At 45.3% G+C, this 69,618-nt stretch overlaps 4 protein-coding genes across 21 annotated transcripts in view; 2 read left to right on the plus strand and 2 right to left on the minus strand.

Annotated features, from left to right (window-relative positions):
* The first annotated feature begins 5,130 nt into the window (after positions 1 to 5,130).
* On the plus strand, positions 5,131 to 17,710 carry GRHPR (glyoxylate and hydroxypyruvate reductase). 8 transcript variants are annotated; one of them, XR_012506428.1, is made up of 12 exons: positions 5,131 to 5,289; positions 6,263 to 6,393; positions 6,789 to 6,861; positions 7,562 to 7,678; positions 8,828 to 8,916; positions 10,017 to 10,121; positions 10,834 to 10,969; positions 12,191 to 12,321; positions 13,525 to 13,832; positions 13,920 to 14,404; positions 15,230 to 15,354; positions 15,441 to 17,710. XR_012506428.1 is itself a non-coding variant. In XM_074361846.1 (9 exons), the coding sequence occupies exons 1-9, from the start codon at positions 5,207 to 5,209 to the stop codon at positions 13,644 to 13,646; spliced, it is 987 nt and encodes a 328-aa protein (XP_074217947.1). In that variant the 5' UTR covers positions 5,131 to 5,206; the 3' UTR covers positions 13,647 to 13,868. The 8 variants fall into 8 exon arrangements, 1 of the variants encoding a protein (XP_074217947.1); XR_012506429.1 differs by having other exon boundaries at positions 17,139 to 17,710; XR_012506427.1 differs by having other exon boundaries at positions 13,920 to 14,136; positions 14,275 to 14,404; positions 15,230 to 17,710.
* ZBTB5 (zinc finger and BTB domain containing 5) lies at positions 14,712 to 36,484 on the minus strand. Of its 3 annotated transcripts, XR_012506424.1 has the most exons (3): positions 36,327 to 36,484; positions 16,740 to 18,915; positions 14,712 to 16,086 (listed from the first exon to the last, which is right to left on the minus strand). XR_012506424.1 is itself a non-coding variant. In XM_074361845.1 (2 exons), exon 2 carries the CDS (start codon positions 18,909 to 18,911, stop codon positions 16,878 to 16,880), a length of 2,034 nt encoding a protein of 677 aa, XP_074217946.1. In that variant the 5' UTR covers positions 18,912 to 18,915; positions 36,327 to 36,469; the 3' UTR covers positions 14,712 to 16,877. The 3 variants fall into 3 exon arrangements, 2 of the variants coding, with proteins under 2 accessions (XP_074217946.1, XP_045371160.1); XM_074361845.1 differs by having other exon boundaries at positions 14,712 to 18,915; positions 36,327 to 36,469; XM_045515204.2 differs by lacking the exon at positions 36,327 to 36,484 and adding an exon at positions 34,960 to 36,265 and having other exon boundaries at positions 14,712 to 18,915.
* Positions 36,485 to 45,104: 8,620 nt separating this feature from the next.
* Positions 45,105 to 66,817, plus strand: POLR1E (RNA polymerase I subunit E). 7 transcript variants are annotated; one of them, XR_006724210.2, is made up of 15 exons: positions 45,106 to 45,290; positions 45,893 to 45,996; positions 47,180 to 47,256; positions 48,621 to 48,706; positions 52,990 to 53,048; positions 53,856 to 54,000; positions 55,660 to 55,767; positions 56,413 to 56,509; positions 58,073 to 58,206; positions 59,574 to 59,655; positions 60,411 to 60,542; positions 61,667 to 61,828; positions 62,504 to 62,768; positions 64,548 to 64,645; positions 65,521 to 66,817. XR_006724210.2 is itself a non-coding variant. In XM_010952887.3 (13 exons), the coding sequence occupies exons 1-12, from the start codon at positions 45,215 to 45,217 to the stop codon at positions 61,824 to 61,826; spliced, it is 1,260 nt and encodes a 419-aa protein (XP_010951189.2). In that variant the 5' UTR covers positions 45,105 to 45,214; the 3' UTR covers positions 61,827 to 61,828; positions 64,548 to 66,817. The 7 variants fall into 7 exon arrangements, 3 of the variants coding, with proteins under 3 accessions (XP_010951189.2, XP_010951191.2, XP_074217953.1); XR_835152.3 differs by lacking the exon at positions 62,504 to 62,768 and having other exon boundaries at positions 45,105 to 45,290; XR_006724208.2 differs by having other exon boundaries at positions 64,548 to 66,817.
* A 1,162-nt stretch (positions 66,818 to 67,979) lies between these two features.
* The window catches only part of FBXO10 (F-box protein 10), a 45,683-nt gene continuing 44,044 nt past the window's right edge, over positions 67,980 to 69,618 (minus strand). For all 3 annotated transcript variants that reach the window (XM_074361851.1, XM_074361848.1, XM_074361847.1), the window contains one exon: positions 67,980 to 69,618. This exon is cut by the window's right edge and continues 1,010 nt beyond it. The gene's annotated coding sequence lies outside the window, so the exon portion shown is untranslated.

Below are 69,618 nucleotides of genomic sequence, written 5' to 3' on the forward strand. Positions count from 1 at the left end.
ACCCCTGACCAAAGGGCAGGAGGGGTCCTAGGCCTGGAGCAGGGGAGGGGGCTTCAGGGGGCAAATGCCACAGCTTTGGGGAGTGAAGCCAGTCAGGGACAGGGAGGCAGGCAGCTGCATGGACATGGACATGGCTGGGGGCCCATTTTCTCCCGCTGGCCAAAAGGCGAGCGTGAAAGCCGATCTCCTTCTGCCAACATTTCCGGTGCACCCCCGAGGCCCCAGCCCTGGGCTCACTGCTCACCGGCCCCCACGACATCAAATGATTGTCCTCATTGTGTGGTTTGGAAACCAAGGATCAGACAGAAGTGCTTTGCCTGATGCCCCCGGCCAGTTTGCGGCAGAGGCAGACCTGAGCGAGCCTTGTTCTCACAGAGCCTTGGAAATGACACAGGCACAAGTACCTAACTTTCTGCTTCTAAAGGGGCCCCCAGGCATGTCCTCACCTCTACTCGTGTACTGGGCGCATAACAAATGACCACAAACCTTGTGGCTTCCAACAACACCCCCTTACTGTCTCACAAATGACCAGTCACATACAACTAGAAAGAAAGCTCAACAGCACAGAGCAGGGTATCGAGTTTAGAAATAAACCCTAAAAGACCCACATTTAGTGTAATAGTGAGGAAAAGATGAATTCTTTCAAAAAAGTGTTGAATAACTTCCTAGCTATATGAAAAAAAAGGAAACTGATCAAAATTTCAGTAAAAAAACTAAACCATAAATGTACCAGGCTTAGAAAGCATGAGATATATGTCTTAAAAAACTAAACCAATGTGAAAAAGGTTTTTTATGTAAAAAAGCAATTTTAAAACATGGCCCCCAAATTCTTCCATACTCTTCTCATGAAGAGGTAGGGTCTCTGTCCCCTCCTAGAATCTGGGCTCGGTGACTGCGTGACCAATGGAATATGGTGAAGTCGGGCAGCACCGTTTCCAGGCTCAGGCCTTGAGAGTCTGGCAGCTTCCCTGTCTGTCTCTTGGAATGGCCCAGGCTGCCGGCTGTGAGGAAGTCCAGGCCACATGCAGAGGTCCTGGGTAGATGTTCAGGCCAGCAGCCCAGCAGAGGGCCCTGCTGACAGCCAGCCTCCACAACCAGACACATGGGTGAGGAAGCCTTCAGCTGACTCCAGCCCAACTGTTACCAAACCAAACTTGGGTCTGCTTGCCTGCATGCAGTAAAGCTAATCTACTGACACCACGTTGTGGTAAAGGGAAGTGCAGTGTTTCTTCCAGGCAGTTAGTGCTTAAAAGACCAGAAGTCCCCAGTGGCTTTGGGGGAAAAGTTTTTAAAGACATGGTGAAGGAGGGGAGTTGTGGAGTGTGTGACCAGCTCTTGGACATTCTTCTGATTGGTTAGTGGTGAGGTGATAAGGAGTCAGTATCGTCAACCTTCTGGTTCCAGCTCGTCTTGGGGCTACGTGCGTGTGGGCAGCACACAGTTACCTTCTTCCACCTGGTGGGGGGTTCAGTATCTACCAAAGAGCTCAAAGGACATGGCTCAGAATATTATCTATAGCCCTGGAGGGGGAACTAAAGGTTCTTGACTTTGTTTAATGGCTAAACTGTTATTGTTTTGTCTTGCTTGACTGTTTTCCTTTCTTTCTGCATTTTCTCATTTCTCTGATTAAATGAGCTCTTTGGAACTCGGGGAAGCCTTTGAGACTAAAGTTTTCCTGCAGACAAGAGGCAGGCAGAAGACATGATGTGGGCAGGGAGAGGTCTGTTCTGGGAAGGTCCCATAGGGTCCTGCTCGGTTACACAGCCAAGAAAGAGCTTCAATGAGAGGTTTCACTGAGCCAAGCCAGACAACTTCTAGAAACATCAGAGATAGTAGTGGAATGATTGTTGTTGCTTTAAGCCACTATGTTTTGGCTTCATTATAATATTCATTATGCAGTAATATATACACTATGCTACACCCTCTGTGACAAAACCTAGAAGCCATGTGAATACAAAATTTCTGCATTAAAAATAATTAACAAAATCCTACAACAAAAAACGGGGAAAGACCATATTTGCGACTCATGTTACAAAGGGCTAATTTCCTTATTGTACAAATAATGCCTACAAATCACTAAGACGAAGATGCCCAGTTCGTCTGAATAGGCAAAGGCTATCCACAGATGGTTTATAGAAAAGGAAATGGCTCTTAATGTACGGAAAGTGCTCAACTTGGCTCAAAAGAGAACTGTAAATTAAAATTACAATAAGACACCATTGAAAAATAATACACTGGAGAAATAGGTGCTTTCATACATTACTAATCGTATAAATTGAACAACTTCTCTGGAAAGCATTTTATCAATATCTATCAAAATTTACAGCACACATTTTTTGGACCCAGTAACTCTGCTTCTAGGAATTTATCTTACAGACGCATTTACCCACGAGCAAAATGACATTTGTGAAAGGCTCTTGTCGCAGCATTGTAGTAGTCAAGATGGGAAACATTCTAAGTGTCCATTAGTAGGGGACTGTTCGTTACTTGAGGTTCATGCCTACGGTGAAATGCTCTGCATCCATAAAAAGAATGAGTCACCTCTATGTGTACGGATGTGTAATGATCTCCAGGATACACTGTTCAGTGTAAAAAACGAGGTGATGCAGAGTGTATATGCTACCATTTATGTGAAGACTCTATGCATATTATTATATGTATTAAACATTTCTGGACAGATGTGACTACCTCTGGGGAAAGGATAGGAGAGTGGGGGGTGGCAGGGTAGGAGGAGCAATTTTCACATTATACCCTGTGTACCTTTGGGAATGTGTATCTTGTGCATTTATTATCTATTCCAAAACTACAGAAAAACGCTCATTTAAAAATAGTACTCAAATAACTGGTTAGCCATTTGGAAAATATTAAGGAGAACCCCACTTCAAACCACACACACACAATGTTCCAAATAGATTCAAGATTTAAATGCAAACATGAATTTATAAAAGCTCTACAAAAACTTCTTTTCTTACTGTCATTTTGAAGTTTTGCATGTTCCAAACTTCCATTCCCCGGCTGGAGCTGTGGCCCTGACCCTCAGTCTGTTGCCCCGGTGTCTCCCAGGCTGCCGTTGCCTGGAATTGACTAAGAGCTCCCTACATCTGAGCTGCTTAATAGGTAATTTGACCCAGTGAAGCCCAGGTCAGGCCTCCGACCCCTCTCTAGTTCAGACCCTCCCTCTCCGTACCACTTCCCCTGATCCTCCTCAGGGGCGCTCGGCTGGCTCCATGCCCCAGCTCCAAGGCTAGCACCTGGTAGCACTTAATGAGCACCAGCTGGATGCTTTGCCTTGGGGGAGGGGCTTATCGACATGTCATGTCCCCTCCTGCCCCCAGTGGACAGGCTTGCCTAGTGTCCTGGCCCTTCCTGATGTGGGGGAGGAGTGGGCTCAGGTATCACCACTGATTAGCAGAGGATGGAGCCACAGGGCTTTGCTGTCCCCAGAAGCCCTGACCTCAGGGACAGAAAAATACCTTGTGTCAATATTCGAGGTATTTCAGAAATTGTTCCTGAGGTGGCCTAGCAGATAAACAGTCTGTGGATAAGACATGTATTAATGTATTATTTACAGGAGGGAGATGGCAGGGCAGAGCAGCGGTCAGGGATCCAGGTGGCCAAAGGGGACAGCTCCAGCCCCTCCAGCGACTTGCTGTGTGACCCCAGGCTGCAGATGTCATTTCTCTGTGCCTGTCTCTGTTTCCTACCTGAGCCCTGAGGGGGCAGAATGGATTCTGATAAAGTCAGCAGAGAAGAGACCACTAGTAGGGCCTTTGAGTGCCTTCTGGGTGCTCCCAAGGCTGGGAGAAAGTACCTGAACAGTTATTGGCAGAGATGAAGCCAGCAGAGTTGAGGGACGGGTCTGGGCCCCTCCCACTTGTCCTGCGTCTGGCTTCAGCATCTACGTCTCAGACCAACTGTTGTCCCTGGGGTACAGGTTTCCTTGGATGTGTTGCTATTTATCAAGCACCCATGACATATGTTACCTGCTGTTGTAAGCACTATATGTAGTCATCCTCTCAACAAGTCAACAAGCCATGGGGGGGGGGGGTCTACTATTATTCCCATTTTACAGATGAGGAAACTGAGACATGCAGAAATTTAACGACTTGTCCTTGGTGGGTGGAAGAGCTGGGATTTAAACCCAAGCAGTCTGGCTCCAGAGCCTGAACTCCTCACCTCTCTCCTTCATGGCATGGGTGCTTGATGAATGGGCCTAGGGCCCATGCAAACATTGCTTGCTTAATAATCACAATAACCCTCAAAGGTAAGTGCTGATAACCCCATTTTGTGGCTGAAGAAACTGAGGTTTAGGAAGAGAATGTGAACTGACCTAGACCACACAGTTTGTAAGTGACAGAGCTGGGATTCAGACCCAGTCCATCTGCCTGCAAACTCTGGTCTGTGCATGACCCCACGTGGCTCCAGCACCTTGGCCCTCGACCTATGCTTGACCTGCCTCCAGCCAATCAGCAGGTGTCCAGCAGACTGGGTCACCCACAACCAATTAAAGTCCCTCTCACAACTGTGAGCTTCCTATGGGGAAATGAACCAAGTATTAAAGAGGCCGTAGCTGCATTCAGACGTACCTGGTCCAGGCTCCTGTGTATGCACAATAGGCTAGGCTCAGAGCCCAGTCTGTGCGACCAAAGACCCCTGCCTGGAACAGTGTGATCATCATGGAACAGACCTAGAGAGGATGGTTAGGGCACTCAGGCCCTGGGAATGGGGATTGTCCCTGACTGCATTCTCCTCGCCCAACACAGGCATACTCTGACAGTTGTAGGCACCCTTACGAGTATCCACACACGTTCACACAGGAGTCCCCCCTGGATGCCCCTTTATCTACCCCAACCCCATGACATGCCTGCCAGTCTGGAGCCTCTGGGGCAGTGGGTACTCAGAGGGAGGCCCTGGGGGCCAAGAGCACCAAAGAGTCTGGCATCAGTCTCAGAACCAGTCTCAGTTTGATTAAGGCTTGATCACACACACACAGATGCACAAGGCACACATTTGGGGTCACGCCCCCCCAACACACTGTCACTGCCACCCCCGAGTAGCCACCGCACAGCTGCAATCCCACAGCCCCCGCTCGGCCTCCCGCCCCGCCCACTCCAGTCCCGGCCCCGCCCCGCCCGCGGCCCCGCCCCCTCCCGTGCTGCTTCCGGCCCGCGGGGTCCCGGCCTAGTATCCGGCGGCTGGATGGTGGATGAGGCTGGTGAGACTCATGAAGGTGTTCGTCACGCGCAGAATCCCCGCCGAGGGTAGCGTCGCGCTCGCCCAGGCCTCAGAGTAAGAGCCCGGGGCCCCTGCACCGCTCCGCGCGCCGAGTCCCCTCCCGCCGGGAGCGCGGGCTGCGGGTGATGTCGCGGGAAGCGGCTGCGGAGCCGCGGGCACGGCTCCAGGGCCTTGGGCGCCCCGCACGCGGCGTGACTCAGCGTCTCAGGGAGGGCTGGGGGCAGCCTCTCGAGTCCCAGTTATTTTTGGTGGTGTGGACGGGGCAATCCTTCGGGTCAGAGAGATCCGGGATCCTGCGCTTGGGCCTTGGCCGTACTTTCCAACCTGTGCCCGGCCGGAACGGTCTTAGATTTTGGGGAAGCTTATAGAAAGTTCTCTGGGGCCTAGCTTTCTCCAGACCCGTTGCAGTGACGCTGGGACCCGCAACTCCCCTGGTACTTGCAGTGGAGGTCTGGGAAAGAGCTGGAGCCCTCCTCAGTCATGGGCCTGGGGAGAGGGGAGACGGCCCATGACGCAAGGTCCAGGCTGTTAATTCTTTACCCTTGGAGGTAACTTGGCCGGGTCAGAGATTTGACAGTCACTGGCCTGGTCCCTTTGCACGGTTGGCCGGGTCCTCTGGTAACACTTGTTAAATTGGACCCTGCATGCCAGTCTCGCCAGGTGCATCGTATTATGTAAACTCTTAATCCTTCCACACTGTGAAGTCCGTACTATAATTCCCACTTTACAGGTGAGAAAACTGGGAGAAGTTAAGTACCTCCTCCAAAGTCACACAGCTCTGTATGTGGCAGAGCTGGGATTTGAATTCAGCTCTGTCCAGCTGCAGTCTGAGCAGGACATAATGCAGGTTTGCCCTGCCTGTGTCAGGCAGGGAGAAGGTGGAACCCAGCCTCAGAAACCAGTGCCAGAGCCTGAGGCCAGAGCAAGCAGAAGACAATGTTCCCCACTCTGAGAAGGGTCTTCTGATGGGGCCTGGGGGCATTTGTGGGGCTCCCCCACTTCTGAGTGGTCTTTCCTTTTCCTTCAGCTGTGAGGTGGAGCAGTGGGATTCCGATGAGCCCATCCCCAGCAAGGACCTGGAACGGGGCGTGGCCGGGGCCCATGGCCTGCTCTGCCTCCTCTCCGACCGCATAGACAAGAAGCTTCTGGATGCCGCAGGTATGTGTGCTCAGCAGGCCTGGGGAGGATTCCAAGGGTGTCTTGGCTCTGTTGGGCACATCAGCCTGCTGCTGGTGCCTGAGCAGGTCTTCAGTCACCTCTCTGAGCTCTGAGGGCATTCACTGTGGTCCTGGGCCAAAGGGGAACATTGTGTGCAGCTCCGTCTGGCACACACATTGCTGCTCTCTCGGCTTTGAGTCCCCAGAGGGAGGCCTCAGGAGGGCAAAGTCCATGGCCTGCAGGGGAGCCAGGGCCCTGGGCCCTCATCTAGCTCTGCACAGCCTTGTTTTATGACCTTTAGCAGGGCCCTGCCTTTTCTAGACCATTTGTAGCAATGTGGGAGGGCTTTGAATCCAATGAGGAAAGATACAAATAATGCTTTTTCTGCACAACAGGACCCAATCTCAAAGTCATTAGCACACTGTCTGCGGGTGTCGACCACTTGGCTTTGGATGAAATCAAGAAGCGGTAAATGCAGCTTGGGCTCTGGAAGGGGTCCTGGAGTGAGAGGTGACTATCAGAGAGGGAAGAGGTGGAACTGAGTATTTGTTTTTACTTCATACCCCTTGACCAGTGAAAATGTGGCTGATGATGAAACCTGCCCACGTGTGCACAGGTCAGTTAAGATAAGTGCAAGCAGTTAGAAACTCTGGGTAACATCTGTCCAGGTAGCAGCCTTTCACATTCATTCACTTTTTTGACCCCCACAACAACTCTTTCAAGTAGAAAAGGCAAGTATTATTTCCTTTTTTTAGATGAGGAAATTCAGACAGGTTAAGTAGTTCTGGCCCCAGACTTTAGACACTGATCTTCCATCTTTTTATAATTTTTTTTTGGTTGGGGGAGGTAATAGGTTTGTTTGTTTGTATGTTTGTTTATTTTAATGGAGGTACTGGGAATTGAACCCAGGACCTCATGCATGCTAGGTGCGCACTCTACTGCTGAGCTGTAAATACCTCCCCCTGATCTTGCATCTTATATCCTTCCCAAAACGGAAGATAATTGAAATGGGAAGAGGGCTGACCATTCCTGACTGCTCACTTACAGCTCTGAGCTTCCTGGCAGGCAGCACAAAGAGGGAGGAAGGCCGCATCATGGGAATGTCCCAGCAGTAGAGATCGGTGATGGTACTTGAGGCTAATGTTACCACCAGATCTTTGATTCGTAGTGGGATCCGTGTGGGCTACACCCCAGATGTCCTGACAGACACCACGGCTGAACTCGCTGTCTCCCTACTGCTCACCACTTGTCGCCGCTTGCCGGAGGCCATTGAGGAGGTGAAGAAGTGAGTTAACGCCTGGCCAGGAAGTCATCTCTGCTCAGCAGCTGGTAGCTGAGCACCCATTGCCTTCCTGGCCCAGACGTGATCCTGTCCCTGGGTGTGCCCAGTCAGTGGGGGAGACGGACTCAGCCAAGATACTAAAGTACACAGCAAAGCTGGAATGAACTGGGCATGAAGGGAAATCATGGGAGAAGAGGACAGGGGTGGCGAGGAGGTGGGGGAGGAGAGTGGATCAGGGAAGGCTTCGAGGAAGAAGTAGCCGGTGGCATCCTCCCTAGCGCTTAGGGGGATGATCCACTATCCCTCACTCACCATGTGGAAACCCAAAGGCTCTGAAAACTGAAGGTGGTTTCATTTTGCTGGAGATAGACTGATGTGCTTGATGCAGGTGCCACCCAGATGCTGCTGAGGGTGTTACATAGAACATAGCATATGCACCTTACCACCTTACTAAATCTGAAAACTTTGAAAATCTGGTCTGAGGGTTTCAGAGCAGAGATTTGGGTCTGTATATCCAGAGTCAAGGAAGGCATTCTAGGTGCAGGGACTGGCTTGAGCAAAGGCAAGATGGCGTATAAATGCAGGCCCTCAGAGAACGTGGGCCTGGAGCAGGGGTTTGGAGGTGGGGAATGTAGCAGGGAGGCTGCATGGGGCTGGTTGTGCCTCTTACCCTCCTGTCTAGGGAGTTGGCACCTTCATTGGAGGTGACTCAAGACAAGCTCCATTCCCCTGTCCACCAAGAGCAACAGGGCTGGGCCTGTGGCTTCCCTGGAGCCCTGAGAATACTAGTTTTGGAATCCCACACCCTGGGTTTGCGACCTGCTACTCCCAACTCTGCCCTGGCTGTGTGAGCTCAGACAGGTCACTGTCTGTTTCCCCATCTGCAAAGTGGGAGGGGAACCTCTAAGGCCCCTCCCAGCCCTTGGGTTCTGTGTCCCTAATGGCTTTGAAGGAAGAGTCATTCCTGCTGCTTTTCTGCAGCGCTGTGTGGCAATAGGGATAACTGACACTCCTCTTAATCCTTGACTGAAGGGCGGGGCCTGTCCCTTGGACTCCAGCTCCTCTGTGTCTGTTGGGTACGGGGTCTGTGCAGGGGTCCCTCAGCTCTGCCTGAGGCCTGGGCCTCTTACCCGCCCCTCTCCCTCCCCGCAGTGGCGGCTGGACCACCTGGAAGCCCCTGTGGATGTGTGGCTGTGGCCTCACGCAAAGCACCGTCGGCATCATCGGGCTGGGGCGCATAGGTGAGGCTCTTCAGTGCCCAGGCTCTCATGGCTTGGTTTGAGTCTCCAGCACCTTGTGTCTGGATGCTGACAGTCCTTTTTCGGAAAAGGGTACAGTAGGGGTATCTCTAGTGAGAAGACATGGCTTCATAAAACACAGGCCAAAAAATAAAATATAATGAAATAAAACAAGGAGTTCCTTAAGAACTCACTAGGTGGTAGAAGCAAGTTGTAAGAGCCAGTGTTCTTCATGATCACAGCTCCATGGTGGCTGCTGGGTGGGGATCTTTAGGAGAGGTTTACTGTGGGAGAGCCTGTGCCCCCTAGGCCTTGACTCATAAAGCCTTAATTCAGGAACCAGAGGGTCCAGTGGGCCGAGCTTGCCTGTGATCCTGAGATAGGGCAGAGCTAGTTTTCTTCCAGTGGCTCCTGTTTGGAGAAGTCTGACATAAAGGCTTGAACTCCACCAGGCAGCTGCTGGTTGTCAGTCCTCGGGCATCTTGCCTGGTGCAGAGGTGGGGGTGAGAGGGGAAAGTACGGATAATTTGGCTTGCTAGCAGCCCTGCCCCTCACATTAGAGAGGTGCTTGGAGGAACCCACCAGCTTTGGGGCATGTGGTCTGAAAATCCAGCTGTCCAAGCCTGTCTCAGCAGCAGCACATGTGGAAAGGTCTTAGAGTCAGGGCGAGGTGGCAGGTTGGCAGTGTCACCAGTCGAGGGCATTAACAGAAGCAGAGGGTCCAGAAGGAGGAATTGGACCGTGTAGTCAGACCTCTCCTGGCATGTGAGGTCCAGTGCTCAGGGAAGGTTAGCAAACAGCCTTTAAGATGGCCAGAACCATGTAAGCAAGGACAGCATAAGCCAGTCATAGCCACAGAGAAGCGGTGGCATTGCCTCCAGATCCCTGAAGGGCTGTCACATGGGCGCCTAAGGGCAGTCTGGGCTGGCGGGGCTGAGTGCACTGCAGCAGGACCACTTAATGTCAGCACTGTGCGGATGGAAGGACCTTGCCGCCACCTCCCTCACCTCTTCCCAGGGCTCCCCTTCCCTGAAGCTGCTGGGAGCTGCCCCTGTGTTCTGAGGGGTTGGGAACAAACACTGACTCTGACTCCTTGCCTCCAGGCAAGGCTGTTGCTCGGCGTCTGAAACCATTCGGCGTCCAGAGATTTCTATATGCAGGGCGCCAGCCCAGGCCTCAGGAAGCAGAGGAATTCCAGGCAGAGTTTGGTAAGTAAAACCTCTAGCTTTGCAGGAGCTGCACCGGTGCTCAGCTGGAGGGCTCCGTGTTGTCTGTAAGAGCGGTGCTTTCAGGCAGAATGTGGCAGCTCCTTATGGCCCGCGGGGTTCCCTGACCTTCCTGCCCCTGCACACAGAGGCACATGCAGGGAGCGCGGGGACTCATCCAGGTCTCCTGTCTTTCAGAGTCCCTTATCACCAGTGCCTATGTGTGGGTAGAGCAGCAGGGATGGTGACACATGTAAGGAAACTTTCACAGGTTCCTCAGGGAACTAGTGAGTGCCACCGCCAGCCTTGTGTCCGGGTGGATCCAGCCGCCTGGCAGGTGCACAGCTTGGGGAGCAGAGGGCAGGCTGGATTTCAGTCACTCCTCACCCCCTCGGCATGTTGGGCCTTGGAGGTGGTGAAAGCCAGAGTGGCCTAGATCCTGTTGTGTGACCTTGAACAAGCTCCTGCCCCTCTCTGGTCTCAGTTTCCCCACCTTTAGACCAGGGGGCTGGCTGAATGATGTAATAATACACCAGGGTCCCACAAGTGGCTGTCTACTTTGTACCGTTACCAGAGTTGTCCAGGTAGAGACGAGGCCTTAGGAAGCATCTCGGGAGTTTCTGTTATGAGAGGAGGGAGGAACGGTCAGGTTTCCCACCTCTTGCTTCCCCTAACCTGAAACTCAGTATCTGATGGAGACCTGTCCCCACCCCAGTGTCCACCCTCCAGCTGGCTGCCGAATCTGATTTCATTATCGTGACCTGCTCCTTAACACCTGCAACCAAGGGGCTCTGCAACAAGGACTTCTTCCAGCGGATGAAGAAAACGGCCGTGTTTGTCAATGTCAGCAGGTATCCTGGGGCCACCTGGCACCCCTGGGTCACTGGGTGAGACTGGAGAGGGGCTCTCCCTGCTGTTGTGATCTGAGGTTTTTTCTCCCTGTGGGTTGTTGGTGAGACTCAGGCTGAGCTTACTGCTCTCCATAAACCAATGAACCAGCCAACTCAGAAATACAGTAAAAATCCCAGAGCACGTCCCATGTGCTTAGAGCAGGGCCCGGCCAGGCTGGTTCCCAGCCGGACCCCTGGTCTTGCTTAGGGAGTGAAGACAAGATGGCAGCGAGTTACCAGGTAACCTTGGGGAGGCCCATGTTCCTCTAACCACGAAGGGTACAGCCCTTTGGAGGCCGACCTTCATGGCGCTGAGCCTGGGTCTGTCTGTGAGGCAGTGACAGCTTGAACCCTCTTGTTCCTGGGAAGATAGACCCAAAACCCTGGTTGTCTTGGTTCCTCAAAATGTTCCTAGAGTTCCTTTAGGCTATGGAGGGGACCTTCCTTCTCTGCCGCTCCAACCGCTTCCTAGCTGGTGCCCTTGGAACCTGCTTTAATCAGTTTGGGGGCAAAGATGCGCAATGGGAAGGGATGAGGTCACCCCAAGGGCTTGTCCACCCCAGGGGTGCCTATAATTACTAACGTTTAGCTGCAAAGGCAGTGAGTGCCCTTAGCGCAGAGGGAGATGTACAAGAACAGTGTTGGCTCACACTGAGGCCAACAGTGTTGTTGCTTCCATCACATACCCCCTACTGCAGGGCCCTGCATTACTGATTATTGCACAGGCATTGTTTAGTGCACAATATGAAGTCTCAAGCAAATCAGTTCTCTACTCCAGTGGTTCAGTCACGGGAAGAATGGCGGCTCGCTCAGAGGGACATAGTGGGGTGTATCTTTGGGTCTCTGCCCTAGTTAGACAGGTGCCTGCGGGCCTGCTGCGGTGCTTGTCAGTGGGTGGTCTAGGGCCCAACACAAATGCAGCTGTGGGCCCTGTTCGTGCAGTAGTGTGTAAGGAGGCACTCCTGGGAGTTAGGCGGTAGTCTCCCTATCTTACAGAGGAGCACTTGCCCAAGGTTGCACAGCTTGAACGTGACAGGGCTGGGGTTCTTTGATCTGCACAAACTATAAATAAGTATACCGTGAGACTGCTTTGAAAGTCAGTGCCAAGTGCCAGGGCAATGGACAGTTCATTCTGTGGGTGGTTCTGCCCTAAAGGCAGCCTGGGTCACGCTGTCTTCCCAGGGGAGAAGTGGTGAACCAGGACGACCTGTACCAGGCCCTGGCCAGCGGTCAGGTTGCAGCTGCTGGACTGGATGTGACGACCCCAGAACCACTGCCTACAAACCACCCTCTCCTGACCCTGAAGAACTGTGGTAAGAACGGCACTTTGCCAGCAACACTTCCTGCAGTGGCTGGTGAAGGCGGATCGCAGTTCTCCTGACACTCTGGTTAAGCGTTGTGCCCCTCAGAGACCCAAGCCACAGCCCGCAGACCAAAGGGGCCCTCCTCAGCCTTCAAAGTTTTAACAATCCATCCTCTTGCCCCTAAGCCCATGGCGGGTGGGGTAGATGCTTCTGGTGTCTTTACCTCTGTGATGTTACTGCAGCGGTTCTCAAACTTTTATGTTCACTGGTCACCTGCAGGGACTGATCAAACACGGGGTGCCAGGCCCCCATGGGCTTCTGCCTCGGCTCTAGGGTGGGGCCTGAGAATGAGCTCCCGATGGGCCCAGGCTGCCTGCTTAGCATTCCTCTTTAACCTCCTCGGTTACCATTAACGACTTTGTGCCTACTTAACAATTCTTTCTGTTACCTTCTCTGTTCTGGTAGCTGGTGTGGTTTCTGTCTCCAGACTGATCTGTAATTCAGTGGTTCAGTGTAATTCAGCCTTAGGTTGTGTGGGCCCGGCCCCTGCCTTTACATTCTGGAATGGAAACCCACAGAGTGGGTCCTCAGCTGCCTTCCCCACAGTGAATGCTTCCATTATTGCAGCCCTGGAAACTCTGGCATCCCTACCCCCATGCCAGTCTGAAAGGAACATCGGCTGTGATGGCCTGGCCGCTGCCCGCAGCTGGGAAGGCCATCCCATCCCCCCAGGCCTGGGAGTCCAGCTCTGCGCCCTGGGTACGGCTTTAGGAAGGTGCTCTTTGGGGACAAGAGTGACCTGATTTGCTCTGCATTGGGGCCAGAAGGAGCTGTGCTGTCTAGCCTTTCCTCTTGTTATTCTGTAGATTAGAAGCCCTGGCGTGTTACTTTCCAGGGCACACGGTGTGGGTGAGCAGTTAAACTGATACCTAGTTTATCTGAAGGACTGAGTCTACATCAGCTCCAACACCCCTCTAGCCCCAATATTCTTGAGTTCAGGATACATACTTCTTGTCACCCTTGTGTCTGGGTGTCTCTCTGACCCTCAGCCCCAGGGGAGTGGAGTGGTTAGTGACAGGAGGGAGGGCAAACCAAGGACTAGTGAGGCAGGTCCTTTTTATTCTTCTCATTGGCAAACCCTCACCATGAAAACAGGGCCTGCGTTAACGCTCTTGAACCACCCTTCTCTCCCTCCCTCCCTCTCCCTTCCAGTGATCCTGCCCCACATTGGCAGTGCCACCCACAGAACCCGAAACACCATGTCCTTGTTGGCAGCTAACAACCTGCTGGCTGGCCTGAGAGGGGAGCCGATGCCCAGTGAACTCAAGCTGTAGCCACACGGGAGACACCAAGGGCCAGGAGGCCAATGGCCCGGGACTGTGTCAGACGCAGCCAGGCTTGATTTGGACCTACAAGATGGGAGCCAAAGAAAAGTCTGATCTGTACAGATTCCACGGAGGGGAGACTGGTGCTGATAGACGTGCTTGCCACTTTTGTGGTTGGAAACATCTGAGCCCAAAGTGTGTAATTCTATTAAAGAATTCTCTGAGACCGTCTGGGCGTGTGACTGTGAGACGCTAACAACCAGCATCCGCTTCCCTTTCCAGATCAGGGCCTCTGGTGACCTGCGGGTTCTGCTTCCCACCCCTGTCCTCACCCCCAGCGTTTTAATTATTAGAACCTGTCCGAACCACCTGACCCTTGTCCTCTGCTAAAATGCCTTCAAGTGTCCCTCACTGAAGATGGAACAACCGTAGCCCAGAGCAGTTGGATCTGCTTCCTAAACTGTTGGGCAAATTAAATACACATGGCGAAGTGAACTAGGTAAGGTCACGGTACTCATATTTTGGTCAAGCATAATCAAGGTAGGTGCATCTCTCTTAATTTTTGTTTTAAAATTAGTTTCAGAACCTTTACACTTGGCTCCCCATGTCCCTCCCCTCCTCCACCCCCACCCCCCAGGTGGACACCCTTTTCTAATCACCTCACTTCTCCCAAGGCCAGGCCACCAGCTCTGCCGAAGGACTCAGGGTCCAGCTCTTCCCCATGGCCAGACCGAACTGGAGAGTGGAGTTTTCAACCTGGGAGGCAGGTAAGGGAGCACCAGAAAACACACGAATTCAACAGGCCCTCGGGGAGTAAAACCGGGTGGACTGGGAGCACCACCTCACACTCGTCTGCAGCTCAGAGACAGACAGCGCAGGGACAGCAGAAGGGATGAACGGAGGGGAACGACCGATAATTGTTACTGACAGCATGACAGTATTTTCTAGGAAGCTTGGTTTAAAAAATAACTAGTCGAAGCAGGGTTAGCAGAGAAAGCAATACCACTTCACTTTTTTGTTTCAACTTTAATAACCTAAGGCAAAGAAAAGAACACAATTAGTTAGAGGCATGAATATGACAAATTTTTTATTTCAAAGTCTCAAACTTTGACCAGCATAGCACCACTGATAATGGGTGCCCTGACAGAACTTTATGATTTGGTCACCAGAAACAATTATGCCAAGCTATAATTAAGGCTAACCAATCAAAATCCAGGTACCCAATACTAGTTATAATTCAGATAGAAACTACCGGTCATAGGAACCCTGGGACTGGGTTTTCCAGGGAACCTCTGAATTATTTTGTAAGTGCTACAGTGTGTACAAGGACACTGGCCCACAAGCTTGCTTCTCACACACAGAAACTGATTGATTGACTAAGAGGTAGATGAGCAATTCCAGATTCCACCTAGCAGTGGAGAGGCAGGGTTCCAGCTGCTGTAGCAGAGATGGGCCCCGAAGCAAAGGCCACTTACGCCGGAGCTCCGGTGAGGGGACAGCTTCCTGGTGGAAGGGAAGGAGGGCTGCCGTTGCCCCTCCTGGTGCCACCGGTTCCTCTTCTCAGGCCAGGCAGGGCCTCTCTCGTTTTCCAGGCTGACCCACCTGCCTCCCAGCTTAATCTCACCAGACACTGGTCCCCACGGAGGGGTGGATGGAGAGCCTCCTCACATCAAGTCAGAACTCAACTGCTAACAATCACCCGCACACAACTTCACAGGTGATTCCCCAGCCTCCAACCTTCTCTGTCCCACATCTGTTGAAAGGAGAGGAATCAGAGGTTTCCCTTCTGGCTTTCCTCCCCAGGAATCGGTTCATAGGAGATGCTGAACCCGACAATGAACATCATGAGTTTATTCACAGACAGATGTGTAACTGCACACACTAGATTAAGAGAAAACACATGCTGATTAGCTTTCTAAGCACAAGAACTGAAGGACAGTTGTTTGGTGTCTCTAAAAAAGCTATACAAAAAAAGATGAACTCATGTTCTTGCGTGAATTAAACTGACTTCGTGAGCTCTGCAGAGACACGTTAACCTGTGCTGTTCCCCTGGAATCAGGGCAGCCAGGGCTCAGCCTGATGGGTGCTGCCAAAAGCCCTGATGGCACAGGGTCAGAAGACCATAGGATGGGGCCCCAAGAGGCCCAGGGCAGTGGCCCTGATGTCTCCTCAGATTGTCCCAATGCTAGGAGGAGGACTGACTTCATTTTTAGTTAGTTTTGAACTGAAGACAGTGATCCAGGCCCGGGAAGGATGCCATATGCGGAATGAGAGCATGAAGAAGCAAAGCAGAGCAGGGGCTTGTCACCGGGTGAGACGTATCCGGATGGACCGGCCCTGAAGTCGGGATGGAGCAAGGGGTAAACGTGCCATGAAAGATCCCACAAAACAGGACTCACTTCATCAGAACAGACAGACACCAGCTTCTTCCTGACTTCCAAACATGGAACTGTCACGCAAATACAAGTTGGTTAAAACACTGCTAAACAGCACATACGGAAACAATACCTTACTCGTCACTCCCTATAAGTACATACTCCTTTTACCAACCTTGTTTTTAAAACCAGGAAAAATTGTTAAAACATCTATGCAACAGTGATGTTTTCAAAATTATATACACCTAGTAGTCCAGAGAATGCTCATTCTGAACCCAGTGTCAGCACCATCAAAGTGCAGTGTCTGTGACTGCAAATTAGGCAAAAATTTAAAAATACAGTACTTTCTGAGGCCTAGGGACTAGCTCGTGATACATTTTAAAGCATCTGTGGCAGACAGGCGTGTCCTCAAGCGCCTTCCTTTAAGACAGGCACAGAGTTGCCACTGGTTACACATAAGTGCATTTTGCATCACTGAACAGGTATATAATATTCCCATCAGAAGGTATATAGGAAGTTTAAAAGCTTCAGTTTTACAAAAATTGCTAAAAAATTTTTTTGTACTTCAGTTTTAATTTTTAAATGTGCCACTTTTAACATCAATTACAAACTACTTTCTGACTGCATTACTCAGCCCTAAGGAAGAACTTAAGCTTTAGGGATTGTATCCCTTCTCTGAAAGCGCACATTTCACTCGGAAACGCCCCCGCACAAGCACAACACCTACTAATTCTCCATTCTTCGTCATCGGAATTTGCAAGAGCCATTCCCGGTGTGAAGCCTCAAACCCAATGGTGTTGACCACGAACCAAAAGAGACTAGTTTCGGTCCCACAGCTGGCATCGGCGTTCTCGCGGGGGTCGGGTCAGAGCAGAGTGCTGGGAAGGTTGCTGCTCTGCCAGCGCAGGCAGGTGGTCTTCGAGTGTTTGTACAGGTGGCTGGACTGACTGAACCTCTTGCCACACTTCAGGCAGGCGTAGGGCTTTTCACCTGTGTGAACACGGATGTGCTTCTTGCAGTCTGTCAAGGTCAGGAAAGTCTTGCAGCAGATTTTACAGGCGTACTTGCGAGCTCCCTCTACAACCAAGACGTTGTGCTCTGATAAGGCCTTCTTGCACTTTGACAGGACGTCTGCAGATGCCCTCGTCAGCTGCGGGGGGCCGGGCTGCGAAGGATGGCCACTTTCAAAGGAGGACGTGGCCGTGTTCATCATTAGCTGGGAGCTGGCAGAGTTCTCTGGGATCTGGGAGCTCCTGACAGAGGTGACCACTGGCATTTTGGGAGCTATGCGGCGATAGTATGGAAAGTTACTGGCTCCTCCCCTTGGGGAGCCCATCATTACCCTGGAGAAGGAGGAATGCAGCCCCAAACCAGACCTGGAAAAATCCATCCCAAACTGTTCTCCTCCTTGGTAACCCGAGGTCTGCACACACGGCAGGCCCATCACTTCCTGCATGGGCCTGACAAAGTGCGAGTCCGCGGGCTCGCTGAACGGGTTCTCCACGTGAGAGCCAGGGGCCGAGGGGGGCCCGCCCGCAGGCCCAGCCTCTGGACTCAACAAATAAGGGGCCTCCCCCTCCAGCCTGCAGTCACTAGTGGTGTTTGGGATATTATCATCATTACTCTGATTTGCACTAAAGTTACTTCCTCTGCTCTTGTTAAGAAAATTTGAAATGCTAAAAGTAGATTTATGTTCTAGGTTGTTTGTAACTTCCAAAATATGGATGTCCCCTACCCGGTCAGTGCTAGACTGGGGATCTGAGAAACTCCGGTCGCTGCTCTCGGGGCTGAGGTCTATCTTCTCGGCACTGACCACCACTCCCTCCACTTCCACTGACTCGCTGCCTTCCGCTTGGGAGGTCACGTCGCTCACTTCATCCTGAGGCTCAGGAGAGCTCAGGGGCTCGGATTTAACCACCACTCTCATGTGCTCCTTCTCACCAAGGCCAACCTCAGGGTTTTCACACTGAAAACTACTTTTCTCAGCTGCGGCTTCCTGCTCAAAAGTAGTCTCAACCTGGGTGGCGCGGGAGGCCATGGACAGCTGGGCCATGTTGCCAGCGCTGTTGTCGGACTGGCTGGGCACCTGGGCATCTTCTTGAGCACCGAAGGACTGGTCGAACATGATGGCGCCATCTTCCTGGTTGTTGGTCATCCCGTCAGCCTTAGGGTTATCCACAATTTTCAGAGAATCTGGTGAAAAGAACTCCTCCCGAGAATGAACCCCTGGCGGCCCATTCTCTGGCGCCACGTCGGAGATGGCCGACTCATCCAGGGCGGGCCGGAGGCGCTGTCTGGCCCGCTCCTCTGCAGACTGCTTGCGCTTATGCAGGCGTCTCATGGGGAAGGGTGTCCGCGGGTCCAGGTTACTGCGCATCGAGGAGCTGATGGGGGCTGGCTGCTCCTCGCCACCCTGGCTGGAGCTGAGGGCCGAGCTGACGATGCTCAGTCCCAGCTGCTGCAGCATAAAGGAGCGCTGCATGCGGGCGCTCTGCTCCTGAATGCGCTCGCTAGGGGGAGACATGGGCAGCGTCCTTGTCGTTAAGTAATGTTTACATGCCTTAACAACAGAGTTCAGGTGCAGGTGAGAGGCTGCCAATAAGACATCCATAACGTTGCTCTCCCCCAGCATGAGGGTGGAGGTATACATCATGTCAATCAGTGCGGCAAAGGCCTCCGCTGTCACTACCTCGCTGTCCAGCTGGATCATGTTCATGGTCTGATCTCCCTCTGCCACTGAGAACAGGGCTCGGAAGTGCGTGCTGCACGCTGCCAGGACGGAGCGGTGGGCTTTGAAATGTCTGTTCCCCACTACAATGACACAGTCACAGAGCTGGCTGTGAAGCCTCTGGTAGTTCAGCTGCTGGAAGATCTGTTCAAAGTGGCCAGGAAAATCCATGATCCTAGGAGCAAAACAAAGTGTCAAGACTTAGAAAAGCTTAAGTCAGAGTCAGAGCACAGAAAGTGTGATGAAAAGAAAGGCGTGAGTGGCCAGGACTGAACCTTTTAAAGCTTGTGATGTTTCTGATGGTGGGCACACAGGCTACAAACCTGTCAAATGAGAAGCAAATGCTGGTTCAGCTGACAGCCCCGGAAGCACGCACACAAGCGGATCAGCTACTGGCTGTTCCCTTAGAGACCCACTCTTATCACCCAGGGCCCGTGTTAGAAGACCAAAGTGGGGTGAAACAGTATCTACCCCAGAGAAGTCAGAGTCCTGCATTCCCTCAGGACAACAAAGAAACTCCAGGAAATTCCAGAGTCTTTTAGAAACCTAAAATAAATAAATGAAAAGGGCAAATCAATATTAGTGGGGACAATTTCCAGTTAGAGGTGGTAGCAGACTGCACACACGACATTTACCCCAGACCCTGCTCCTGCTCACTCCTGAAACCCCATTAACAAGACAGTAAAAAATTTTTGGGGGGGTTTTGTCGTTTTAAAGGTAAAAACTCACAAGGAAAAAAAAGAATGGGAAAGAAATATCCACAGCATTTTGGAAGCTGGTGAGCAGGTGAACAAATGAGTGCTGACTGACTCAGCACAGCCAGAAAGCAGAATCCTAAACTGGCAGTGAATAAAACACTGACTTATATACAACACCCCCTCAAAGGCTCAGGAACTCCTTGCCAAGGTGCCAGGGGAAGTGGAGTGAAGATGATGCCAAGACAAGAGGACTGGCTGGAAGTATAGTCAGTAAAAAAAATAATCTAATGGAAGTTCCACACCGGTGACACAGAAAAGATTAAATTTAGAGAGAAAGACCTGGGGCTGACGGTGAGCCCAGGGAGGGACTGCAAATGGGAAGAGGGACTTTAGGGGGCATGATGGGAATGTTCTAAAATTAGATTATGATGATTATACATCAAATTTTCTGAAAATATTTGAATTGTACACTTAAAACAAGGTATTTTATAGTATGTACATTATACCTCAACAAAACTCAATAATTTAAACTTCAAAAAAAATAATAGAGAAAGAGAAACAAGATGAACAAATTTCAGAACCACCTCCTCAGAGTCCATTCTGAACGGCAGGACTTCTGTGAAGCCAACGAGACTGACTGCTGGGGATAGCGCACATCTCTCTGATGACGGTAAGGAGTCACTGGGTGTTTTTCCCCTTAGGTGTGATAATGGCATTCTGATTTTCTTTTTTTTCAAAAGAGTTTTTTTAAAGAGAGAACATACTGAAATGCTTACAGATGAAATGACATGAGGTCTGACATTTGCTTCAAAAGTTTATTTTTTATACATTTGAAATTTTTCATAAATGTTAAAATTTAAAAAGGGGAAAAAAGAAGAGTCCACATGGCCTATGGGTGGATCACTTTCCAAAGTGGAGTTTGTAACCATTAATCATCTGCACATTTTCATCCTCTGGACTAGTCAGAAACAAGAATTGCTTACTCTCTCCAAAAAAACTGCTACACTTCCTAAGAACTACGTGACTGCTGACTCAAAGTCTCTGTATCCTTCACTTGTGCTCATGACAGATTCTCATTATGTGGTTGGAAAACAGGGTCAGTAGCCCCAAAGAGGCGCTCCTCTGTGCCCTCCACCCACCAACTCTGCAGAAGCTGAAAGAGCCACAGAGTTTAAAACCCTGTTCCACCCTCTCCAGAGGAGGAACCTCTGGTGTTCTGGGATGGGGTGAGGCAGAATCTAATGGTTAAACCCCAGAATACAAATGCATGCAGATGGAAGATCTAGTGTGCCTGGCACTAGAGATAAAATGATCCAGTGCCTGCCCTCAGGGGGAACAGACTAATGAACATTCAAATACAAGAAGGTATTATAATGCTGTGATAGGAAGTATAAGATGCTACAGGGGACAAGGAAGGGGCACCTGCCTCTGCCAGGGGTGGGAGAGGGAGTGTGGAAGGCCTTCTGCGGGCAGAGGTCTCTGGCTGGGTTTGGGTGGCTGAAAAGGCAAAACTGTACTCGGGACACCACGTGAGCGCCTGAGGCTGGGATGAGCTGCTACAGCAACAGCTGGAGCATGAAGTTAAAAGTCTGCACCAGAAGGTGAGCTGCTTCCCCTCACCCCGCCCACCAGCAGAAGGCTGGCAGCCAGGCTCTAGGTCTGGGGAGCCCCTCCAATGGAACACCTGGGTCCCCATCAAATTTGCCTGTAGTGAAGCCCATAGTCCTCAGGGCCCATTCACTCAGTTTCCAATCACGCACTGCTTCACTCCTAAGTCTGAGCAGTCAGGAGCACCACAAACTGGAGGGGGAAACACCTCCATCATCATAAAGACAAGGCCCTAAACAAACAGGCATCTGGAAGAAACAGAAACAGTGGGGCAAGGGGCAGGGGGGAACTAAGGGGGAAAAATACCTATAATGTAACATCCTCAGAGAAATAGGATACCATATCCACAGAACAAGAAGAGAGTATGTTTTTAACATTTTTAAAAAATGGAATATTCAGGAAATAAGGAAATTATTAAAAATTTAAAATTGCAAAATTTTTTTAAGTTACTAGAAGGGTTGGAAGATAATATGGTTGAGGAAATTTTCACACACAAGGCAAAGGAGAAATAAATGTGAATGAATAAGAAAAAAAAGATTAATTAATGAAATCCAGGATCTGATTACAGAAAAAGAAAAGAAAATGGGGAAAGTGATAAACAACATAAGAAAAATTCCAAGAACTGAAGAAGTTACTTATTCAGACTAAAAAGGCCCACCAAGTGCTCAGCAATATGAATGAACAAACCCCCACACCTGGCTCATTACAGTGACATTTTGAAACACCTGGATAAACTCCTGAAAGTGTGTTGGGGGCCGGGGGCAGGCAGACAATGAATCGGGGATAGAACTGGCATTAGACTTTTCAAAAGCAATATCGAAAAGTAAAAAGTGACATTCCTTTAAAGTTCTCCAAGAAAATTATTTCCAACTTAGATCATATCCAGCCAAACTAGTAATCAATTGTGAGGGGAGACCAAGGCATTTTCAGACAAACAAGAACCCAAATGTTTACCTCCCACATACCCTTTCTCAGGCAGCTACTAAAGGTTGTGCTTAATGAAGCTGGGAATAAACCAACAAAAGGAAGACAAAGATTATAGGACGTAGAGACTTAGCCTAGAAAACAGGCAAAGAGAATTTTAAAGATGGTGATGAAGCTCAAGATGATGGCTAGACAGCAGGGCTGGGGAGCAGCCAGGTCAGACTGAAGCAGGACTGGGGGACTCCAAGAAGGAGCTCCTCAAAGGAAAAAAATAGAATGGATAGATCACATGGAATGGCTGAGAGTTCTAAGAAGTTAACAGTTCTATAAAAATGTGAAGATAGGTCATAAAACAAGAAAAATTTTAAATTAACTCCAGGAAAAATAAATGGTTGTTTAGTTGCAGTGTACTATGTGGTTTGTTTGTAGACAATGTTTACAGAATCACAATAATGTGAACACGGAGCCAAATTTGAGATATTGGAAGGGTAGGGGAAGGCCAGTTTGCATGGGCAGGGGTGGTGTGGGGTGGAGTTGGGGGGAACTGGAGGAGAAGTGGTGTTAAGAAAGTTAAATTCTCACCTTCCCTAGTAGTCAAGAAATACTGTCTGAAATACTACCTCAAGAAACAGTCATATAAGCATGTTACTTGGAAGTACAGAAGTCAGCAGTGGAAGAAACAACTGAAACGAGTGGAAGTGGTTGCCTCTGAGGAGGGGGAAATTGGAGGGGAAAAGGATGGAAGAGAGAACCGCTATTTTTTTATCTCTAAGCAAGCCTTATGGAACTATGTGGCTCTTAAAACATAAATATATATACACATTAACTTTTATAAAATGAAATTTTAAAAAACATGGTAGATCCTTGACATTCTAAAGGCATACACTCTGAGATCTTTGCACATCTCCAAATTCATGAACACCACTGTGGCACTTCACAAGGATTCCTGCAAGCAGAGGGCAACGTGGATGCCACGCAGCACACCAGGCTCACCCACTTGCTCTCGGGGCCCCACCAAGTTATGATTCAGTGAAATGACAAATGACCACAGAATACATACCTTCAGGATCCCTGGGAAATAACTAAAAGAGCAAACTCTAAACCCATTAAAAACCAAGGGTCTACGGTGCCAACTCATAGGTCTTTGCTGTACCTGCAAAGTAACAGAGTAAAATGCCTCAAAGCAGTGCCACATTAGCCATATTCTTTTACCTCCTATTTTTATTCTGCTTTTGAAGAGTTTCCAACAACAAGATATATCACTGAAACACATACTTTCCCACTGTCACCTTGCTTTCTCAACCTTCCCCACTAGGAGTAAAGGGTCACCCATGGCAAGCACAGCACCTGTGCCCCTGACCCCGACCTGCCTCAATCAGGGACCACAGAGCTCAAGGCTTTGGGGAGATTAAACAAAATGCAACTACTGCTCACAGTAATTGGAAAAAAAACCGCATATCCTAGTAAGTGTCAAGTTCCAAGGAGGCGATTATTTTATAGCAGTCACAGGGAAGAAACATTCTGGTTCAAGAAGCAAACGAAATTAAACAGGGAGTTGTCTCAGGAAGTTGTACCGACCTCAGAGTCACTCTGAGAACTAAGAGACCAAGTCAACTGGGGCCCCCTTAGGTTAAAACAAGTGCACTAGACAGTGAGCTTGCCTCTTTCTCCTGCCGTGGAGACGGGAACCAACGTTGCAGTGCCTGCAGTGCTGACAGTAGCAGAGGTGGTGGTGGCAGTAACAATAAAACAACTAGGAATGGGAAGCAGTAGAGAGAAGGAGCAGCAGCAGCCAAGCTCAGGGCGCAATCTGGGGCAAAACCCCAGCTTTAGCCTGGTCTACTAGGGGAACTCTGGAGTATAAATAACTGAGTATGAGCGACCTCAAGGCAAGGGAACCGGTCTTTCATAGCCCTGCATTTGTCAGTCAACAGCTAAGAGCCTCTCCAGGGAGACGGAAACTGCCAGGCACTTAGGCTCTCCGGGTCCAGGCATAATGTGATGCCAGTCACTCAAGGACAATTCTCAAGAGTCACAGACACCAGCCATCAGAGGAAAAGCTTCACTCAAAGCTGCATAACTAGTGCACAGAACTAGTAAAAGCAATCAAGGGGACCTGGTCAGAGCACAGACAGTATCTGCTACATACACTTGGTGACACTGAAGAATAAAGTGATGTGTAACCACATGGATAAAACAGATGATACTGTCTGTTAGTAAAGGATATTTTTGTAAGTATACTTAATATATGTTTTATTCCCAATCTCCCACTGCTGTCCAAAAACTATGATCAAGTCAATTAGAAATCCCAATTCTTCTCTTCGATTCTAAGATGCCACTTAGCATTAAGAGACCCCACTGTAATAAAAGTTAGTAATCACTGTTTTAACAACTTTCTTGAGTAAATATACTTTCTCAGTTGAGCTTTCTGGCATAATTAAAGAAACCTTATTTATTTGGGTATTAAAATACAGCTAGCTGTAGTCATGATGGTCTGTCACTTAAGGCTTTGTACTTAAAACCAACAGAACCCAAATCAGGTTTACCTGAGTGAAAGCTATCTGAGAGCTCCTTGGACTACTGCTCCTGCAATAAATGGCCTCCAACAGCTCCCTCAGTATGGACATCATATGCTCAAGATTCGAAGTTCCAGGGAGGGCTTCTATGTGGGGAGCTTAGGGACCCACTCACCTCTCATGACTGTGCTGGAGAAGCAAAGAGGAAGGATCTTTCTATTTTGACTTCTGTAGCAAAAGGCTAGCTGCCAATTTATCAACAAAGATTACACATGAAGGGGACAGAGATAATTCACAAATAGGAAATCAGCGTTATAGGAAGGGAGAAAGAATGCTGGAGAGCTTTATAGTGATACTATGTGATACATTAGGCAACAAAGTGATCTGGTCAATATAAGGACAACCAAGAACTGGCATAGCCTAATTTATACTTCCTGTTCTTTATAAAAACTAGTCACTTGAAATAAGGTAGTGTGTATAGCAGATTGTATTTTCCAAGATGGCAGGCCACACTAAGATCTCCCAACTCACATGCTTTCTTACAATATGACACTAACACTCTCATCAAGAGGCGGGGGTCTCTGCTCACTCCCCTTGAAGCCAGGCAAGTCTATGACTATGGCAAACGTTACACTATGTGACTTGTGAGCTAAGTCATAAAAGGTGACACAGCTTTCACCTGGTCTTTTTGGCTTGCTCTTAGAACCCAGCCACCACTCTGTAAGGAAGCCCAGCTGAAATCTAGTTGACAGTCAACAGCTGCCTCCATGACTTCAAGGTGACTTCGGCCCAGGTCATGATCTGACTACAACCACATCACAGACCCCAAGAGAGAATCATCTGAGCCCAGTCAACCTTTGGAACTATTAGAGATAATAATAAAATGTTTTGTTTTGTTTTAAGCCATTAAGCTTTCAAGTGTTTTGTTACACAGTAATAACTAGAATAATTTGAAACTTGTTAACATCTCCCCACAAATCAATATTCAAATACTGTCTCCAAAGGACATTTTTTGGGGGGTCTGTCTACTAATGTCTTCAGGGGAAATCACTGTTCACCCATTCTTAGTCCATCCACATGGTACAGACCAGACCGCCCCCAAACCTCTGAGTTCCAGATGATCTTCAGCTCCTCCAGATGACCCAGGGAGGCCCGGCTACTTAGGTAACCACTCCCCTTCATTCAATCATTGTTTCAGAGATGGGTATGTGACCCAAGCCATCCAGTTAGAGTCTGCCCTGGAGGTTTTTGCTAGTACTATCAAGACAGAGATACCCTCTTCACCCAGACTGCGACCTGTGAGGGAGATGCAAGTCTAGTACTGATGGTGGCAATTTTTGCCTACCTGAGAATGAAGCTGGCATATAAGCAAGCCATCTAAAAACAGTGTTCTGATCTCATCAAGACCCTGGGATCCAGCCATGACGTAGTTAGCATGACCCTAGGACTTTCTATTCCATGAGCCAAAGAATCGCTCTTACCCTAACCTGATTTATGCTGGATAAACACAGTGTAAAGTTGAACTCAAAATCTTAAAAAACAAAAACAAAAACAAAAAAAAACAAAAAAAACTAAGTAACATGGCTATCCAACGCTTTTGGATCTAAAAGGGTATTTTTTAAAAATCAGTTAGTTTGGAATATATGAAATTTATTACTTTCTGCTGTGATGGAAGGAAAGGAATCAGGAATCACAAAACTCACAAGCATCTCTAGCAAACTCAAGAGATCCAGTCTAAAAGCTCTACAAGAGCTCATGCTGAGAAGATGAGTGTTTTGCCAAAAGCTGCCTGTCTGAAGCCTTCTTCCTTAACTGAGGAAAAAAGCTTCAGATCTCTTTAAAGGCTTTCAAAATGTGACTATGAGTCTATATGGCTGGAGGAGATACAGCAAGCAATCTACCAATTTGTAACTGTGTCTGACTCAAAGCAAGTGTACACTAGATATTTATTATCTGCAGGAACAGAGTTTTAGTAATTTCCAAACTAAATATAGTTAAGAAAATACATTTATACCACTGCTCATTACGTTTATATGAATAATCAAGAGCTGACTGTTTTCTCAATAGATTTACCTTTCTAATAATGCTTTACTTAGACTAATAAAAAAAAAGGTTCATTTGTTTCCTAGGAGAATAAGCCAGTTAGTTAATAGCACGTTTTAAACTATCTGATTTATAAACTGACAGACCCACATGTTTCTCAATGACATATTAGTTCATAAAGAAAAGTACACCCATACTCATCATCTATCACCATATCAAATGATTTGTTGCCTGACTGCCAACACAGGACCTCAAAGTTGCACTGTAAGAAGAATCTTAACATTCTAAGGAATTTTAATATTCAGCATCCCTAATCTAGATAAAACCCTAGCAGAAAAATAAACAGAGCTTTTTTGCCCACTTGTAGAGATGATATAAAGTGAAAATAAATGTAAGAGAACAAAACTAGGCAAGGTCTCAGTCAAGCAGGCTAGGATTTTTGGACAGTGTTCCAAGTGCTGGAGTCCTAGAACATTCATCCATCTTCTGATCTGACCAACTAAGTGGGACTAAGTGGGCACACAGGTACCCAAGATTAACTCCAGGTACCAGATCTGTCAGCGTGACCAACTTCATAGTCTCTCTGGTTCTGCTGTGTCAGGGCTGGCTCAGAAACTGGACAGATTAAGCCTATTAGAAAGGGAATCCATCAATGACTAAAGGTGAGCATGACTGGGAGTGTCACGCTATTAATGCCAGAAGCCCTTATGATCTCACCCTACCCTCCAACTTTCCCCACTCTCACCTTGTTTTCCAGTTCAGAATTCCTAGGGATTAGCTAACCCAGAACTTCATAATTCAGTTTGAATAAGAAAAGTTATTAATGCCCTACTTACATTCTAGTGTCAAGTAAAAATGTTCCTGCTAAAAACTGCTTGCTGAGGCCAGGGACTATGTTTTCTCTCTCTCTCCCCAGGTGCCTGATATACAATTTAATAAATTATTTGTTGAATGAACTTTGTATGTAGATGAAATATGACACCATATTACCCAACACTAATTTTTCTGAGAGTCCCAACTGTCTCTGAAATCAGCCAAAAGCCAGAAAGAAAATCTTAGAACACCCACAGTAAAGATCAAAGTCTAGGTATGCAAGATTTCCTCATAGGAAAGTCCCTCGAGCCTCACACAATCTTTTGTTTTAAACGAACAAAATCTAAGTTTTTTTAGTTTCCTAAATGGCTGAAGATGAGCAACAGCAATTCTAGAATGAGGGCAAGAGGAGGCTGCATGTTGACAGCTGCAAAAAGAGACAGCTGACCCACCAAGGGAGAAAAGGGGCCCAGCAGCACGTACTGGGGGGCGATCAGCCCTTGAGATCTCAGATGCCCAGGAAGGTGTTCGTGTATCTGGTATACAAATTCATCCATCCAACGTTTTGAAGCACTTACTTTGTTCAAGATTAAGTGCTGTGGAAAAGAGATTTCTATTGCACAGTCAGTTCTAACCGTCACAGGGGCTTAGTGGAAACAGGTCATCCACAGATAACCGTATTACCAAGTAGAAAGCGTTAAGTGCCACATAGGAGATGACAGTACCCAGTGGCTCAGAGAAGGCAAAGGGTATTTCGAGCTTCATGGTGGCACTGACAACAGAGCTACATACCGGTTTGGATTTGGATAAACTGAGATGTACGGTACATTCTAGACAGAGGTAAAGGCAGGGAAGGTTTGAGGTGGGGAAAGCAATGTATCCATTCCGGCTGGAAGTAGGAGGTACTGGACAGTGAATGCTCATAACTGATGTTAATGATTACCGCAAGTCAGCAGAAGTTACCCATGAGGCACATAATTCTGAACTAAAGACTACCATCACTTTTCACATAACTTTTGTAAAATATATTTTAATTGTATTTTTTAAAGTACCAGTCACAATATGGTCTCGGGTTGCAGCAACAGAAACTGATTCTAACTAACTTAAGGATAAAAATAAGTTGCTGAAAGGTCACTGGTTTGCTCCCAGAACTGATGGGAAGATTGGGCACCTAAGCTTGAACTGGGCAACAGGAATAATCCGGCCAGAAAGCTGTCTCTGTCCGTGCTGGACACAGCCACTAAGGCAAGAACGCTGACTCTACAGGGGATCTAGTCTCCCCCTTCCCTTCACAACTGTTATTTAGTTTTGATTCTTGAAAATCTTTTTTAATTTTATGTGAGATGAAATGTGAAATACACCTGAAGTAACTGTGCTGTGTACGAAATACAACGTTGTCTCGAGGGAAAATACTTGTGTAACTTTTCAGTTGTAAACTGAACTAATTGTTTTAATCAAGCACCATTTTTATTTGGAACAAATGACAAACTATGGTTATTCAGTCTTGACTATTTGCCAGATATTTTCTTGAAAATGAATGAAAAGAGCTTGTCATTTCAATGAAGACAATTTACAGTACTTGTCTATGATAAAATTTGAGCTTTAAACAGGGAAGGTAATAGCTCAGTGGTAGAGCACATGCTTAGCATGTACAAGGTCCTGGGTTAAATCCCCAGTACCTCCATTCAAACATGTAAGTAAGTAAATAAATAAATAAACCTAATCCTCCCCCCAAAATACAAAAAATTAAATTTAAAAATTATTAAAAAGCTGTTTAAAAAAGTAAGCAAACAAACAAAAAAGATAACTATGTGAGGTGACAGATATGTTAATTAGCTTGATTGCAGTAATCATGTCACAATATATGTAGACATCAAAACCTCATGCTGGACACCTTAAATATATAAATTTTATTTCTATCAATCATACTTCAATAAAGCTGGAAAGAAAGAAAACAAACAAACAAAACCCAGAGAACAAACAAAGTATATCACAACACATTGAATATAGAAGCAGGTATGAGACTCCACCTACCTTCTATTAAACCAGACAGTAAAGAGATTTGCAAAAAATACTAAGAACAATGCCACTGTGAGCATTCTTGGTGCCCAGATCCTGATTTCAAATACTATTCTCTAAAAAAGGAACCCAGTCTAGAACTGGGGCAGGAAATACACAAGATCAGCCTGCAGCATCTTATAGAGCCAGACAGTAAGAAAGTGCTTAAAACAACAAACAGACATCATAATGGCAGTATGTGAAAGGGGCACAGGACCCAATAGGAGCCAGAGCTCCCAAAGGCCAAAGCGGGACAATTGAGCAAAGACAAATAGTACTGGATTATAACCTAAAATATACAATAAATATCCGTAAGTCCATACTGATATAAATGATTAGAAAAATAAATAAATGGGAGAGAAGAGACAAACCTCCTGTGCAGACAGATTCCACATAATTTATGTAGATACTCTGCCCTTAAGGAGGAGTGTAACTCTCCACTCCTTAGGGTGAGCTGTGCATAGTGACTTCCTTCCGGAGCACAGGATGAAAAGGAGGGGAGAGGAGTAACTTCACCATGGAAAAATCTGACAACACTATCTCAGACAGGTGACCAAGGCAACATGGCCGGGAGTAAGTCATGCTGACAGCATGCACCTTGGTCTGCATCACACGATGATATGACGAGAATAGTACTTTACTTCTGTATCTTCCCCTAAAAAAACCGTAACCTTAGTCTAATGAAAAAGAAATCAGACAAATCCTAATTGAGGGACATTCTACAAAATACCTGACAAGTACTCCTCAAAACTATCAAAGTCACTGAAAACCAGAAAAGTATGAGAAACTGTCATAGTCAAGAGGAGCCTAAGCGGACAAAATGACTAAATGTAATGTAGTATCCTGGATGAGATCTTGGAACAAAAAAATGGCAAGAGGTAAAAAACTGAGGAAACCTGAATAAAGAATTGACTATAGTTAATAATGAAGTATCAATAATCATTAATTAATTATAACAAATGTATCGTACTAACACAAGATGTTAATAATAGGGAAACCTGGGTGTGGGCATATGAGAACTCTTAAAAAGTAAAGTTTATTTTTTTTAAATGCCACGATTTTCACTAAATATTTGTTTTGGAAAATACTTAATTTTCATAAAAATATGTTATTTATGCTAACATGTAATGGGTTATTACTTTTAATAAATACTTAAATTTCTCCCTCCATTTTATTTTCTAATATGTTAGATACTGATTGTGCTAACTCACAAAAGCCCTTTGGAGTCATCAATAATTGTTAAATGTGTACAGGAATTCTGAGGTCAAAAAGTCTGAAAACCTCTGAAGTAGGTAAATTTCACATATATGGAAAATGCATGTACGTGGGATTTCATTCTTCAAAGATACTGGATCAATGAGACTTTAGTGTAAAGGCGGCCTTTGATTTATACATATATTGTGCTACTCAAGTTTGTGAAAGAAATGAAATCCCTCAGCATTTTCTCAGTAATAGTACCTTCCAAAATCACTCACAAAGTATGCCTTTAACTTGTCACTACAGTAGCAAACTGTCAGTAGCACTGTACCACACTCACCACTATACTTCTGTTAGTTGATGAAAGGGTTGAATGCCTCCTAAGAGCCAGGTCCTGTAGGTACTTGACATGTAGTATTTCTTATAGATGATGCTCAAGCAGTGACTGTCATCCCCGTGTCTGGGGCCAACATCACCCAACTAGTACAGTAAGTGAAGGAGAAGTGACGTGAACCTAGGTCCAACCACAAAACTTCACTTTGCAGTATGGGAGCAGCCCCCAGGGAGACATGAGCCCAGTGGCGGATAACAGGATGTTCAGAGGAGAGACAGTATGCAGATACTAGTGTGAGCACAGGTGAGGAATAAGGAGTAGGAGACTGGAGGGAGTAAAGGGATGAAGCTGAAAAGCAGGGTCAGGTCAAGGGTTGAAAGTGAGAGTGAAAAGACAGGTGTGTAAAATGACAGCTAAGGGAATGCAATTAGAGCAAGGGTTTTCAAAGAGCTGGCAGGAAGGCCTTCTCTTCTCTTCCTCAAATCCTTCCTTGTCACTGATGCCACACACCACCGCCATAGACCACACTGCCAAGCCTTCACCACTGCCAACAGACCCCAGTTTGGAAGGTCAGGAGGATGCGAGATAATCTTTGCCTTTTCCTCCTGCTGGTCCTTGCCACTGGCTCCTCCCAACCCTGCCTTCCATGAGGCTGGTGCCAAACAAGAATTAGACAGCAGAGCTTTGGGTAGAAGAGGGGCTGGGAGACAGAACGCATTCCTGCTGGCAGGGTCACCTGTTATGAGGGAAGATCCTGGTCTGCCCAAGCCTGTCAGGTAGGTCAGGCTGCCCAAGACTGCGTCAGTCAGGGTGGAGGCCCAGCACAGAATGCTGTCTGAGAGACAGGCATGCCCAAGACAGTCAGTTACAAGACACTCTGACAGCACTGCACTTCAACGTCAAAACAATTTACGACAAACTTCACTGCTTTATCCTGCTTAGAATTTTACACCTGCACTTTAACTGTCCTAGAAATTTCCCTTTCTTGGGTACTATATTTTTCTGAAACTTAAAATAAATAGCCAGCTAGCTGATTATCTAGATAAAAAAACATCTGTAGCCAGTAAATGCTTTAAAGATCACACAAACTTCACAAAGGTATGCAAAAAACTATAGAAACCATCTATCAATGGCATCTTTTAACTGCTTATAAATTTCAGACTAAATCTATCTTAACATCTATTTAGTAAGTCTAAATAAATTTTCCTTCTGTTATTTAAAAAATGTTGCCTGACACTCATCCCAATTGCCCCCACCACACACAACCTTTTCAGCAATTTTTTTAAATAGCTTTTATTGCCTTTTACCCCTGACAGATCAAGATAGGTATTTCTTAAGGAAAAAACTAAACTTTTATCAAGAAGAAAGCCATGCCAGAGCACTGCAGACACTATTACTGATAGTGACTTTCCAGGAGAGAAGATGAAAAATGGATTTAATTCATTTATTATAACTAGTTTACTTTCAAAGCAGTATAATTTCTTCACTTCTGAATCACTTATCAAATCAATAGTGTTCAGCAAGTGACTGATACCTCACCTGCTAAGTTGCTATTGACGTTCTACTCAAAATAAAATATGACGTACATTACTAAGTGTGCTTAGATTTTTGTACCATCTGTGGATTCCTCTCAAAACTGAACCCCAAAACAGTGGGTTTTCTTCTTCCTGTCCTTCCTCAAATCCTCTCTGCAGTAGACTCTTAAAACAGATGGACTACAAAATTGAAGGTCTTGCATTTTTAGAAGACAGCTAAGCAAATTTTAAATTATAATTCATTGATTAAGATGTATTGAAAAATCAATTACAGCAAGTTAACAATATCATATACAGAAGAAAAGGGGGAGCAATTCACCCTAATCGTTTGAAACTTAAGAAGTTGAAAATAAAGCATGTGTAAGCTTGCTATCAAGTACACAAAATAACACCAAGTATAGTTTCCACAGAGCAGATCCAATATACAATCATCCTTTAAAATTTGTCAAAGAAACAAAACAATACATTAATTTCCATGTATATATGAGAAAAAGTATTACTTCCAATAGGATTCTTTCTCCAGAGTACAAAGGCAGATTTGGAAAATTAACTGGTTACAATTAACAATGAATTGATTGGGTACAAAATTCTTTTAACTGTACCAAGTTTCATTAAATCTTAAGATGCCAGTGATTATAAAATGCAACATTTCATTTAACATTAGTGGGAAAAAAGCTGCCAATTAAGCTCCACATAATGCTTACTTATGGCATCCTGTCTTCAAGATTAAAATGTGGTTTAGGGAAATACTGGAACCTTAAACGTACCATTCAAATAAGTCAGAATATCACATGGAAAATTATCTACAGATAAAATAATCTTAGATACTAAGACAGTAATCTACCTATATTTCAATAAAATGTCAGTACACCAGCACAATTCCTAATCTGTTTGAGCTGTCAGAAAGATAAATCAAAGCTTTTAGTAAATAGATGTATAATTAATCAAATGAAAGGTACCCCCCCCCCCATTAGAATCTGGAGATTAAAAGCCACTATTCAGTGATGAAAATGATGAAAACAACTGTAAGAGCAATAATTCACTCAGAAACAGCTGATATTTAGCATATGAGAAGTTCACGTCATACTTAGACAAAAGGTGCGTGTAGTGTTACACTCCATCCCACCTGCTACACCAACACAATCTGGCTCTCCTAGACAACATCCTTATTTGAGAACTGTTAAGTACAGTATAAAAGGATGCACATGCTTATAACTGACGGGGGAAAAGTATTTGCTGACAACAAGTTTACATTAAAAAAAACTTCAAGACTAACATGAAATCAATACCTTGGGTTTTTTTTTTCCTTTCCAAGGAGAAACTGAGGCAGATTCAAGATTCTGTGTCAGCACAACAGCAAGCTTTGTCATATCTCAGTGTACACGAAAGTTTAGTTAAAAAACTAGAGTTACCATATGATTCAGCAATCCCACTCCTGTGTATATATTGAAAGAAAACTCTAACTTGAAAAGATACATGCACCCTAATGTTCATAGCAGTACTATTTACAATAGCCAAGACATGGAAGCAACCTAAATGCCCACTGATAGATGACTGGATAAAGAAGTTGTGGTATATATATATATATATATACATATATATATATATGTGTGTGTGTGTATATATATATATACATATATATATATGTGTGTGTGTATATATATATATATGTATATATATATATACACACACACACAGCAGAATACCACTCAGCCATAAAAAAGAATGAAATAGAGCCATTTACAGCAGCATGGATGGCCCTAGAGATTATCCTACTAAGTGAAGTAAGTCAAAGACAAATATCATATGACATCACTTATATGTGGAATCTAAAAAAAAGACACAAATGAACTTATTTACAAAACAGAAAGAGACTCACAGACATAGAAAATAAACTTACGGCTACCAGGGGGGAAAGGAGGGAGGGAGGGATAAATTAGCAGTTTGGGATTTGGAGATACTAACTACTGTATATAAAATAGATAAACAACAAGGTTCTACTGTATAGCATAGGAACTATATTCAATATCAATATTGAATCACCATGTTGTACACCAGAAACTAACACAACACTGTATACCAACTATAATTCAATAAAAAAAGAACTCCAATTCAATAGAATTCATTCTAAGTACTTTAAATACTAAACATTTACATGCATTTCATATCCAAGTGATTTTTTAAATGACTTTAACATCTTATGATAGTCTTGTGACAGTCTCTTTTGAGAGCAATGACCACTAAGTTTAGGTAAACACCCACTCTGAGATGCTCTTCTTCCAAATCTTACTTTCAGAATTTTGCTGGACAACTCAAATAGCCAGAATATAGCTTGCCAGTATCCTCCGCTAACTATACCATGTTTTGACACAACTTTTAGGAGAGAAAAGCCAAATAAGAACACAAGTTGACTTCAGGACTCTTACTTAAAAGGTCCTGGCTCATTTTTTAGCAAAACGCAAGGGCCCAGAACAGGTCCTCAACCAGTCTTACCTGGCAGATCACCAATCTGACAGTGGTGGTGGGGCCGGTCTTCCCAAGTTTCCTGGGATTTCCAGAGAGGACTAAAGCAATAATGGAAGGCCTTCCCTTCGTTTGGAGGCTTTTCAGTAAAATTCTCTCTCTCGTCTCCCCACCTAGTCTCTTTCTCCCACCGCTGCTCTTTTAGCTTACCATCCTCACCACCGCAATCGTAACACTTTACCGAATGCAGTTTCTCCAGAAAATTATGAGGCACCAAGCCCACCTTCTTTTAATCGTCTAAGGCACACTAGCCCAAACAAGGATAACCAATGATGACTCAGGCACAGCATTCTCTTCAACCTCTAAAGAAATATCCAATGTATGTAATATTATCTACCTACTACAATTGGAAAGTACATGAACATACTTCGGAAATATTTTTGCTTCAATTCTTGAAGGTGAATGGTTTCTTACTTCCATTCATTCAAATTAACCAGAACCCAAGCATACTGCTTCGTAATCAAGACTTTACTGCAGTTTTACCTAAAAATTTTTCTCCACATTAAGTACCTAGGATTTGTGTCCTCTTCAGAAACTAGCTTCCACAGTACCCTCCACTATGCCAGAATGCAGATTGACTTAAACAACAAATGGCCTTTTTTGGAAGGTAAAAAACCAACCGTCGACCCCTACCTTAATTCACTACCTAATGTTAACATTTACATACAAATCTGTATGTCCTCCAAACAAGGGGAGGGGGGAAGGCTGTTCTTACCACAGCATCCCCCACAGCTCCTAGCACAAGCCTGGAAGCAGTGGGTATTCAATGAAAGCCTGCAAACACTTTAGTCCTCTGATAAGTTGGGGCATTCCAAAACACTGGTTCCACCCCTCCAGGTTCAGCCATCGGTTCCCGATTCCAGACCGCCTTGGCCTTGCTCCGGTGAAATGAAACCTCGTCGCTCAAAGAGACCCAGGATGGGGGCAAGGGAGCCACCCGACTTCATCCCGAAGACCCTCTATTCACTCCGCCAGGCTGTGGTCCCAGGCCTTTACCATCTGATCCCAGTAACCAACGCCGCCCGCCGCACATCCGAGGGGGCAAGAGTCCCCGCTCCACCCGGCAGACAGAGAGCCTGTCGTCGGGACACCGGAGACGCCTGCGCAGAAGAACACGCCTCCCACCCGCCTGGCCTCTCCGCTCCAAGGGTAACAATACCCCCTCAGAAAGACTGGCAGGGTAGGCGAGGTGGGGCACGGGTACGCGTCTGCGCGCGACCCGGAGCCTGGACGAAACCCTGCTCGCGCCGCCCACCCAGCTCCCCCAGAGCGCAACCGTCTCCACGTGAGCGCGCCCGCGCGCGCCACCACCACTCGCGTTGACAGGGTCGCCTTACCTGAGCCGGGCTCCGCCCCCCTTCTCGCTGGAGGAGGCGGTGACCCTTCTCCTATTCGACCCGACAGCGTCGGAGGAGGCGAGAACGTCCAGGCTGGCCCCCCCGGGATGGGATTTCCTCCCCCTCCCACCCACCCGGCCTCTCGTCCCCCAGCTCCTTCAGCGCGTTCGCCGCCTCTCTCTGAGAACACCGCGGCCACGGCCGGCAGTAAACGGAAGTGACGCAACGCGAGGTCGCCTACTCCGCAGCTTTCCTCCTCCCCTCCGGCCGAGCTGCAACCAATTAGAAGTGGAGGGGGCGGGGCCGGGGCAGAAGGGCAGCCAGCTGGCGCGCGGAATCCGGAGAATTTACTCGGCCCTCGGAACACCGACCAATCCGCTGCCCGGGAGCTTCGCTGTGTTTACTACGGACCGAATCCTTGAGCGCTGCGACCAATCATGGTTTGCCTTACAACACGTAAAACTGTTATCAAACGCCTTTTAAGGCGGGATTTATCACTAAGCGGCACTGGGTTTGGACTATAGAAAAGCGACTGTGCGCGGAAGCCAATCCAGACGGGTTGTGATTGAGGCCAGCGGCTTTTCCACCTGGTGTCACCAATCACAACCGCGACTGCCTGAGGTGTGAGCGAGCTGCGAGGTGAACCCGCAAGGTGGTGTGTCTCCCCACTGGCTGGACCTGAATTGCCCACCCTCGCGGCGCCCGGCCCGTCGGTAACCCCGGGCTCTCTCTTCGATGCGAATTCCCCTCGCGAGACCCACGCACATACTCTGATTTCGAGGTTGAGTTCCCACCTCGTAGGCTTTGGAAAAAATAAAATGAATTCCAAGACGCCATTTAGATTGAATTAAGCCAAAATTCTAAGCTAAAGACGCTGAACCGAAAATGCTGTCCCTCCGACGGCGGTTGGGTCCGACGCCGCCCCACGTCAAGTCCCGGTGGCGACGTCTCGAAACGCTGGGGCCTGAGGAGTCTGCCCAGCGGCTGCCCATTCCAGCTCCCGGCTCCCTGCTTGCACTTTGCTCCGCATTCCGTGCCGCAGGTCAGCTAAGCCTGTAGTTTCCAGAACTGACCCTCCACAGAACAGAATTGGAAATGCGGAAAGTCGCAGACTTTGGTGGGACGCTGTCAGAAAAGAGCCAGCTCCAGGCTGCTCCCGGACTCCCAGGTGCAAGCTCCGATGGAGAGCCCAAGCTCCAAGGGACACCGGCCCGAGGGCCTCCGAGGTCGCTGGGCCCTGTGACAGGGATGAAGCCCTCCTTCCCCGGTGAAGAGGAGAGAAGGAAGCCCGTAAGGGGCTTTGCCCGGTGGGAGCTGTCCGGGAGCTCGGCGTGGCTCCGGAGACAAAGGCAGGCTGGGGAAAGCCGCTCGGTTTTTTGGGGGTGGCAGTGGGGGCGGGACTATCTTAAGAAGGGAACACCCCACTTCAGAACTTAACACTCAGTTATCATTACAGCTGATCCATCCCTCCAGACCAGGTTGGAAATGTTGCCTTTGGGGTGGTTTTCTTTAAGTCGGATGGTAAATTCTGTTACGATTCCCTGACATTTTATAGCCCTTACACATGTAGATTACACGCCCGCTAGATTGGGCGATTAAAAAAAAAGTAATGCTGACAATAAACCAGGCAATGTGAGGGGTCCTTTAACATACGTGACTCTTAGAAACATACTGTAAACTCGATGTTATCTCAGATTTACAGGCAAAAATTAAAAAGATTTGTATGTGCAGGACTTAAGAGAGTGTGTGAAAAAAGCCCCATCCTATATTGTCGTTGGGAGTATCATTGCCACTCTCTGAAGATAACTTCGTATCTTCATATTTTAAGTTATGCATTCATTCCCTTACAGCTGGCAATTCCTTTACAGAAATTCTACTTAAATAAAGACATGCGGAAAAATAAGTAGGAGACTCTTGATCACAGCTTTAGTAGTGAAGGAAAAAAAGAAACAATGTGCATCTATTGAGGATTACAATACATTGATATACAGTGTATATGTATTATTGCTCCTTTATCATTAATGGTCCCATATACATACAAAACAAAACCAGTAAAAATCTGTATGTGGATGTACATACACATAAAAGTTTGTAAATGTATGGCCAAGTCTGAAAGAATACTATCAAACTGTTCACAAAAATTATTTCAATGAAGGGAAGTTGGGAGAGGGTGATAAGGAAACATTTTAAGAATGAGGAAAGAGAAAGAAAGAAAATTACAAAACATTATTGAAAGAAATTAAAGAAGAATAAATGGAGACACATTCCATGTTCATGGATTGGAAGACTTAAGTTAATACTATTAAGACATCAATACTACCCAAAGCAAACTACAGATTCAGTGTAATCACTGTGAAGAATCCCAATGGTGTTTTGCCAAAACAGAAAAACCCATCCTAAAATTCATATGGAATCTCAAGGGATCCCAAATAGGCAAAACTACCCTGAAAAAGAAGAACAAAGCTGGAGGACTCACATTTCCTGATTTCAAAATTTTCTATAAAGCCACAGTAATTAAAACTGTGGTAGTTGCACAAAGACAAACATGCAGACCAATGGAATGAAACAGAGAGCCCAGAAGTAAACTCTTGCATTTAATTATGGTCAAATGATCTTTGACAAGGATACCAAGACCATTCAATGGGGAAAGAACAGTCTTTTCAAATGGTGCTGAGGAAACTGGATATTCACAAGCAAAATAATGAAATTTGACCCTTAACACCACATACAAAAAATTAACTCAAAATGGATCAAAGACCTGAATGTGAGACCTAAAGCTATAAAAACTCTTAGAATAAAACATAAGACAAAAGCTTCATGACATTGGATTTGGCAATAATTTCTTGGCTATGACACAAAAGGCACAGACAACAAAAGAAAAAACAGACAAATTAGACTTTATGAAAATTGTAATTGTGCATCAAAAGACAATAGCTACAGAGTAAAAAGGCAACCCACAGAATGGGAGGAAATAGTTGCAAATCATATATCTGAATAAAGGATTGTAATCCTAATATAAAAGATTAATATCCAAAATATATAGAGAACTAAAACTCAAAAAGAAAAAAAAACCCTCAAAAATGGGCAAAGGACTTGAATGGACATTTCTCCAAAGAATATATACTAATGGCCAATAAGCATATGAAAAGATGTTCAACATCTCTGATCATTAGGGAAATGCAAGTTAAAAGTACAAGATACCACCTCACACCTATTATGATGGCTACTATCAAAAAAATTAAAAATTAAAAGTGTTGGCAAGAATGTGGAGAAATTGGAACCCTTGTGCACTGTTGGCAGGACTATAATATGCTACAGCCTCTATGGAAAACAGTAAGGCATTTTTCTCAAAAAATTGAAAGTGGAATTACCATATGATCCAGCAAGTCCACTTCTGCATATATACCCACAATAATTGAAAGCAGTGTCTTAAAGAGATATTTGTACACCCATGACATTGTTCTTAATAGCTAAACATGGGAGCAACCCAAGTGTCTATCAATGGAAAAATTGGTAAGCAAAATGTGGTTGTATACATACAATGAAATATTATTCAGCCTTAAAAAAGGAAGGTAATTCTGACACATGCTGCAACACGGATGAAACTTGAGGACATGCCAGTTGAAATAAGCCAGCCACAAGAAGACAAATACTGTATGATTCCACTCATCTGAGGTGCTTAGAGTAGTCAGAATCATAGAAACAGAAAATAGAATGGCGATAGCTGAGGATTGCTGAGGTGGGAGTGGAGTTATTATTTAACAGATACAGACTGTTAGTTTTACAAGATGAAAAGAGCTTTGGAGATGGATGGTGGTGATGGGTTGCTTAATGCTTTGAATGTATTTAATACCACTAAACTGTACACTTAAAATAGTTAAAATGGTAAATTTTATATGTGTATTTTACAATAAAAAAAAAAACTATTTGCTACTGAAACATGAATAGATAAATCAATGGTTCAAAATAGAGGGTCCAGAATAGACCTAAATATATAAGAGAATTTAAAGTATGAAAAAGTTGGCATTTCAATCCGTGGAAGGAACATAGTTTCATTTTTAAGAGGTTGTGAAACTGGGAAGTCTTTGGGGGAAAAAATACATTGAATACCTACCTGACTTCTTATCACAAATGTATTATTAAATGAATTAAATATTAACATATTTCAAAAACTAAACTATAAAAGAAGAATAAAACATGGAACAGGCTGTCCATAATAAAACTGTTTTAGATATGAAGACATAAATAGGTTGAATAAAATGAAAGAAAAAGATATATCATGCAAATCAGAAGAAAGCCAGAGTGACTATGTTAATATCAGCTAAAGTGGACTTCAGGGCAAGGTATATATTATGAGAGATAGAGGACAATTCTAGTGATAGAAGGGTTAATTCATCAAGGAAAGATGACAAGCCTGAATGAGTATGATCCTAGTAACAAAGCTTCAGAACAAAGGCAATAAACTGACAGAGCTGACAAGGGAAGTTCTAGAGACTTTATTAGTATCGACCCTTGAGTGTGCCTTTTTCCATTTTTGTGTGCCTCTTAGGAAGTTAATTCCTGAGGGCAAGGATAATGTATTTTCATTCTTATATCTTCCCAAGTGCCTTGGATAGTGTTAGGAGACAGAACTAGGATTTTTAAAAGATCTGAAAATATTTTGGAGAAAAATTTTATAGTGTGTATTAATCTTTTTTTAAACGTTCATGCTCTTTGATTCATTAATTCAAGTCCTAGGACTCTATCCAAAGGAATCCATCCAAAAAAGCAGTTTTATGCTTTAAAAGCTCACTGAAATGTTGCACATAACAGTGAAAACATTGGGAATAGCCTAAGTATTCAGCGAGAGAATTGGATATATAAACTCTGTGGTAACATTCAATGTACTATCATGTGAGATTTGGGAAAACGCTTACAAGATTATGTTGAATTTTTTAAAAGGAGGATACAAAATTGAATACAATATTAATTACACCAGTTATATAAATATACACAGAGAAAATGTAGAAAAAAATAAAAATGTTAACAATGTTTGCCTTTCGGTGGGGCAGGGATTATGTGTTACTATAATTGCATTCTTTATATTTTTCTTTATTTTTCCCAATATTGGACATCAAATATGTATTGGTTTGATATATTTTTTAAAAATCTAAGAAATGTTATTAGGGAAAATTAACGTACCTGAAAAGTCTGAATTTAATGCAATTAAATTTAATAGGCCTTCATTTAAGGTCTGAATCTTTGTTTTTAAAAAATTGCAGAGGTGATGTGACTTAGCAGAAGCAAAGTCAAAAATTTTTGTTTATTTTGGGGGGTGTAGTAATTAGGTTTATTTATTTATTTTTAGAGGAGTTACTGGGAATTGAACCCAGGACCTCCTGCATACTAAGCATGTGCTCTACCACTTGAGCTACACCCTCCCCCACTAAACATTTTTATTTATTGTTAATCCTAAATAAGGTAACTGAACAGTATAGATGCTTAGAATAAAAGCACATATTGGTTTCATTAGAAGAGGTATGGCAAGTAGCATGAAGGAGGTGATGGATCCTCTTTCTTCTGTGTTGCCCAGCCTAGAGCTAAAGCATTGATCTGTGTGGGGCCGCACAGTGTGAGAAGCATAAAGATATATTGGTGTGTGTCCGGCAGAGGTGACCAAGATGAGGACAGACCTAGAAATTTTGGTGTGGGAAATAGCTGAAGGGCTGGAAGGAGTTGCTGAGAAGAATAGGTTCAGATAAAAGGAAAGCATGATCAGAATAGTCAGGTTTGGGAAGGGCTCAGCAGAGGAGTTGGTCTTGCTCTCTGTGGCCCTGGACAGCAGAACTGGAACTGCAGGGAAAGCTAAAAATGCAGATTCGGCCTTGTAAAGAATGAGTCATTCATGTCTATAGGTAAGCAAGCAAAGTCTGCATCAGGGATATGAAGAAAGAGGAAGGGAAGGAGAGTGAGACAAACCAGAAAAGAGAGAAAGGGATAAAAAAAGAAAGGCAGAGAGGCAGAAGAAACAGTTTTGAAAGCTCGATGTGAGTACAACAAACACGCAAACACACTGGGATCTGCCCTGCCGTTTAGATCTCTGCTAGTGATATCCTGAAACGCCAGCAGATGGAGATATTACCCCAGGAAAGGAGGACTCTGCCTGCCCCTCGCCCCCCACAACCCTCCCATTCCTTACTTTAAAAAAATCAAGTTTTCTTCCTCCGAAAAATAGGGCTGAGAGAGAATTCCAGAAGTCTCTGAATTTCCAAACTAAATTTATAGCAAACATTTTATGGTAAATCCTGCCTATGATTATCCCTGACTCTAATTTACAAGAGGTCACTATAGCTTTTGGCATTTCGGTCACAGCCTGGGTAGGGCCCTCTCCATCTTACCCCATTTCAGTTATACATACATGTGTGTCTATGTATATGGTGTTTGCTTAGAATCATTATTAAATAATTTATAGGGTATACTACAGCCCCCCTCCCCAGTCACCTTGCCATTAATACTTTCCTTCTCCTGATAGAATCTCTGTCACATTGAATTCTTGCCTGTGGTAATTCTGGGAGTTTTTGCTCTCAGCCCGCATGTCATATACTTTACTCTTCCATCCAGCTATAAAGCGGCCAACTCTGAGGGTTTTCACAGACTTTGATAAAGATGTACATTAAAAGGGAAAGCCGATAGAATAGATAAACAAGATTATACTGGATAGCAGAGGGAAATATATACAAGATCTTGTGGTAGCTCACAGAGAAAAAGAATGTGACAATGAATGTATGTATGTTCATGTATAACTGAAAAATTGTGCTCTACACTGGAAATTGACACAACATTGTAAACTGACTATAACTCAATTAAAAAAAAGTTAAAAATAAATTAAAATAAAATAAAAAGGGAAAGCCAAGAATCTTGTTAAAGTGCAGATTCTGATTCAGAAGATTAAACAGGGCTGGAGATTCTGCATTGTTAACGAGTTCCCAGGTGACGTTGATGCTCTTGGCCCAAGGATCACACAACTTTGAGTAGCAAGGCCATACAATATGTCCCTGTATCAGGAAGGGCCAGGAGACTTCTCTCAAGAACTACCATTGACTCCTTTTATCCACTGTTGTCTTCACCCATTAACTTTGATTTAACTGTTCATATTTTCATACAGCCAGTCAACATGTACAGAGGATCTACTATCTGTGAACCCAATGTCAGTTTACACAACTGGAAGTGTGATGAACAAGATACTTAGTCTTTATATACCTGGCCACAAAATACTTATTAATTACAAAGAGAAAAGAATAACTTTGCAGTAGAGGAACCTGGTTGATACCACTTTAATTAAGTGATCAAAGTTACTATAACCGGTAATGGGACAAATCAAAATTGTGTGCCACCTGACATTATACAATGAGAAGAACAGCATCATATCTATAATATTCCTGCCAAAGATGCATAAATTGAAACTAAACGCTTGGAAACATTAGACACACCCAGATTGAGGGACATTCTGTAAAAACCTGGTCTGTAAACTTTAAAATTTTGAATTGAAAGTCAGAATAAGAGTGAGAAACTGTTCTAGGTTGTAGGAGACTACAGAGCTATGATAGCTAAATGCAACATGTAATTTTGGACAAGACATTTTGCTATAAAAACACTACCAAGACAGTTGGTGAATTGAAATGGGGCATGATGAATATACGGTAGTAATGTGGCAATGTTAATTTCCTGATTTTGATGGCTGTATTATAGTTACTTAGGTATGGTTCCTGCCTGTGGGAAATACTATCCACAGTCTTCAGGAGTGATGGGGCATCATCAGGTTGACAACTTACTCTAAAAAGTTCATGCAAAAAAAGTTCTTTGCACTGTACTTGCAGTGTTTCTGTAAGTTTGAGACTGGGTAATTTGAAAACAGTGACGTGTGCTCAGGCAAAGGGGAGCTCAGGTGTTAAGGTTATTCGGATCATCTTGGAGGTGTGTGAGATGGGGAGGGGATGTCGGCAACTTGGATAACAGGGATGAGTCAACCCAGGTTCTTTCCCTTCAACAATACCTTCCCCTTTGGCTAGGCAAAAGGGGCTTTGGCCTGGGTCCATGCTCAGAGGCCCTGCTTTGAACCTCCTTTTGTTCTAATATATCCCCATGAGGGAGGGTTAAATACGCAGGGACAAAGGGACATGCCCATCAGATCGGGTTCCCCCTTCTAGTCCACCCAGAATCCTTGAGACTGTTGGGCCTCTCTTCCTGGTCCATCCTCGCAGGGTTGATTGAGCCACAGGTTTATGCACCCTAGGCCTGGGAAGTGATCATGGAGTTATTTACAGGATTGTAGACCAAGCTTGGGCTTAAGGACTGATGTCCATGTGTGTGGATGGAGGTCCTGGAGAAGGACTGTTCTCTGCCAGTCGCCACATTTAGTTGGGGCTCAAGGATTGCCTATAAGAGAACTCTAAATTTGCACTTGGACTTTCAGTTCTTAGTAAGACATATTTGTCTCCGTAGCAGAGATAGACCCTACTCTACTCAGACCATGCTGAGGAAGAAACCCCACAAAACACTTAGGTAAGATTTGTAGGCGCTGCGCACCCTAGCGGTACACAACCTGTAATGCGCAAGCCGAGTGCTGGGGCCAATCAGGTGCTGTGCCTTGAAGAGGCGGGCGGAGAAGGGAACCCCGCACCGAGCTGGCGGGTGGGGCGAAGAGTGGGCGGGGATGGCGCGCCTGAGAGCTCTGGGAAAGAGCGCTTGGGGGCGAGGCGGGGGGGCGGAGCCATACGTCTCTGCGCGCGCAGGGTAGTGCCCCGCGAGGCCACGCCTCTTCCGGCCAGCCGCATTTCCTCCGCGTGTGCTTGAACGCACCCCTGGTGGCGGTTGTCTTAACGGCTGGGTTTGGCGGCTGGACGGGCGAGATGGCGGCGGAGGTGTTGCCGAGTGCGAGATGGCTGTACTGTGGAGAGCCTGACGACAGCCAGAGAGCTCTACTGGGTAAAGACTGCGGAGCTGGGGCGGAGTTCCCCGTAGCTTCCTCCCCTTCCGTCTCCGTACCTCTACAGCCCTCCTCCCCGCCACACCCGTCCGGCCCCTTTCCCAGCTGGGTCAAGATCCCTTCTAGGCTCTACCACTAATTGGGGCTCGGCCAGGGCTCCTCTGTCATCCCACCATCTTTCTGTCACCACCTACCAGCTGGATAAGGACGTTCCAGTTAACCCTCTCCCCAGGGCTGTACCCAGGACCGTCGTCCCGTCACCCACCAGGTCTCACACCTGCTCCATTTCCTTCTTTCACACTGGTCAGAGATTCCCTCTGTCTTTCTAGGTCTGGCCCAGGTGTCCTCAGTCAGCCCCATTCCCCTAGATATTCCCTCCTGTCCAGACTCCTCTCCAGGCCTCCGCTTACCGCCCCGTCCCCTCTTCATCCCTCTTCCCACCTGGACTGGGACTTCTTTCGGTCCCCCTTTGGAAAGGATCTGGGTTGACTTGCCTTCCCCATTCCTCCAATCACTTCCTCCCATTGTCAGTTCATTTCCTCCCCACCATACACTGTGGGTCCTTCTGCTCTCATCTCATTCTTGGGCTGCAATCTTACAGTCCAGTTCTCCAATGGGAAGCTGCAGAATCCAGGCAACATGCGCTTTACCTTGTACAAGAGCAACGACTCCACAAACCCCAGGAAGAAGAATCAGCGGATCCTGGTAAGTGCTGCAGTGGCCAGTTGCCTCCACTCTGCAGACCTTGGGGGGCCCCTTAGGAGAGTGAGGATGTAGGAGGGCATGAGAGGAGAAAAGGGAGGGTAGCAAATGAGCCTTTGAGAAGCTTTGAGCCCCAGCAGGTGGAAATGTGGGGACAGGCTTCATTTAGTTTCACATTTGTGGTGGAGCGATGGCCTTTTATTCATCTGTTCATTCAACAAACATTTATTGAGCCCCCACTGTGGCCCTGGGCTGTAAGCTGCTAGGGAAACAGCCAAGTCAGACCTGGCCCCACAGTGAGGGAGCTAATACTCTGGAACAGTGTTCCTCAATGCCTGCACTATTGACCTTTTGACCCAGGTTATTCTTGGTTGTGGAGCTGTCCTGGGTCACTGGATGTTTAGCAGCAAGCATCTCCTAGTTGTGACAAACAGAAAGTCAGATATTCCCAGATGTCCCTACAGACGTATTTCCTTGAGTTGAGCACCACTGCTCTTGAGAGGTGAGAACTGGATGTGAGGGACACAAGTGCATAAGTAGACAAAACTCAGGGTCCCAGGGAGGGAGAGTACAGGGCAGAACAGAGTGAGCTCGCTGAAGTCCTTGCTTGCCAGAATGCCTTCCTGGGGGAGAGCACACTGGAGCTGCACCCTGAAGGATGGAGGAGGGTTTGACAGCTGAGATTAGGATTCCAAGTGAAGGGGATAGCAAGGACAAACATGAGGAAGCAGGAAAGCTTGGCTATGATTGAGGAGTGAATCATCCATTTCCATAGTCCCATGTTAAGGAGCAGTCATGGGATAAGTGGTCAAAGAGGTTCAAGAAGGGCTTGAACTTTGGGGTTGCCTGCATAATCATTTTGTTGCATGCCTCTAAGTGCTGGGAGTCCCGGGCCTCACTCCAAAGTCTTGTGGTACAGCTCCCCCAAGAACTTTTCAGACCAGCTAGAAGCCTGCACTACCTGGGGCTTCCCTGTCAAAAGTCCTCTTGCCTTCCCCTCAGGGACAGCCTAGATTCATTTAGAGATTAGTGGAGCTGGATCATCTCAAAGAAATCTCAAAGATTTCTCATTCAAATCCATTGTGGTTTGGATTCAAAAGCTTCTGCAAATGTGGAAAAGGGAGTCAAGATGTTTACTATCTTTCAACATTGGTTGTAATAGATCTTCCCCCCCTCTACATTTTAGGCAGCTGAAACAGACAGACTTTCCTATGTAGGAAATAATTTTGGGACTGGAGCCCTCAAATGCAACACTCTGTGCAGGTAGGGACAGGAGAAGGGGGTTGTGGGAAGTGGTGGATGGTGGAGTTGGCCCTGGCACTACTCTTCTCTGTCTCTATTTTAGGGGCCATGGAGGAACTCTAGAGAGGCTTACCAAGTTCCTTTGTTCCCAGACCCAGGGGCCCTCACACCAGCATGTAGACATTCCTGAAAATGAAAAGCTTACATTTGTTTAATTTCCTAAAAACCTCACTCATTTGTAATCTTTAAAAAAAATTTTTTTAATTGAGGTATATTGGTATATAGCATTATATTAGTTCCAGGTGTGTAACATAATGATTTGATATATGTATATATTACAGAATGGCCACCACAGTAAGTCTAGTTAACATCCACACATAGTTAACAAAATTTTTATCTTGTGATGAGAACCTTTAAGACTTAACTCTTAACAGCTTTCAAATATGCAATGCAGTATTAACTGTAGTCACCATGCTATACATTACATCTCCAGGACTTATTTATTTTATAATTGGAGGCTTGTACCTCTTAACCACCTTCATTAATTTTGGCCATATCATTAACTTAAAATATTCTTTATAACTATCTTGTTCCTAAAAGGCAGCTGTCTCCACTAATCTGGAGTAATCAATAGGCTAAAGTTTGCCAGAAGTCTGCCTTGGAACTAACTATAAGAAAAGGATTTGGTAGTGTCCAAGGCTCCAGAATTTCTATGTAGCTCTGGAAAGATTACTGACTTTGTGCAACTCTGCCCTTTACTGATCCCTAGTCTCTTCCTCGGTACAATGAAGATTGTCCAGCCTGAACAGTCTGTAACTGTCAGGGGTTGGCATAATACAGACAGTGTTCCTGTGAAGGTATCCATCAGTGAACCACAAACAAAGCCCTTTCAGAGCCCCCCTGGATCGTCCTGATAGAAGTCAGATTAATGTGTACATGCCTTGAACTTGGACTTTCATCATCCCTTTACAAAGATTTTCTAGTTTAAACTGGTCGGTCTTCTCCCTATAATTACTAAGGTTTTACTTGTCTTTTCCTCCATGGAATTACATGTGCAGTCAATTCTCTATGTAATTTTAGATTCTGATATCCCAGAAAGGTTTCCCACTGCAGCATTGAGCCCAAATGTAATTGGCTACCATAATCATCTGGTAGCTTTTTTTCCCCTTTCCCAGAACCACCTCGTGAACCCTTCCCTCCTTTCCCTCCCCATGCAGAGACTTGCTGCTGTAGGGGATTATTGTTACTCATGAGCAAGTGATGCATTCCTCAGGTGTATCAGGGCAGAAAGAAGGTTGAAAACTTTTAAGTAGGAAAAAGGAGGTTGTACAAGCAGTACCTTTTAAATAATCTATTGTCACTGGTATTATTCCTTCTCTATTCAGGCACTTTGTGGGAATTTTGAACAAGACCTCTGGCCAAATGGAAGTGTATGATGCTGAATTGTTTAACATGCAGCCACTGTTCTCAGGTAGGTCCCAGTCATGAAGGCTCAAAGAAATGCCAAATGTTTCAGGTTTGCTGGATGAGTTGGTTTGAGTTTTGATTTGTGAAATACATTTTGTAGCTGTTTTTTAAAGGTTTTTTTCCCCCCATTTTGAAAAAGATTTAAGAGTGCTTTTACTCGGCAAATATCTATTGATGACCTACTATACTCCAGGCACAAGTTAGGGGCTGTGGATATAGCAAAACAGACATGGATCCTGTCCCTACAGTGTTTACAGACTTGTGATCAGAAACTAATCTTAGTTTAATTAATTAATCTTGCATTAAATTTATAGATTACTTTGAGTAGTATGACCATTTTAACAATATTAATTCTTCCAACCCAAGAGCATTGGATATCTTTCCATTTCTTTGAATCATCTTTAGTTTCCTTTATCAGTGTTTTATAGTTTTCAGCATATAGGTCTTTCACATCCTTGGTTAAGTTTATTCCTAGGTTTGTGTTTTGGTTTTTTTTTTGAAGTGATTTTAAATGGGTTTTTTCCCCCTTTCTGATATTTCATTGTTAATGTAAAGAAATGCAACAGATTTCTGTATATTAATCTTGTATCCTGCACCTCACTGAATACATTTATTGCTTCTAATAGTTTTTGTGTGGAGACTTTAGAGTTCTCTATCTAGAGTATAATGTCATCTGTGAATAGTGACAGTTTTTCTTCTTCCCTTCTAATTTGGATGCCTTTTATTTCTTCTTGTCTGATTTCTATGGCGAGGATTTCCAATATTATGTTGAATAAAAGTGATGAGAGTAGGCATCCTCTTGTTCCTGAATTTAGCGGGAAGGCTTTCAGCTCTTCACTGCTGAGTATTATGCTGGCTGTGAGTTTGTCGTAAATGTCCTTTATTATGCTAAAGTGTGTTGCCTCTATACACACTTTGCTGAGAGTTTTTATCTTGAATGGATATTGAATTTTGTGAAATGCTTTTCTGGCCTCTATTGAGATGGTCATGTGGTTTTTGTCTTTACTCTTGTTAATGTGGTGTATCACACTGATTGATTCGTGTGCATTGAACCATCCTTGTGACCCTGGAATGAATCCAACTTGATTATGGTGAATAATCTTTTTTATGTATTGTTGGAGTCAGTTTGTTAGTGTTTTGTTGAGGATTTTTGCCTCTATATTCATCAGAGATACTGGCCTGTAATTTTCTTTTTTCACAATGCCTCTATCTGATTTTGGTATAAGGGTAATGATGGTCTCATAGATTGAATTTAGGAGTGTTCCCTCTTCTTCAGTCTTTTGGAATAGTTTGAGAAGATAGGTATAAGTTCTTTATATGTTTAGTAGAATTCCCCAGTGTAAGCTGTTGGGTCCTGGAATTTTGTTTGCAGTGGATTTTTAAATTTTAGATTCCGTTTCACTTCTAGTGATTGGTCTGTTCAAATTGTCTGTTTCTTCTTGACTCAGTCTTGGCACATGTATGTTTCTAGAAATTTGTCCATTTCTAGGTTGTCCAGTTTGTTGGCATATAACTGTTTACAGTATTCTCTTACGGTTTTACTTATTTCTGTGGTATCAGTTGTTATTTCTCCTCTTTCATTTCTTATTTTGCTTATTTGCATTCTCTCTTCTTGGTGAGCTGGCTAGGGGTTTGTTGATTTTGTTTATCTTTTTTAAAAACAGCTCTTGGTTTTATTGATCTTTTTGATTTTTGAGTTTCTATTTTATTTATTTCTCCTCTGATCTTAATTATTTCCTTCCTTTTGCTGACTTTGGGTATTGTTTGTTCTTCTTTTTCTAATTCTTTTAGGTGGTAGGTGAGGTTGTTTATTTGAGATTTTTCTTGAGGAAGGCCTGTATTGCTGTGAACTTCCCTCTTAGAACTGCTTTTACACATCCCATAGATTTTGTAAGATTGTGTTTTCATCTTCATTTGTCTTGAGGTGTTTTCTTTCTTTTTTCTCTTTTTTTTTTAATTTCACTGTTGACCCATTGGTTTTTTTAGTAGCATGTTGTTTAGTCTTAGCGTGTTTGTTCTTTCACCATTTTTCTTTCTGTAGTTGATTTCTAGTTTCATACCATTGTGGTCAGAAAAGACACTGGATATCATTTTTATTCTCTTAAATGTGTTGAGGCTTATTTTGTGACCTAGTACATGATCTATCCTAGACAACGTTCCATGGACACTTGAAATGGATGTATATTTCTGCCTTTTTAGGATGTAGTGTCTTGTAGATATCAGTTAAGTCCAACTGGTCTATTGTGTCATTTACACTCTCTGTTAACCTTATTGACTTTATGTCTGGATAGTCTGTCCATTGATGTTAGTGGGGTGTTAAAGTCTCCTACTGTTATTGTATTATTGTCAGTTTTTCCCTTTTATGTCTGTTAGTATTTGCTTTATACATTTAGGTGCTCCTATATGTATATGTTAACAAGTGTAATATCGTCTTCTTGTATTGATTCTTTTATCATTATATAATCCTCTTCTTTGTCTTTCTTTATGGTCTTTGTTTTAAAGTCTGTTCTGTCTGATATGACTGTTGCTACCCCACTTTCTTATCATTTCCATGAAATATCTTTTCATCCTCTCATTTTCAGTCTATGTGTGTCTTTCACCCCGAAGTGGGTCCCTTGAAGGCAGCATATTGCAGATTCTTTTTTTAATCCAATCAGCTACTCTGTCTTTTTCTCGGAGCATTTAGTCCATTGACATTTAAAGTAATTATTAATAAGTATGTACTTATTGCCACTTTAGTCCTTGTTTTTCAGTTGTTTTTATAGTTCTTTGTTCCTTTCCTCTTCCATTTGTTTTTACTTTTGTAGTTTGATGATTGTCTTTTGTAGTATGCCTGAGTTCCTTTCTTTTTGGTTTTTGTGACTCTTATGTCTTTGACTTGTAGTTACCATGGAGTTTATGTATGTTGACTTATAACTATATCTATTTGCATTAAACTGATAGTTGTTCAAGTTTGACCACATTCTAAAAGATCTACATTTTTATACTCCCCTCCCCCACATTTTGTGATTTTGATGTCCTATTTTATATCTCCATGTCTATCCTTTTACTGTTTATTGTAGTTATAATCACTTCTATGACTTTTTTGGATTAAAAAAAGTCTACATACTGGCTATTTAAGTTATCTTCCTCTGTCTTTTCATTTTACTTAACTTTCTTCGTCTCTTTAACTCTAAGAGAAACATTTATTGTGTTCTCAAAGGGGTATTTTTATGTGGGTGTGTCCCAATGTAGACTGCGTGTGTCCAGTGTTTTTGGTGCGGGGGCTAGTTCTGATATGTTTGCCAGTCACGTCTTTCCTTAGGGTGTGCTGGCCACCGTCACCTTGACAGGGGCTGTGGTTGGTGCTATAGGAAAGACCGAGTCTTTTCCCAAGGGCTGGTTGGCCCAGATCTCACGCCAAGCTGTGGTGTGTAGCGAGTGGGGCTGAGGTGGTTGCCCCCTTTGGCCTGGGGAATGTGGTGAGGCAGCAGCCGCCAGGGCAGAGCGCTCTCTGCCCTGATTGTTGGCAAGCCAGCACGTGCGTACTCTTCATGAGTAGAGTCTAGGTTTCTCTAGTTCCTCTATCTGTCCTGCAGCCAAGGGGGCTTATCTCCTCTGTACAGGACCCTAGGACTGGGACGCCTAGTCTGTGGCTCTGCCCGCTCATTCCCCAGGGCGAGGTTCCGCCCTTGGAGACCTTCTCTTCCTTTCAGTTCCCTCTCAGGGGTGAGAATCCTGACGCTATGCCTTTTTTTGTCCCACCTGGTTTCATGGAAATCTTTCTTGCAGCTTTGGTTGTATAGGAATTCTGTCAGTCTTACAGTTTTCCACGAGAATTGTTCCACATATAGGTGTATTTTTGATGTGTTTGTGGGGGGAGGTGAGCTCTACATCTTCTGCTCTGCCATCCTGATTCCTCTTCCTTAGGTCTTTTGCAGGGAGGACAAAACTATCTACTGGAAAGAGCGGAGGACTTAGTTTCTAATCCCATCTCTGCCATTGCCTGGTGAACTGACCTGGGCAAGTCATTTCATCTGGAAGCCTCATTTTTCCTTATTTGTAAAATGAAGAGCTTGGATCAGATGACCCTTCACTTGACTCCTTAACTTACACTCCAAATTCTCTAACTACTACAGCTTCATCCTGAATGTTCACAATACACATGCATATTAAGCTCTGGGAAGTCCTGTAGTACAGAAATCTGTTTTTCTTAGATTAACTGTAAACAAATATTAAACATTATTACTATTTGTAGGTCTTATGGTTTGCTTTTTTTTTCTTTCTGTTTTTATTTGTGTTTTGTAGATGAATCTGTTGAGAGTGAATCGACACTAGAGAGTCAGACCAAATCTTTTAGGGAAAAGGTAAGTGTGACAGAACTGACAGGAGACCTAAAGCAAGTTCCTTCTAGACCTTGGGTTTCCCCAAAATGAGCTGGTTGAAAGCAGGGGTCTCCCTGGCTGCTCCCAGCACGTTCAGTCTGTGATTCTCTAGACAGTTCCTACCTGCAGAGGCCTCCTCGGCCTCACAGAGAGCAGACCTCCCATCTGGGGCAACTACACACAGCTCTGTGCCAGTGTTTGGAACCAGTTCTCTGGGCTGTTACAGGTGTAGCATAACACTTGTTTTCAGGATTTAATCCAAGTTTCAGAAAATACCGGCTGTATCCTGGAAACCTTATACCAAGACAAAGTAAACTAGGATTTTCAATGTAGATGGTTCCTGCAAAGCTAAATCTCACCCCGGGATGGCAAGGTGATGGAATCTTCAGTGCCCTTGGAGCACTGTATTGAGAAGGGAGTGTCAGGCTGTCTTCAGGCTCATAGAGAGAGTGAGTGTCTATGAGCAATGTCTGTCATGGATGTGGGATTGGAAAGTGGTAAGGCACGTGCCACAGATTTGCCAACACTAATTCTAGCCAAGTGTTTTCATTTTACAGACAGACACTGTTGATTTATAAATAGCTCCTTACAGTTTACAAAGCAAGTACTTCAAATCTCTTAATACCATTTGGTTCTTAAAATAAGCCTATGGGGTAGTTAGGTATGAATCAGCCCAATTTACAGGTGAGGTATTAATGACTCAGAGAGGCTGAGCGTTTCCGCATAGTCACACAGCTAGGAGTAGCAGTACCAGCCTGTCCCCAGTGACCAGATTTGTCTTTTGCACAGATGGATTCTTGCATTGAAGCTTTTGGTACCACCAAACAGAAGCGGGCTCTGAACTCCAGGAGGATGAACAAAGTTGGCAGTGAATCTTTGAATCGTGCAGTGGCTAAAGCCGCAGAGAATATTATTGATACAAAGGGTGTCACTGGTAAGCAGCTGGAACTTGGGGTAAGAGGCTGCTCGTAGAGACAGCTTTCTCCTCTCTTGAGATCTTTTACCCGCCCCACAGAGGGAAGTGATGGGAGTAAGGGCTGTATTCCTTCCTGCCTCTCACTGAGGGCCTTCTTAGGAGCAGACTCTGGAAGTGGTAAGAAGCACCTGACATGGCCTGCCCTCAGTAAGCTCACAGTCAAGTAGAGGAGACAGGCGTGGGGATGGCTCTATGCCCTCCGTGTCCTTCGTGCCAGGGCTACAGCCTGCAGGGCACGGGAGAGGGAGAGGGCCTCATGTCTCTGAGTTACAGGGAGGCTTTAGTCAAAAAGTGACGTGATGATGATATACTGAGCTTCCAGAGACAGTGTCTCACTTTGGGGTCCCTGGATCTTTTTCTTTTCCTAAATTTTTCAGCAGCTTGAATATTTAGTTGTATTATTTAAAATGTACTATTCAAATACATTATAAGAACGTAAGAGAAAGTTTATATATATGTGAGAGCAGTTTTTCTATTAAAATGAAATTTTAGTAATTTTTAGAAAATCTTTCCGTGACACATGATTTTATAAATATTTTCCTACATTTTCTTTCAATATTTTCACAATTTTACTTTTTACACCTAAATCTTAATGAAAAAATTTTTTTCTTTCTTTGCCTGTGGTACAGACCTCATTTTATATTTTCCAAATGATTAGCCAGTTGTCCCCAATTCCATCCTTTCCTTTTGTAAAAAATGATTTAAAAAGTCACCTCTGTCATTTTGCCACATTCTCGGTTGTGTTCTGTCTCATCGTTCTGATTGGCTGCTCTTGAGGCAGCACCAGGGTCTTCTGATTGTGGTAGCCTCATCATCCAGTTTACTGCCTGGTAGGGCAAAGTCGCCACCTTCATCCTTGTTTTTTCTTGTACTTTTTCTCTGTACTTTTTCTTCCAGGTGATCTTAAAAATTACTTTGTCAAGTTTCTTTAAAATCGTTTGCAATTAATATGAGGAGAATCAACATCTGTATAATATTATGTTTTCTCATCCAGGAACAGAAATATGTCTCCATTTAGTCAGACATACTTTAATATCTAAATAAATTTTTCAGTTTTTTAGTCTGGTTTACTCTCAGCTATTAAAGGAAAGAAAAATAATTCACCCATTTCCCCATCATTCTTACCAGACCAACTGTTACAGTTTTCCTGTTTCCTCTCTGTTCTTGTCTGTATGCGTACTTAATTCTTACATGGTTATCCCTCGGAGATAGTTACAATTTTATGATTTGATTTTTTTTTTTAACTCACAGTTTGTGGAGAACTTTTCTGGAAGTTAAGCCATTAAAGGCTATTTTGAATATCCCTCATTTTTAGCTTCTCTTCTGTTGTATTGTAAATATTTATTAGCACACTTGTCTCCCTGCTATACTGCGAGTCACCTGAGGAGGACTGCGCTGTGTCCATCTTCTCTGGGGCCTTGATGGGTTTACGTCATGAGTGGACATGACAGTTCTGGAGCTGTCAGCCTGATGGGGAGGTCAGGCCATACTGGCAGAAGTGTTCAGATGAGGGGGTTCTGGGCCAATGATGGTCTCGAGCACACAGGTTGCAAAGAGTGTTGGGAACCTGAGGCCAAGCAGGGTGATACTGACACTGACTCTCCCTTTACTGAAAAGCCCTGGTCAGTGACGCCATCCACGATGACTTGCAGGACGACTCCCTCTACCTCCCTCCCTGCCACGCTGATGCAACCAAGCCTGAAGACGTGTATAAATTTGAAGACCGTATCCTTCCTGTGGGAGGAATGCCGCCTCATGTCCCAAGTTGGGATATGCACACAGGAGTGGCCCAGCCAGGCTCTCTGAGGGTGTTGGTGGTCCTCTGATGCTCACAGAAGCTACTCCCAGGCCCTTGCGGTTGCCCCAGTGCTGTTGCTGTGATGTCAGTGAGGCTTCCTCACCAGCTGAGGGACCCATTGCAGCACCGGCCTGTCAGCCCTTGGAATTCAACCCATTCCTCAGCAAAATGGGAAATGCCCACAGCTCAGCCCTGTGTGCATGGGGGGTGGGGGGAGTCGCTCTCCATGAAGAGTCAAAATATGACTCAAGTTGGCCAGTGCCCAAAGTCTAGGGCAGACTGATTTTGTAAAAGGAAGGGTTGGAATGTAGAGTTTCCATAACTGTGGTTCTAGTCAGAGGGAAAACGCCTACAGTGGCTTTGTGGTAAGAGAAGACAGAAAGGCCCAGGCAGGGAATGAGCTCTGGGCTGAGAGTGTGGAGACTGGGCTCTGAGCTCTGCCCAGACATACTGTGTGAGCATCCCCTCTCTGAGCCTCTGTTTTCCCATCTCTAAAACGAGGCCGCTAGAAGATGAGCTTGTTAGTTGGATGTTTCCATTTTGGTCAGGTTGTGTCCTTGACCTGTAACTAGTTCTTTCTCTGGCGGAGTATGACGCTCTTCAGAGCCCATCTGAAGCCTTCAGGAATGTCACATCAGAAGAAATACTAAAGATGGCTGAAGAGAACAGGTACCCCACTTGGGCAGATGGAGTGTCTGGGGAGCAATGTTGAACACAACAGTAGTCAGACAGGAAGTGGACCTTGGATGTCAGTGAGGATACACGTCTGTTCAGCATTTGGACGTGAACGAGCTAGTGTTTTCTTGAGTGTTTGGGCCCCCAAGTTGATCAAGGGAGAGAGTTGACCTCAGTGCATGTGGCTGGGCAGAGGGTGGTGAGTCCTTATAGTCTGGGGTTGGGAACTGGAGGTGGCCTCTGCGCCCTCAGTGTTATGCTGATGCTGATTGCCTCTGGTGGGGCCCAAGTACTGGCGTGGGAGTAGGTGCCACCTGGTGATGGCTTATCTGTGGTGATGTGCTGAGTGAGCTTTTCTAAAGTTAAATTTATACATTTAGGGGGGATAATTAAGTTTGTTTGTTGATTTATTTTAATGGAGGTACTAGGGATTGAACCCAGGACCTCCTGCATGCTAAGCATGAGCTCTACTGCTTGAGCTGTACCTTCCCTGCCAAATGTATACATTTTAAATGAAGTATGTTTTAAATAATTTAGAGATAATTTCCTCCCCCTTTTTTGGCCGCTTAAAGCAGGTTTTTTTTTTTCCTCCTGCTTTTGAGTTTTTCTTTTAATAATTTCATCTTGAGAAAATAAAAAGTTATCAACCTAAGGTTGGTTCTCCAGATTTTTGTTTGAAGATTTTACTGGTCATTGAAATCTGAAGTCTTGGAAATACTTTTTTTTTTTCTCTTTCCAAAGATCCATTTCCAAAAAAGAGCTCATTACTGGTTCTTTGTTGTTTTAATGTGATTGTGGCCCAGGGGCAGCTGCAGGAATGAGTTCTGGGCTGGGAGTCTGGAGATTGGAATCCCCAAGCTCCGCCTGGTGTACTATGTGATTGTCCCCTTCCTGAGCCTTGGTTTTCTTATCTGTAAAATGAGGTGCTACCAGATGACCTCAAAGAGCCTTTTATTCCTGGAAGTCTGGAATCCTGAGAGTAGTAGAACTATACGTAAAAATAATAGCCAACATGAGTTGAGCAGTGCTTTACTTACATTGTCTCTTTAATCCACAAAAATCCGTAGGATGAGGGTACTATCATTAGCCTTAATTTACAGATGAAGAAACCAGGGCACAGAGATGTTCAGAAATTTGCCCAAGCCACTTGGTGGCAGAGAGGGGGATTCAAACCCAGGTAGTTGAGAGCCTGTACTCCAGACCACCATGTCAGGGTTGGGCCAGCTATGGCCCACATGCCGAGTCTGGCTGGCTGCCTGTGAATGAAATTTTATTGGAACACAGCCTCAGTCGTTCATGTCTGTGTTACCGATGGCTGCCTGTGTACTACAATGGTAGTGACCATATCACACACAAAATGTGGAACACTGACTGTCCAGCCCTTGGCTGCCCCTGCACTAAGTCGTGCTCCTCCTGTTATAAGGGGCTGGTGGGATGGCCCTTCCTCCACTGTTGACTGTGTACCAGCGTGAGGGGTGCCTGCTGTCTTGGGTGTGAAGGAGCGAGTGGCTCCTGACAGCCAGTCTTACACATTCTTCCTTTTCCCTCCCTCATTAGTCACTGCTCCTTCATCATAGAAGCGTTGAAGTCTTTGCCATCAAATGAGGAGAGGCGAGACCGCCAGGCCCGGTGCATATGGTTTCTGGACACTCTCATCAAATTTCGAGCGCAGAAAGTGATTAAGCGGAAAAGTAAGTCCATCATAGGCATTTTATTCTAGTAATTTCCAGTCTGTTATTTGCCTGCAATTCTTAGACCAGCTCTAGTGAGAGAAGAAAATGGACATGTCTGTCCAGGTCTTTATTTTTAACTGTGTAGCGGTGGGATTCCTGCTGGTACTGCTGACGTGCTGAGAGGACTTGCCAAGCTCTTTCCTCTGAAAATAGGGTCAGGTTGGATTATACGATCGCTCAGAGCTAACATTCACTGTTCTGTTCCATGTCAGGCAAAGTATAATATCCAGGCAAATCAAATGAACATTTTAAGGCATGATTAGACAGACGTAGTTGTATGGGGTGAAAAATTGGCCTTGCTTGTAATGTTGTGTCAGCATATTTCTGACTGGGAGAGTTGGTAACTGTGTCGTCTGGCGCTAGGGCGTGGGTGGCTGCCGCACACTACCGTCCACCCAGTTTCGGAAGCCCAGAGGGAGACACCTGTGGTTTTAGGCATAAGATGTGCGCAGTCGTGTTATTGTGATTGGGCACCAAGAGTCTGTACGAGCACATAGTGGTCTTCTGTGCTGCACTTTTATTGTGCTTTGTAGATACGGGATTTTTTTTTTTTTTTAACATTGAATGTTTATTGCAACCCTGCGTCAAAAAAGTCTATTGATGCCATTTTCCCAACAGTATTTGCTCACTTTGTGTCTCTGTGACACATTTCGGTAATTCTCATAATAGTTTAAGCTTTTTTATTATTATATTTTTTATGATGGTCTGCAAATAGTGATCTTTGATGTTACTACTGTGACTTGCTCAAGGCTTACGTGATAGTTAGCAATCTTCAGCAATAAAGTTGTTTTTTTTTAATAGACTTTATTTTTTTAGAACAGTTTCAGGTTTACAGCATAAAGTTATTTTTTAATTAAGGTATGGACATTGGTTTTTTTAGACATGATAGTATTGCTCACTTAACAGACTACAGTGTACTGTAAACATAACTTATATGCACTAGGATACCAAAAAGCTCACGTGATTCGCTTTATTGCATAGCATACAGCTATGTCTATATTCATGTTTTTCAGTATTTGCTTAATTCTTATTTTCACATGCCAGTCTCCCCTCCTTTCCCTCTTCCTGGGCTTTCTCCACAATTGGTCTTTCTTCCTTGTTGCTGCCCCATCACGAACATCTCTTGTGCACGTATGGTCTGCAGGCAGAAGCACCCCTGAGCACAGTTTCATTTGAAAGTGGCTGTTGTGTTCCATGGGCCCCTTCTCCTCCCATGTGCTTCTGTTCATTTCATTGCCCCAGTGCTGTCCTCCTCTCCCAGCACATAGGTGAGTGTGGCCTGAGAGGGCTGAAAGAAAATGATGGGACTCCTCTGTGTCTTGTAGGTGCCCTGGGACCTGGAGTTCCCCACGTCATCAACACTAAGCTGCTGAAGCACTTTACCTGTTTGACCTACAACAATGGCAGGTCAGGGGGCTTGATTTCTTAGCTTCTGCCTGTAAAGGAGAAAGCAAGGTGTGGAGGGTGGTGAGAGTGGGGAGGAGGCTTGGATTGAAGTCCGTGTCCAAAGAGACACTACTGAAGAGGGCACTGCCACTTTGAGGGGTCCTGGGGTCACATGAGTTTAGGTAACACTGTAGGACAGACTCTAGCCCTCTGGAGAAGTTCACGTTAAAGGCTCTGGGAAGACCTGCGGTGAAGTCTTCACATCACACACTTTTTCTGAGGACCCCTGCCTAAACTCCATGGAACTAATGTTCTGCTGGAAAGGGCAGGCCAGTAGGATGACTTTGGGGAAGGACTCCCCCAAGCAGGGCACCTGGGCTTTCTTCCTGCCATTTGCTTGGAATATGTTTTCTGCTCTGAGTGTGCTTGGAAGAATCGTCAAGCAGATGAGTTTGGGATGACTGGTTTCCCAGCAATCCTGCTGAGCAGGCTGGGAAAGACATGGCAGGTCCTCACTGGTGTGAGGCTCTGACTGCCTGGGGATCATGTAGGTGGGCCTTCTCTGTCCCCCTTGGAGGGAGGCTGGGATTGGCTCGCTGCTTGGCTATGTGTGAAGGCTCAGGTGCCGCAACCAGACAAGGGATGTTGACCAAATTCCTTTTCCTCTCCCCGGGATGAGAAGACATATGAATGCACTGAATGTTTTTGTTTTTGAAGAAATCATCTGAGAGTTTAATTTTGTCTCTCTTATCTCTCTTACTGACACTGGTTTGCAGTTTACGGAACTTAATTTCGGACTCTATGAAGGCAAAGATCACCGCCTATGTGATCATACTCGCCTTGCACATAAACAGCTTCCAGGTTGACCTGACAATGTTACAGAGAGACTTGAAGCTCAGTGAGAAAAGGTGAGCACAACAGAAGGAGAAGCTCCCTTAGGGTGCCTTGGTGTCGTTCTGATACCACTGGAAAGCCTGAGGCACCGTCAAGGGACCTGGGTGCAATCTTCAAATTATGAATGATTGATTGAATGGATAGGCAGCCAGTCATGACTGAGAGCGAGAGCCTTTGCTCTGCTAAGCACAGTGTTACATCTGTCAGAATCTCAGTGATTTCCCCAAGAAACAGCTGAAGAAGAATCTTTGGTTCAGAGACATCAGTGACTTTTCCAGTGTCACACAGCAAAGAAAGGGAATAGTTGGGCTTTGAACCTGAGCCTTCTGTCTCTCTGTGACCGAGCACCCTCCAGTCTCCAAATTGCTGTCACTGGGAAGAGGGATTCTGTATAGTTCTGAGGCAGGGTCACCTAGGGGTGGAAGTTACATAAGAACCCAATTTCAGCTTAGCAAAAAGAACTTTCTCAGAGTCAGATGGAAGAGGCTGCAGGGGAGGTGTGTAAGGCAAGGGCGGCTGCAGTTTGGCGGCGATGCCCCATTCGGGATTCTCTGACTGGACTGGGAGGGTGGCAGAGATGACCTCTCAGGCCCTTTCTAGCCTGGCTAGAAGGGATTCAGACTGAGTAGGGAGCAGAACCTGCCAGGGTGCTGAACCACGGGATGGGTTGGCCTTCATCAGTGATTTAGGTACATCTAGCATCCAAGGACCCTGACGGTGTTCCAAGAGCACCTAGGAAAACACCCTTATCTGGACTTTTGTACCAGTCCATAGAGGGGTTATTCTAGGGCTGTCCACAAATGGCATTCTCATGGTGGTGAGGTTGAACATGGAAGAGAAACAGATACTTGGAGCCTGTATTATTCTAGCAAGTGCTCAATCCTTTTACAGGAAGTTAACAGAGTTGTCCGTAGGATCTAGATAACCTGGTTTGCCATCACCTATGTAGATATTTTCTAAGGGCAACACATTAAAAAGGGAGATTGATGGCTCTCTGCTGGAGGCTTTGCTCCTCGTGGCCACCTTGGGGAGTCTGTCTCTTGGCCTGGAGTGCAAACTTGCCGCCCCCTCCTGCCAAGCCTCCCTGAACAGTCACGTTGAGGAAACTCTCCTTGGTTTCCTGTGTTTGTTTCCTTAGGATGATGGAGATAGCGAAAGCCATGAGGCTGAAGATCTCTAAAAAAAGGGTTTCTCTGGCAGCGGACAGGGAAGAGGATCACAAACTGGGCACTCTCTCCATCCCGCTGCCTCTAGCCCAGACCTTGGACCGTCAGTCGAAGCGGAGGAAGATCACCTAGAGGTGTGCTTTCCAGATAGAGCATTTTGGCCACATCATAGCCACTGTTTCTATTCATTTGAATTTTTATTTTTAAAGAAAGAGGAAAAAAGCAGCCTTGCTTTGGCATGGGTATAAAGCCAGAAGCCAGCACCTCAGTAGTGCTGGTCTTAAGCACAAACATAAAGCGATGGCCATATTGGACTCCATCTCCCTCCTTCAGTGTTGCCGTGATTGTCAATGGTACATGGTTCCTGTGTGCGATGTCGGAGGGTGGGGTCTGGGGAAGTCGGAGGCAAAAGACCTCATAGGCTGAACCTTGGGCCACCTCTAATGGATAAAGGTTAATAAAGAGAAATGTGAAGTGCTGTGCTTCGGTTTGGAAGGACCAGTGGGGTACATGGTGAGGGGACAGTCCAGCAGGGCTAGAATGGGAGGCTAAAGGTCACTGGCGTGTTGGGGTTGCCAAAACAGGCCAGTGTAGTTCCCAGCTGCAGTAACAGCAGAGCCAGATAAAAGGAAGTGATTAACCCTATTGCTCTTCCTGGCTCAGGCCACATGGAGGGCAGGGGTCAGCTCTGAAAGCCACATTTTTGAGATGAGTGAATCAGAGTTCAGTACAGAATACAAATAAGTTCTAGGTATTCTTAAGGAGAGAGGAGTTTAATACATGGATTAAGTGCTATAAAATTGTCACAGGGCTGCAGAAGTGGGTATCAGGAGGTTGCCACTAGCACTGTGGAGTTCGCGAACACAGCTGGAGTGGCCAGCCAGTCATGAAGAAGGCACTTGAATTCATGCAGCTACTTGAATTCAGCTGCTGCTTGGATTCATGCAGCTGGTAACCTGACACTGGAATGCTGAGTTCAGCCAGCCATGCATTCAGTACTCACACCTCCGCCTCCTTGTCAGCGCCAACAGCCAAAAGATCCAGATGCTGGCCTCCATCTTGATCCCTTCTTCTGTGAGTACATATTTAGGAGCCTAACTTGCATCTAGGATCCCAGCAGCAAGGGTCTCGGAAATAGGTTTCAGCTCTCCAGCCTCTGGTTACAGGAAGCCACACCAAGGCAGAGGGGAATGGAGGCTGACTGCCACCCACCTCATCTGCCAGGGGAGATGGAGAAGTCAGTGTCCAGCAGGGTGTGTGGGAATGGGACTATGACACGGAAAGACTTAGGTATGTGGCTAAGGCTCAGACTCAGCTCTTCAAGGCTCTTGTGAGGCAGTGGGAGCAGCTGAGGTCTGTGGTGCTCAGTGCTGGGGGCCAGGAGCAGTGGCAGATGGAAGACAGAATTCACCTCTCTCTGAAAGTGAGAAAGGAGGAAGTTTGCGCAGCAGCTGGGCCATCCGTTAAGGAAGATGTGGTAGAAATGGGTCTTGGATGACTCGTTTCAGACTGGTGGTCCTTAAATTTCTTCGAGCAGGGGGGTGCAGTTATCAGAGCCACCTCTGTGGCAAAGCCAGGCCTGCAGTGTACATTTTCCAAGCTCTTGTTGGATGTGTCCCCATTTGTCTGGCCCTGGGTGATGGGCACCTGTACCATACTTGGTCTCCCTCCAGCAGAGGTGTGAGCAGGACATCTAAATGCTTCTTGTTTGTCTTTAAGCTGTTGTAAAAATCAAGTATGTGACTCTGCATCAGAAAAAATAATATCCTGATCTGTCTCTGGGGAAAGAATTCCTAATGTGCTTATGGGTTAGAGTGTGTTTTCATGAATCCTTTTTAATTTCTGATGGTTTTGACACTTTGAGGCTTTATTTCTAGTAGTGGTAAGATCACAGCGTGTGCCCTGGCCTCTGAGCAGCTTCTGCCCTAGTGACTGGGAAGCCGCCTGTCTTTAGTCACTCACACTCAGAGGGGTAGTATTGATGGGGAAAAGTCCAGGACGGTAAATATATAGTCGATCCTTGAACAGTACTGGTTCGAGCTGTGTGGGTCCACTTACACGTGGGTTTTTTTCACTAGTAAGTACTTCAGTACCACACAAGCAGTCAGTTGAACCAGCAGATGTGGCATCTCGGATACAGAGGGCTGATAAAGTTATTCATGGATTTTCAACTGTGTGCAAGTCAGTGCCCCAAACCTTGCATTGTTCAAGGGTCAGCTGTATACTTATCCTGAGTGGCAACAGGTGTACCAGTAGGTGCTGCAATCCCAGGGACTGGCTGAAAAGCAAGTTTCTGTATGTCAAGGAGCTCGTGGGTCAGAAGGCTCAAAAGGCCCTCGTTCAACAAGTCTTGTGAGAAGGCGCCCAGCACAGTGCCCAGCATACAGCATCGGTGCCCGTGGAATGAGTACATGCTGCCCCTTCTTTCCTTGGCAGAGCTGTTAGGCAGTAAAACTTGAGTAACTGTGGGGTTGTACTAGGTTTTTTCCTAGCTCTAAAAACCCATTTACATTCACAGAGGAGTCCTTAATCCCCACCCCACCCCCAAGGTATTTGCCCTAATGTCCCTTGGTGACCTCTTGGAAGAAGACAACTCTGGGCTAGATGCTTATACCCTTAATAAGATTTGCAGATTGTGGAATAGTCTCAACTTACGGGAGTTAACAGAATGAAGTCTGTTCCCTGGAGGGAAGTCTCTGTGGCCCTCACCTGCTGGACACTTAACAGTGATGAGGTCAAAGAAGGTGTATTTAACATACTTGCAGAGGACCCAACCTGGAAATAGCTAATTAGGTAAAATTCTTTAAAGTGTCTCCTTTTAAAATCTTTATTCTGATATAATGTCATACTTAGAAAATGGCTGCAAGAAGAGCACAGACTGCTGGATGTCCTTCACCCAGAAGGTCCAGCCGGGCATGGGTTGTCCTGTTTATCACTCACTTTATGCATCTGTATCTTTTTGAACCATTTGGGAAAGTTTAAGAAAAGCATCCTGCCCTTTCTATCTATAAGTACTTAAGCGTGTATATCCTAAGAATAAGCACTTTCTCGTTCACGAGCACATCGCATGTGCCAAAAGCAGGGACCAGAGCAGCGAGGCAGTGCTAGAATCTAGCCCCCAGCGCACATTCACATTTTGCCGATCACACCACTTACTCAATCTAAAACAGTTCCTCAGTCTCTGCCTTTCTTAACCTTGACATTTTAAAGAGTAAAGTCAGTTATTTTGTAGGGCGTCCCTTCAGTTTGGGTTTGTCTTGTGTTTCCTTCTGATAAGATCCAGGATACACGGTTTTGGCAGGGATATCATGAGGGGTTGTGTCCCAAGTGCATCACAGTAGAGGCATGTGATGTTGGTTTGTCCTGTTCTTGCTGATGTTAATTTTTATTGGTTAAGGTTATGTTCCCTCCACTGTGAAATTTCTATTATAATCAATAAGTAATTTGTAGGCTGTTTTGAGACTCTGAATATCTTGTTCCTCATCAAACTTTTATCTGAGAGTTTTAGCCTTGATTGATAATTTTTGCTGAATCAGTTACCAGGGTGGCTGCAAAATGGTGAGTGATTTTCTAACTCCCATAATTTCTTATACACTTATTATTGGCATTCTATTATATGGAAGGAACTTTCTTTTCTCTCCCTTAAAATTCTTTTTGTTCTAGTTATTAGTATGGACTCAGATTCTTGTTCTGTGAACACTGTTACCATTTAATTTTGATACTCAGATTGTACCACATTTGGCCAGTCTTGAGTTCCTTCAGGCTAGCTCCTGTATCCCCATCTTTTTAAGCGTGCTTCCTTAATTTCTGGCACAATATATTCTAGCCATCCTGTATGTTGCCTGCCCCAGCTCTGGAATCAGCCTTTTATCCAAGGAGCCTGGATGGATGACATGATTGATGGCCTAAGGCAAGAGGTGAAATGCTACCCTGGCAATCAAGACAGAAGACAGACGGCATCTTTGGCTGCACTCAGGCAAGAACTGGTTTCTAAGCAGGGTGACAGTTGTGGTGTGAGTCACTCAGACTGCACCAGAGGGCCATGCTAGGCTTGACTTCATTTCAAAGGGATGATAATCACAAAGGAGGGGCTCCAGAGCCCCCAGGCCGTAACGGCACCTGCAGAGTCCTGGACAGGAAGGGAGAAAGAACGAGTGGGATGAGAGTGTTCATGTCGGGAGAGTGCTCAGGGCTGGAACAAGCCCAGCGGGTCCCATGAGTCCACGTGAGGAAGCATTCAGAAAAGAGACTGAGGGAAGGAAGGAAGGAAAGGGAAGAAGGTGGGCCCAGGGCTCTGCTGAGGACAGTGTAGGCGCATGTGCTGTTCGAAGACCCAATGCTGGCTCCTGTCTGGTCTGGCCACACCACACCCCCATTCCCTGTAGTCAGGGCCTCAACAGGACTTGGAGGCCTGGATGAAGTTGCATTGGTCTTTGCTGTGCTTGTCTGCTCCCATCAGCAGGCATCAGGGTAAGCCCTGCCCACTCAGCCAGTGCAGGCTACTGCAGAGCAGTCTCCTTCCAGATGCTTCCCTAACTACGGAAGAGCTCGGATGGGTGTTCCAAGCCCCTCCCACTTATGCATCCAAATGATTTGGCAGAAGATGAGCACTGTGTGTGTGTGTGTGTCCCGGCTGATGGAGCCCTAGGTAACAGCCTGCCTACACCTCTCCTCCCTACAAGCTCTTAACATTAGATGGGGAACCTAGTGGTCCTTAACAGGCATCACCACTCAGAACTCAATTCCTTTTGTAAAAAAGGAGCAATAACCTCACCAAGTCAGTGCTTAATATACTGTTGATGGGCTGTAAGATGATTGTGGTGGCAAGGGGGTGTGTCAGGATATATGAAGTTATGCTGGCTTGGCGAAACTGCAGTAACTAATTTCCCTGGAATGTTCAGTTTCAACAAAGGTTTATTCGCTTGTGATAGCATGAATATTTTCATTTTAATAGTTTATTTTTTTGTGTGTTAAAACCACTAGCTTTTCATTTGTAGTAGTGATATAAACATTTCTTTTTAGTTGAGTGTTCCTTGATAGGATCCTGGAATGGAAAAAGGACACTAGGTAATGATTAAGGAAGGATATCTGAATAAACTGTGGACTTTAGTTAATAATAATAATGTGTCTCCTGGTTCAGTAGTTTTGACAAAGGTACCATACTAACGTGAGGTGTGTAAGGTGTTAATTACAGAAACTTGGCGGGGAGGGTGGTACGGGAACGCTGTACCACCTATCTCCTTACTTTTTCTGTAACTCTAACTCTTGTAGGCAGTGTTCAGTAAGTGGTGCTGGGAAAACTGGATAGCTACATGTAAAAGAATGAAATTAGAACTTTTTTTGTCCTAATTTTGTTCAAATTAGAAAAACTCAAAATGTATTAAAGACCTAAGTGTTAAGACCATGAACCATGAAACTCCTAGAAGAAAACACAGGCAGAACACATTTTGGCATAAATCATAGCAACAGTTTTTGGATCGCCCTCCCAAGGCAAAGGAAACAAAAGAAAAACAAAAGGAACCCAGTTAAACTTAAAAGCTTTTGCACGGCAAAGGAAACCATCAACAAAATGAAAAGACAACCGACTGAATGGGAGAAATATTTGCAAGTGATGTGACCAATAAGGGGTTAATATCCAAAGTATATAAAAAGCGCATACAACTCAACATCAAAGAAGCAACCTGATTTAAAAATGGGCAGAAAACCTAGACATTTTTCCAAAGAAGACATACAGATGGCTAACAGGCACATGAAAAGATGCTCAGTATCGCTAGTCCTCAGAGAAATGGAAATCAAAACCACAACGAGGTATTTCCTCACACCTATCAGAATGGCTGTCATCACCACAGATGACAAATGTTGGCAAGAATGTGGAGGAGAGGGAAAACCCTGAACACTGTTGGTGGGAATGTAAATTGGTGCAGCCAGTATGGAAAACAGTATGGAGTTTATTCAAGAGAGTAAAAATAGAACTAACATATGATCCAGCAATTCTATTCCAGGGTATATATCTGAAAAAAATGAAAACACTAATTTGAAAAGATACATGCATCCCAGTGTTCACAGCAGCATTATCCACACTAGCCAACATATGGAAGCAACCAAAGTGTCCATCAACAGATAAATGGATAAGGAAGATGTGTGGGTCCACATGAGGAACCATTCAGAAAAGAGACTGCTGGAAGGAAGGAAGGAAATATATATATACACCCACACAATGGAATGCTACCCAGCCATTAAAAATGAAATTTTGCCATTTGCAACAACACAAATGAACTTGGAGGGTTTTAAGCTTAATGAAATAAGTCAGACAGAGAAAAACAGATGGTGTACGGTATCACTTATATGTGGAATCTGAAAAAAATAAAACCAGTGACTAACAAAGAAGACATACTCTGAGATCTAGAGAATAATCTAGTGGTTACCAGTGGAAAGAGGGATTGGGGGAGGGCAAGATATGAGTAGGCAACAGGTACAGATGACTATGTATAAAATAAGCTATGTGGATATATTGTACAGCACAGGAAATACAGCCAATATTTTATAATTATAAATGGAGTATAACCTTTAAAAATTGTGAATCACTATGTTGTACACCTGAAACAAATACTATACATCAACTACACCTCAGTTAGAGACCTGAAAAATCTAAAGCTCTTAAAATAATCAATTAAAATAAAAGGATTTAAAGAAAAATATTCAAAGTACTAGCTTTCTCCTCAAGTGACAAACTACAGATGCTGAATGACTGAAGCTGGGAAAAATGTGGTCATGGATCTAAAAACCCTCTGCAGACCATCAGGTCATCCACACCAGGCACTGCTGATCTTCCCAAAGCCCACAGGACAGGCAGAGTGCAACTACAGTCCCTGACTGACACATGAGGAAGCAGGCCCTGGAACTGGGAATGGTGTGGGAGCAGGCTAAGTGGACAAGATGACCCCGGGTCCCTGTCTCCTTCAGAAGAAGCAGCGGTGCCTCAGGGAGGTGGAGCAGTGGCGGGCCTGCGTCCAGCATGCAGGAACTCTAGCACACACTCAGATCAAGGAATGTCCCCCTAGAAGTGCCTCTTTTAAAATATAGAGCTTTATTTTGGTTGCTGAGATTTTCATAAGCACTTGGTGCACAGAAAAGTCATTTCTTACAAAATAAAAGGCAGCATTTTGTACAGCGACTCACACTGGGGTCAGAGTAAGGGCAAAGGACAGTGCTGGGGATAGGAGGGGCCCACGCTCTTGTGCCCCAAGTCCTCAGGGAGAAGCCAGCTCTCCTAGCTCCCTCCAGCCCCCACCCTGCCCACCCGGGAGAGCAGCACCGGGGGCCCAACAGAACCAGCCTGGGAAGCCATCTGAGGTGCACAACAATGAACCTACCAGGCTGGTGAAGGCCCTGCATGAAGGGCCGGGTTGGGGAGGGAGTGACTGTTCAGGCTGAGCCTGCCTGGCTCTGGAACCGACATACTCACAGTTGGGTTCAGCACAGCCCTTGGGGAGCCGGCCTTCCTCTTCACTCAGGCTACTGACCCTGGGTTGGGGACTAGGGACACAGACCATGACCCTCAGGAAGCTCACAGGCAGGTGAGTGGGACAACACCTAAGCAAGGCAGCATGTACAGTGTGGGGGCAGAGAAGGCTCAGAGGGGACAGAGCACTGCCATGTGGGGGGCGGGGTGTGCTCTGTGGAGATGGCAGTGCCTGAGCCAAACCTGGAGGAGTGGGTGGGACCTGGGTGGGTGCAGCCTGCAAGGAGGGGAGAGCATGACCCAAGGCACAGAGTGGGAAACCATGGTCGGGTCAGTAAAGGCAGGTGGTCTCCATGAGAACATGGACATAGATGGGGGCCCTAGGCACCTCCATCTCCACCAGTCTGGTGCTCAGGAAGGGCGGCTGGTCTCAGTGTGTTTGTGGGATTTGAACCCTCCCTG

The sequence above is a fragment of the Camelus bactrianus genome, chromosome 4 (assembly GCF_048773025.1).
Source record: "Camelus bactrianus isolate YW-2024 breed Bactrian camel chromosome 4, ASM4877302v1, whole genome shotgun sequence".
In the NCBI taxonomy this organism is placed as follows: domain Eukaryota; kingdom Metazoa; phylum Chordata; class Mammalia; order Artiodactyla; family Camelidae; genus Camelus; species Camelus bactrianus.

What these genes read in the sequence shown, in the direction of transcription:
- GRHPR (XM_074361846.1), top strand. Translation starts at nt 5,207, where the DNA reads ATGAGGCTGGTGAGACTCATGAAGGTGTTCGTCACGCGCAGAATCCCC. An exon ending in GAAGCTTCTGGATGCCGCAG is followed by an intron (nt 6,394 to 6,788) that starts GTATGTGTGCTC and finishes TCTGCACAACAG; the next exon opens with GACCCAATCTCAAAGTCATT. An exon ending in GTGTTTGTCAATGTCAGCAG is followed by an intron (nt 10,970 to 12,190) that starts GTATCCTGGGGC and finishes CTGTCTTCCCAG; the next exon opens with GGGAGAAGTGGTGAACCAGG.
- ZBTB5 (XM_074361845.1), bottom strand. Translation starts at nt 18,911, where the DNA reads ATGGATTTTCCTGGCCACTTTGAACAGATCTTCCAGCAGCTGAACTAC.
- POLR1E (XM_010952887.3), top strand. Translation starts at nt 45,215, where the DNA reads ATGGCGGCGGAGGTGTTGCCGAGTGCGAGATGGCTGTACTGTGGAGAG. An exon ending in CATGCAGCCACTGTTCTCAG is followed by an intron (nt 48,707 to 52,989) that starts GTAGGTCCCAGT and finishes TGTGTTTTGTAG; the next exon opens with ATGAATCTGTTGAGAGTGAA. An exon ending in CGTGTATAAATTTGAAGACC is followed by an intron (nt 55,768 to 56,412) that starts GTATCCTTCCTG and finishes ACCTGTAACTAG; the next exon opens with TTCTTTCTCTGGCGGAGTAT.